Here is a 59,528-nt window from a genome sequence, read left to right as displayed (position 1 = left end):
ATTCTTATGCCGGTTTGTACCGTTTGTCTGCAGCTTGTACTGCTAGCTGCATTCTAGGCGCTCAGCATTATTTTCTTGCTCGTTCAATCCACTTTCATCATCATCTGTCAAAAGATGGCGCACTTTACCTATAAGTATATACATGAAATTATATCAGCATGTTCGTCCTTGAGTAACACGTATCGCGGGTTCGCCTCCTCTCTCCCATTATGTAACGTGGATATTTGAAGTTGAAAAAATATCGGTAACTACGAAAATGTCGAGCGGTCATCGAGGGAAACAAGGCGGGAAACGCCCTCGACCATCTACCGGCTCTAGTCCCGAAGGACCTGCTCTCTTGCCTGCCATTAAGAATATGTTAGCAGAGGAGATAGGAAAGGTACTAGAAAGAATTCAAGTTTTGGAACTTAACTTTGGAGCCAAAATAAAGAAATTTGAAGAAAAACTTAACGATGTTGTGAATTCGGTCACTTTTAATGGACAGAATATTTCAGAACTTCAGCAGAAAATAGAGGAGGATAAGGAAATAGTCAACCAGGAAATTGACAGTCTCAAGACATACATTAATTGAGAAAATTTACTTTTTCACGGAATAGTAGAAGGTAATCAACAGGAAGATGTGGAGAACCTTTTACGGGACTTTTTTGTGGAGCATCTTAGATTTGATAGAGCGATTGCAGATAGGATTGAATTTCAAAGAGCCCATCGGATCAACTCTGCCAGAAGACCGCGCCCCATCATTGCAAGATTTTTAAGATATAAAGATCGCGCTGCTGTGTTTCTAAGGGCGAAGAATTTGAAAGGTTCACGCATGTTTATTACAGAGGATCTCCCACTGCGAATAAGAGAACGTCAAAGAGCTCAATTGCCAGCCTTAAAGGCAGCCCGGTCTTCAGGTAAGATGGCTTATTTCTCCCGAAGCGAACCTTGGAAATTGTATATCGATCGAGTTTACGTGCCACGGGAGAGACAACAAGTGTTCATTCGGCAACTTCCTACAGAGACACATCCCGGTAACCCAGGAATACGTCTTCAGGTAGCTACTGGTGCAGAGCCCAATCTCCCTGAATAAGCAACTGGCGCTATGAGAATACAAGGAGAAAAGCTTGGATAAGTATCAGTTATGTTTACATTCGCTTACACTAAGCATTTAATTTTCTAGACTACGGAGTTAAAGAGGTTTTCACAAAGTGAGACCCTTCTAAACACCATTTAAACTGTTAAACTGTGATAAGAATTTAGTTTGATGAATATTTCACAACAAAATGCGAGTCAACTAAAACCAAAATTGTATATTATTTCTGAAAGATGCAATGAGGATGATTGAAGAATATTCCTATTCAAACAAAAAGGAAGAGAAATGCAGGACAAAGAAGACAGGAAAATATAACAGCAATAACTAAAGCGTGGTGTGAGAAAAGATATTGCGTACTCTTATCTTATCTTATCTTATTTTTGACGCAAGGAAGGAAAGGAGACGCAATGTTCAAAAGTGGAAAGCTAGAGAGCTGATATTTTTTTTTTATTATCAAAGATATTATGCAACGAGAAGAAACTAGAATGAAGAAACTAGAAGACGTTCATGGAATAATCACCCTTTATTTTGTGTAAAAGTAACATAGACCTGTATACATATATTTTTTTTTCTTTCTTTAAATAAATATTTATTAGAGCCTAAAGTGGCTCTGATTGCTTGTGCAGGCTATTCTTAGGCCTTCTTATATGTACCAAGTAAATATTTAAAAATATAGGCCTACTAAAGAAAGCCTCTTCTATTGTTTTTTTTTTCTTTCACCATTTCTCTTTTATATTTGTGGGAATAAGTAATAACAAAACTTTAAGTTCAAACCAAGAGAAAGGGAGGAAAAAGGAAATGGCATTTTAAGTTGCAGTTTTTTTTTTTTTTTAACTGCAGTGAATTAAAGTGCTGTGGAGCTACTTTGTAAAATAAGTATGGATTTCCTTTGCAAAATAACTATGGATTTGAAGAGATACTTTTTTTATCCATTATAAATAAGTGGATATGCGTATACATTGTATGTATTTACAATATGCATTTTTATTTTATGATCTCTTTCTATCTCTCTCTCTCCCTCTCTATACGCTCTCGGGGACTGCCTCTAATAATGACAGGAATGCTAGTTAAATGTTGTAGGTCTGATGCCAATATCTATAGCTACATGTATCTGGTTATGTCAATCTCTTCGCTTTGTATAGCGGATAGGAGGAGTAACTGTCTGAAAAAAAGGAAGACAAAAAAGGTAAATCTTCCTTCAAAAGTTATGATGTTAATTGGATAAAAAAAAAAAAAATAGCGCATTCCGATCGTACATTGGTATCGTCATTATTGTAAGCGAGAGGCGGAGGGAGAGAGAGGGACTGGCAAAAAAGATGTTAAATAACATTCTTTAAAATTCTTTAATTTTTTACATATTTTTGAGAGAGTTAATGCACTAATCTTTGGTGTGTTGAAACAATAAGGTACAAAAATATTACCTAACTTGCAATTAATTAATTTTGAGCTTGAATTTGCAAGGTAGGAAGGGGTTTCTTGGCTCATTCACTATACCACTTTTAGCCCAAAAAAGGGGGAAAAAGTAATGCAATGCACAGTCTAATTTAAATGCATAACCTTAAATCGGTTTATAAAAGAATAAATATTGCTAATGAAGGTAGACAGGATGAATAGCTCTGTGTGCATTTGCAATTTTGTATTGATAATTCATTCGTCTGTATGACCCTGAGTTGAAAGCAAGATCCTTTTGCTGGTGATTATGCATTAAGTCTTTTTTCTATCGCCCATCCCATGAATTTTTGAATGATAATAGTCACATGGAATGACACTTCCAACAATTAGAGTCTTTGAAATTTCTTTAGGGGTTATTGATCTACATATTCAATGAAACAAAATAATGAAGGAGTGGAAGGATTTTGCTTCAGGCAGGTATAGCTTTAATTGGCAGAGTACATTATTAGGATATCTGTGTTACAATGGCTCTAAACAAATTAGCATAGGCAATTTGAATAGCTCCATTAATGTTATTGAAAGTAACCAGCTATTCGAGTGACAAGAAATTTGCTCTCATTTGTTTCTGATTGTTCTGATTAGAACGGCGCTATTTTACATGGGATCTCAAGTACTTTGAAGAGTTTTGTCATTTATTCTGATGAACTGGGGGACAGAGCGATTTTGAATGACGTTTATTGTGTGGGGTAAATGTTTGTTCCATGCATGCATTCATAATGTAATGGGTCTAGTGGGTGGAACATGTATGACTACATCACAGAACGAGTCTGAAAGATTCCCGTATACATTCTTAAGGATAATCATGACTTTGTTGTTGGTATTGTCATTTGATTTGAATTGATTGAAAGGTGTTTTTTTTTTCTTTCATTCATTGTATCACTTATCATGCTTATTATAAATAGAGGACACATGGTAGTAGCTCTTCTCATACCAAATCTCATTCATATTGGTTTACAGAAGAATAACAAATATGCCAATGCAGGTATACAAGTCCTGCTGTATATGTTTATTGGAACGATGTTATTGTTATTGGGAATTTTTGTGTATCCGGAAGAGTTTTTGCCATTTGCTTTTCAATTAGGATGTAGAAGAATAGGAATAGTTTGGACAGGTTGGAACATAGTATCAACTGTATCCTTTATCGGTGCAGTCAGATAATACCTTTTACAATAAGAACCCTCTTGGATGTCCTGTATTCATTTTGACTGGTATCTTTAAGTATGCTATACGTTTCAAGTGAGTTATATCCTATTATGTAGGTTTATTTGGGTTCACTCTTACATGTGTTCACTCCAAATGTTATGAAGGTCTAAACGTTTTAAGTCTAGCTTTGATATGGGACAAGGGCTAAAACACAGAATCAGGTTATTCTTTCGGACTCTTTTATTATTATTATTTTTTTTTTCTCAGCGTTATATAGGTAGATATTTTCTGTAGACAAGGGAGATAATGTTAATATGGACAGCATACAAATGGCTGCTCTATAACGGGGGGGGGGGGGGGGGGGGGGGGGGGGGGGCGGAACTGCGGGTCTATAGGATATATGTCAATCATGCTGGTGTGCGTGTGTTGGGGTGTTTGTGAGAGTGTCTTGGGGTGTTTGTGCGTGCAAAGGATAGTCTATGGGCGTGTGTTTGAGTATGTTTGCAGAAGTGTATGTGTTATGTTTGTTGGGATGAAGTGGAGTGATACGTTGAGTGGTATGTTTTCCAGTTCTGGTGTGGATGTGAATGAGTGGGGTGCTATGTGTGTAATTGGAAGTTTCTGTGTCTGTCTGTACTTGTATTATTTTCAACTTTACTTAAAAGCTCTTATTTCTGAAGTAGGGAATGCACCATTTCGTGTCCTATCACTGTGGCAACTCTTCACCAATGAGGGGTAATTTAAAAATACTCACAGTCAATGTAAGAGGGCTAAGAGATAAAGTAAAAAGAAAGAAAATTTTTCAATGGTGCAAAAGGTCAGGAAATGTAGTATTTTTACAGGAAACATTTAGCACACAAGATATTGAAAATAGTTGGAAGGCTGATTGGGAAGGGGAGATGTATTTTAGTCACGGGAGTAATCACAGTAGGGGAACTATTCTCATGTTTAAATCGAATGTTGATTTTGTGATAGAAAAAGTTTTAATAGACAAAGGCGGAAGATATATTATAATAAAAGGTAAATGTCAAAGTGAAAAGTTGATACTAGGAAGTGTATATTTTCCAACAGGAGATAAAGGAAAGGCCCAATGTGATTTTCTTTCTGATTTGGACAAAATAATTTCATCTGTATTTAGTGAAGAATGCTCTCTGATAATTGGGGGAGATTTCAATTTAAGTATAGACCATGACTTAGATTACATGGGTGCGAGAAATGTTTCAAAAAATAAATACAAAGATTTATTAGGTGATTTTCTTGATAAGCTAGATAAGCTAGATAAGCTCTTGGTAAGCGTCATCCAAATAAAAAAGAATTTACTTTTAGACAGAAACAGCCATTTGTTCAGAGTAGATTAGATTATATTTTCATCTCTTCGAAATTAGAGAAGCTTGTAAAAAAATCTGACATCTTACCCTCTATTACACCTGATCACGCTGGGGTCTGTGTAGAATTTAGCAACTTGGTTGAGAGTTTTATTTATGGGAAATCATATTGGAAGTTCAATAGCAGCTTATGTAATGATAAAGAATTTGTAGAAGAGATAAAAATGGAGGTTTCTGAAATAGAGGGAACCTGGCGAGACCAAATAAATAGTAAAATTAAATTTTGGGATTTTATGAAAATGAAACTTAGAGAATATATTATGAAATTCTCTCGTAAAAAAGCAGCAATTAGAAAAACAAAGGTTGAAAAATTAGAAAAGGATATTAAAGATTTAGAACATCATTTGGTTACTAATTTTCACAATGGAATTCAAGATGAAATCGAATCGAAAAAAAGTGAATTAGAGCAGCTCTTCGATTACTCTCGTCAAGGATTAAAGGTGAGATCGAGGGTGGAATGGTCCGAAGAAGGTGAAAGGAATTCAGCTTTTTTTGAACAATTATTGAAATCAAATAAAAGGAAAAGCGTGATTAAGGAGATATACAGTAAAAACGGGGAAATTTTGTGTGATAGCAAAGATATTTTAACCACTATTAAGAAGTTTTATGCGCATTTATATGAATACAAAAATAGTGATAGTGCAGAAGATATTGACAATATGTTTTTTAATGAATTGCCCAAGTTGAATGAAGAAAATAAGGATTTTTGTGAAGGGCCAATATCATTTGAAGAATGCTATCAAGCGGTAAAGGAAATGAAATGGAATAAGTCACCAGGTAATGATGGTTTTACAGCTGAATTCTATTTTACGTTTTGGCCAATTTTAGGGAAATTTATTGTTGAAGCATTTAATGAAAGTTTTGATACAGAAATGTTATCAAACTCGCAGAGACAGGGAGTAATTACCCTAATTGAAAAGGATGGAAAAGATCATTTATATATGAAAAACTACAGACCAATAACACTTCTTAATGTAGACTACAAAATATTGTCAAAAGTTTTAGCTAAAAGGGTAAAAGAGGTACTAGGGGACATTATTCATTATGACCAAGTAGGGTATGTTAAAGATAGGAATATTGGAGAGGCAGTGAGGTTAATAGACGATGTATTCTTTCAATCCTTATATCAGCCAGTAGGATTTGTAATTGCTGTAGATTTCGAAAAAGCATTTGATTGTATATCACATAGACTTCTATTTAAAGCATTGAAATCTTTTGGTTTTGGTAATGTATTGTGCTCTTGGGTTAGAATTCTTTATAATGACGTTAGTAGCTGTGTGATGAATGGGGGACACTCAACTGGATATTTTGAGGTTAAAAGAGGAGTAAGACAAGGAGATCCCCTCTCTCCTTATTTATTTATTATAGCTATTGAATTACTTGCTAATTCTATTCGAAATGATCCGGGTATTGAAGGGATTGGGTTTGGTGAAAGAAAAATAAAACAAGTATTGTACGCAGATGATTGTACATTGTTTCTAAAAGACACGTACTCAGTTAATAGGGTGAAGAAAGTCTTCGGAGAGTTTGAGAAATTGAGTGGTTTGAAAATAAACATGGATAAGACAAATTTTATGTGGTTGGGGGAAGAATGTGATAGGCCGGTTTTACCTCTGTTTGGACATAGAATGCAATATATACACATTTTAGGGGTATATTTTTCATGAGACTCCAAAATAAAAGATGACCTAAATTATAAAGAAATTTTGAGTAAAATCAAAAGATTAATTGGATGGAGATCTGACAATGTTTGGTAAAATTAGATTGTTAAAAATGCATGTATTTTCAAAATTAAATTATGTTTCTTCTCTTATTTCAGTTCCTCAAAATATCTTTAAAGAAATTGAAAAGATTTCTTTTAATTTCATTTGGGGTGGAAATGACAGAATAAAACGGAAAATTCTATATCAAGATTATTGTGGAGGGGGACTCAAAGTAACTAATTTTGAAGTTTTCATTAAAACTCAGAGAATTATGTGGATTAAAAGGCTGCTGTACGGTGAGAAATATTTAGGTTGGAAAGTAACCTTTGACTACTTTTTTAGATCATTGGGAGGCCGGAGTATATTTCTTTGTAATTATGATGCAAATAAAATGGACTTACAAGGTATACCAATATTTTATAAAGATATGTTGAAAGCATGGCAAGATTTGGATCAATGTAGAAACTTTGAGGAAAACAAGATCAATCCTGTGATTTTTAACAACAGATTTATATGTCTTCATAATAAACCTTTTTTTGATGTTGAACTCTTTCAGAAAGGTATATTTCAAGCATCAGATATTATTGTAGGAGGTCAACTAAGACCAGTCTCATATTTCCATAACCGGGGTTACACTGCTGATAATCTGCTGATGATTCAAAGAATTTTTTCTGTGATTAAAAAAGAATGGATACAAAGTGATTTTATAGTTATAGATAGTGAAAATTTTCAAATAGAACTGAAGATCTTTGGTTACCTACATAAATTTATGGATTTAAAAGCCAGATATATATATAATTACTTTATTGAGCAATTTCAAAAAGAGTACACTCTAAAGGTTTATGATGGACATTGTGAATATGATCTTGGAATAGGGGAGTTGAAAGAAACCTTTACAAGATTGAAGAATGCTTTTATATGTAGTAAACAAAGGGAGTTTCAGTACAAACTATTACATGGGGTAGTGTATACAAAAGAGAAGCTCTTCCAATTTGGTTTTGAGTCAGACAATTTTTGTTCTTTTTGTAAACAACAGGTAGAAACATACCAACATTTATTTTTAGATTGTTTAAAGGTTAAACAGTTATGGAAGGAGGTCATCAAAAAGCTTCATTTAAAGGAAGTTAGGATTGATGATTGGAAAACAATTTTCATCGGTCTATCTGGTAAATGTGTGAGAATACATGCAATAAACTGTATAATCTTTCTGCTAAAACATATAATTTTTATTTCCAGAGGAAATGGCGAACCACCGTCCGTACAAAAAACAACAGATATGATTAAAGGTTACAGAAAAGAAGAATATAATAAAGCCAAGAAAACAGGGAATTTGGGAGTACACTTAAGAAAATGGGAACAAATTGGTGCATTTCTTTGACTTATCATTTATCGTATTATATATATTTTTTTTTTTTTTTCAATGATACAAAGTTACAGATCGACAGACCAGAACGGATGTGCTACCTGTTGTATGATGTGTGTGCGTGAGGGTTTTTGTGTGCGTGTATGTGTGTGAGGGTGCGTGGGTGTGTGAAAGATTATATATATGTAATCTTCCTCTAAAAGGAGCATAGAGTTTCATGAAAAAAAGTAGTTTATTTGATTTGACATAATTTTGATATACAAAAAATATTGAAATAATTTTATGCTATATTATGTACTTTTTGGGGAAGAGTTATAAGAGATTTTTTTTTTTTTCACATTAAAAAAAAAAATGTTTCACATTGTCATAGAAGAGAAATTTGGCAGTTTAATTTCATTTGTAATCATTTTAAAAATATTTGTAATCTCATTGATATTGATATATTTATTTGTTTGATTGTTTATTGATTGTATACATGCAAAGAATCTTTATTTATATGAATTGTGATTGTCAACTTATTGATTTGAAAGAGGAAGAAAATAAAATATTATTCAAAAAAAAAAAAAAAAATGAAATGCAACCTGTTGATTCTTTTTCTACAATTTCCGACTTAAATCGAGACTGTTCGATAGGAAAAATCGCATTTCAATCGTTGTTTGCGTGATTTCCACCGCAGTACTTGGACGGACAGACGGAGTATCTTGGCCAAAATTTGGAGGTAAGCATTAAAAAATCATTTTTACAAATAATTTCAAATAAATTTATAATATAAAGCTAGGTGATTGTTGTAAATTACGTATAGGAAATATGTTGAACTTTTTGACATGTTTCATTCCCTGACATTTGTGTGATGAATGAAAACGTCAAAATGCACTATGAAATCACATGCGTTGTGCGAGGTTACTAACCTCGCATGTTGTGTGAGTAGGCCCGTGCCTAGTCTGCAGGCACAGACCCTCATTGGAACTTTGGGCATAATCGTGATATAGTCCCCAAATCCAAAAGTGGGGATTATTAGAATCACACCTACCAGAACGCATGAAAATCACTTCCTTTCTCCAGAACACAGTCCCCAACTCTCGCACAACTCTGTGGCAAAATGATAACACACACAAATGAAACACACACTGTATGTACCGGGTATATAAACACTAGGGTTCTCTCCCTATTATATACTCGTGATCCAGTCCCCACTCAATGGGAAATCCAGTTTGATTTTCACGGCGGTGGGGACAGTTCCAACAGTATATATACTCGTGATCCAGTCCCCACTCAATGGGAAATCCAGTTTGATTTTCACGGCGGTGGGGACAGTTCCAACAGTATAGTATTCTCGTGATCCAGTCCCCACTCAATGGGAAATCCAGTTTGATTTTCACGGCGGTGGGGATAGCTCCAACAGTATTCATACTCGTGATACCGTCCCCTCACAACATAAAATCGTGCTCGTTCAACAAGGGGATGGGGACAGTTTCCTGATGCATTGTGACAAGGATAAAACATCTTAGGGTATGGCTGCGGAAGCTGAGGGAGGGGGGGGGGGGACTTCAGCCCCTACCTTTTCCCAAAACATTGTGAATCCTTCTGAACTAAAATCCTATAGAAATGCCTTCACATAACATAAAAGTGCAGTCTTTTTTCCAGACCCGGTTAATTAAAAATTGTAATATAAGTTCAAAGTCTTTTTTTCCAGACCCGGTTGTTAAAATTATAATATAAGTTCAGTCTTTTTCCAGACCCACTTTTACAAATCATTTCTCAAAGAGTAAAAAAGTAATAAAGATCCCCAATCTCTTATTATTGTTAAATAACATGGAAATATAGCGTAGTCTTTCCTCCAGACCCAGTTATAAAAATTGTTAAAAACACAACAAAACAAAAACCCTGCAATCTTATCAACATTGAATAGCACGGAAATATGGTGTAGTCTTTGCTCCAGTTATTTCAAAATAGGAAATCACGAGAAACAATAAAAACAAGAAACAACCGGGTCTGGAAAAAAAGACTTTGGACTTATATTATAATTTTTAATTAACCGGGTCTGGAAAAAAAGACTTTGGACTTATATTATAATTTTTAATTAACCGGGTCTGGAAAAAAAGACTTTGGACTTATATTATAATTTTTAATTAACCGGGTCTGGAAAAAAAGACTTTGAACTTATATTACAATTTTTAATTAACCGGGTCTGGAAAAAAGACTGCACTTTTATGCTATATATGAAGGCATTTCTATAGGATTTTAGTTCAGAAGGATTCACAATGTTTTGGAAAAAGGTAGGGGCTGAAGTCCCCCCCCCCCCCTCCCTCAGCTTCCGCAGCCATACCCTAAGATGTTTTATCCTTGTCACAATGCATCAGGAAACTGTCCCCATCCCCTTGTTGAACGAGCACGATTTTATGTTGTGAGGGGACGGTACCACGAGTATGAATACTGTTGGAGCTATCCCCACCGCCGTGAAAATCAAACTGGATTTCCCATTGAGTGGGGACTGGATCACGAGTATACTATACTGTTGGAACTGTCCCCACCGCCGTGAAAATCAAACTGGATTTCCCATTGAGTGGGGACTGGATCACGAGTATATATACTGTTGGAACTGTCCCCACCGCCGTGAAAATCAAACTGGATTTCCCATTGAGTGGGGACTGGATCACGAGTATATAATAGGGAGAGAACCCTAGTGTTTATATATACAGTGTGTGTTTCATTTGTGTGTGTTATCATTTTGCCACAGAGTTGTGCGAGAGTTGGGGACTGTGTTCTGGAGAAAGGAAGTGATTTTCATGCGTTCTGGTAGGTGTGATTCTAATAATCCCCACTTTTGGATTTGGGGACTATATCACGATTATGCCGAACTTTGATCAACAAGTGTGCCTCCATGCAAAGACTAGCACATACAAAACTTGCTGTTCCAAGGCGAGAGAGCCTTCAGTACACAAGGCATGAGTAGGCTGCACATTCAGACCCTTAACTCGAGCGAAGGGTTTGCCCAGCAGACTAGCCCGTGCCTGCGATTATTCTGTGTGCAGGGCGGCATGTAATGCAGCCATGGGTGCAGGTGCACAATCACCGACTCCGTGGAGCCAGTTAGTGAATGATTTTTACTCTCTAACTTTGGAGCCTCCTGCCCTGGCTACGCCACCCGCGAAGCTGCGGTCGGCACTCATCTTATTATTAATTTAGCTTGGTTAACTCCTCTACTCATCACACCAACACAGAAATCAATAGGTGGGAACATTAACAAAAAAAAGGAAAAGTTAATCAACATTATCAATGACTTGACGATAGAATAATACAAAATATTTATCTCTGTAGTAGCAAATGGGCAGTATTATTGAAATCCAAGCATAATCAACATATTTACGAGTCACTTACGTGATAAAACATGCTTGAATTTGAAAGATCGACTCCCGCTTCGCGACCGGTCAGCAAGGCCAAGGGGCAACAGAAATAAGAAAGAAAATAAACGCGTATCGGTATGCGGGTTGACATGATCATATTGCTATTGCCGATCTAGAGTCATGCAATCTAAACTGTAAATAAAGATTTAGTATTCCAGAAGATTTGCTTTTCCATGAGATTTTTTAATCAGCAATTCCATCAAATCTTATCCTACTGGAGTTTTTTTATCACAATTGAGATCAAATCTTCTAGTCACTTATGACTATACGTATATACTGAAGAAAATTCCGAAATACTCTTATTTAGACACATGTCTTCCTGAGATTTGAGAATAATTTTTGAAAAATACCAATGATGTTGTCTTGTCTTTCCGTTGATGCCCACAATCAAAGTGTTGATTATTATGGCAAAGTTGAAAAAGGTTGACTTGGATTTATCCTACTGTACTGTTGAAACATTTGATTTTTTTATCAAGGAAACTGGGGAAATATACATGCCAATAGGAGGGATCATATAGAGCAAATTTATTCGGAATGAGTTTCTGTATAAAGTTGATTGGGGAGATCCTCCAATTGCGTTTTTCGCCTGATACTGCCCCAGATGACCTCACCGGATTTTTTTTCCAATGTAAAATATAAAAAAATATGACATTTTAAAGTTTCGTTTTAATTTTGCCATATATATTCTCATCCTGGTCGATATGCAAATGAGGAGACTGATGACATCATCAACTCATTATTTCTTTCATTTTATTTCATTACATGAATATGAAATATTCTCATTTTTTCCTCGTTGTCACATGAAACGAAGTTTTAGTCTTCCGTGAACATGTGTAATCATCATTGTTTTTAAATTTTGTGGTTTAAACAAAAGAGTCCTTATCGTCAAATCTGAGTGTAAAAATTTAAATATTGTATAATTCAAACAATACAAAACAAAAGAAATAGGGGGACATCATCGACTGCATATCACTGTCTGAGTTGTGTTTTGTGAAAAATAAGTGAAACCTTAAAGTGTCATAACTTTCTTATTTTACACGAAATTTTCAGTGTCTTTTTATTCAAATAAACTTTTCGTTGGTGTGGACTTGACCTTTAAATATCACATTTATGTATGCAAAATTTCAACATAAACATGATAAAGTGTCCATATATCACTGGCGTAAATCCGTGTTGATGGGTGGGGGGGATGACTGAAATATTTTGGCTTTTTTTTTTTGCAATCATGTTTTTAGATATGCAAGGAATTGTCATTGATATGTCCACAGTGGCGTACCGTGGGTCACGGCATTGGGGAGGGGGGCACCAGCAAAATGTTTGAATCACTGAGTGAGCGCGCTCAGTTGCCAGTTATACTGACCTAATAGAGACATTTTCTGGACAATGTCATTAAACGGATATGCATCTCACTGATCAAATAATGCGAGCGCGAAGCGCGAGCTGATTTTTTTTTATATTCACACCGAAAAAAAGACATTATAATCAAATTTGTGTAATCATAAAAGGTCTCGCTAAACAATACGAGCGCGAAGCGCGAGCTGAAATTTTCGTATATTTTGACCCCAAACAGCGAGATTTTGAGGAATATATTTTAGGAATCCATTAAGAGTATGCATATCTCACCATAGTCATCTAATGCGAGTGCCAAGCGCTTGCTGGTTTATAAGAATTACATCTGAACACATGAAACACTTTTTGTAGTCATTGCAATCATGATTATCATACGCATCTCACTAATCAAATATTGCGAGCGCAAAGCGCGAGCTGAAAATTTAGATAATTCAGACCTGAAGTTGGGCAATCTAAGGTTTCTTTGTAGGAATTAACTAGGACCATACGTAATTCAATATCCAAATGATGCGAGCGCGAAGCGCGAGCTGAAAATTTTTTATATTCAGATCAGAAGAAGGGACATTTTAAGGACTGATTTTAGGAATTCATGAAGAGCAGACATATCTCACCAATCCACTAATGCGAACGTAATCACGGACAGGAAATGTTTCATATATACGAAGACCTTAACATGGGGCAATCACTTTTTGAGTCATGAAAAAGAAGCATATGTCACTACATAAAACAATGATAACTCAAGTGCTAGGAAATATATTTGGTTTATATTGACTTGAAAACGGGATGTTTCAGTACAACAGGATTATATATCTCGTTAACAGACAATGCAAGCACCAGGAACAATGAAGACGTAGGCCCTGGGCAAATTATGTTTCATGAAGTTATGATAAAAATGTTTCTTATGTAATGTAATTAACATAACATAATTATAATATAACATTATAATAAATAATATTTTCTTCTTTCCCACTATACGCTTCTCTTCCTTTCTCCCTCTTTTCTCCTTTTCCCCGTTTTTTTTTTTGGTCAGCCGATTGGGGGGGGGGGGCATGTGCCCCCCATGCCCCCCCCGTAGTTACGCCACTGTATGTCCATATGGCAAATACCCCTCCAATATTATTATCTTTTTTACCCCATGACGGTTTAATGGTTTTATTAGAGATAACATTAAAAAAGAATTGACATTCCATCTTAATCCCTTCCCAAAGACCCCAACATTGATGAATTGGAAGAAACGGGAGTTTCTCTTCAATGTTATAATAAGGACATAAGTATTTCGTTTGAAAATGGTGAACTGGCTCTTTATTTGCATCTTATGATTCAATAATATTGTTTTATTTGTTAAGCGGTATTTCAGGTAGAATTTTCACCAATAAAACAATTATCTCTTGTGATTTTTTTTTCATTTCTTTCGTAAAAAGTGGGGGGATGTTTGTACAGGCCATCCCCCCCCCCCCTCTTCGAAAAGTGGGGGGATATATCCCCCCATCCCCCGGGATTTACGCCAGTGTTTCACACAATGATTGCTAAACTTTATAAGATTCAAGACCTTCATTATTTGTTATCAGGTTTTGATGAAATTTTCAGCAGTTTGCTCGGTGAATATTAGTCTATTTACATGTAAAATCATTTTAGCCCGGAGTATACCCGTTACTTTAAGAACAGATTTTACATGTGGAAAATGGATGTAGGCTTAAATTTAGGGAATTCCTGAGTACAGTGGCAAATGATCCTATATTGAGGGATTAAGAGAGGGAAGACATTGCTGGCATATGGTTACTTCTTGATATGAGTTTTATTGTTGCGTCGGGCAATTTGGGATTTCACAAGATATTCTATACTTTTTTCATCGGGCAACCAATGGAGCTACTTCTCGTTGGCGAGTCCATATCTTATAACGCTTATAATGTATCCTGGTCCCTGATTCCACGCCTGAGTCTTAGAAGTGCATGGCAGGGGCAGATTCAGCTTTCGCCGAAAAGGGGGAGGGGGCATTTACATATCCACACCTTGTCGGATCGTTTTCATTATGTCCTCTCTAATTTAATTTAAAGACTAAAGTTTTAAGTACAATTTAGTTTATTCTTACTAACAGGATTAGGTATCTCATGAACCCTGAAAGTAAACATATGAGCGCGATCAAGTGCTAGCTAAAATTTTTATAAATTTCATGTAATTTAACCTGAAAATCAACGAAACATTTGAAGCAATTTTGGTAATAGATACGCATAGATCTAACTGAAAGCGAGCACGAAGTGCGAGCTGCAATTTTTAATAAAGGCCTTCTGTTCATAAAACGGTATCCTCAGTTGATTTCTCTTTTTTATCTCACGCACTCAACAAGAATTTTTCTTATTATTCCCCAATTATTTTATGCACTTTCCTTCCTCCTCTCCTTCATTCCCCCTTTTCTTCTCCTCCTTTTCCCTTTTTTGTGTGTGCTGCCATTAGGGGCGGGCGGGGGGGGGGGGGGTGCTTCGCCCCACCGTCATGGTTGGGGCCTAGCCAAAAATGCCAAAACGTTTTGATGGGGACCGCGGACCCATTAAAGAAATAGAAGACATTTCATTTGCAAATTCCATCCATAGGCCCACAGGGATTTTAGTCAACATGTTTTACTCCATAATCATTCAACAATCATTCAACTTACTTTGACCTCAAGTTCGAATTAGTTAAATTGATAACGATAAAACTTGTCAATTTATCTTCCTCTGCGCCACGCCCACGCAACGCCCTCTTCGCGTTCACGTGGCATACGACGAAGTAAACATAGCAGCAGCGCAGCCCCAGCTCAGAAAACTGTACCGTATTGCGTAAATTACCATACCGTATTGCATAACGCAATTGCCGTTACCTATATATCGGTATCCATACTTCATCGAAACACAAACGAAGTGCGGTGTCATCGCGTTTTTGCTCGAGTCGAAAGCCTTTTTAATTTCATTTTCGACATCATCTAGATTTGAGTTTTGAAGTAAAAATGGTTGATAGTATCTATCGTACTCGTTCTTTGGGAGTCGCGTCAGAGGGTATTCCCGACCAGTATGCAGATGGAAAAGCAGCGAAAGTTTGGGAATTCTACATCGGCGGCCGCAATGAAAGGATAGACGTTTATCGGAGCTGGATCACCCAGCTGCTCCGGGAGAAGAATTGCAAGCGTGTGCTTGACGTCGCTTGTGGTACTGGGTGAGTTCCTTTTCACGTTTTCATTTGTAATTCACATGCAAAGTGCAGTTCATACTCTGTATGAATGATGGGAGATGAAGTGTCCATATTTTACTCACATTTTAGAAACAAACTAGCCCCAATCATATCCAAGAAAAAGTTCTCGTATTTTTAAAATGACATTTACACACAAAAAAGAGCAATATTTCAAAGAACCTGGCTGAACTAACAAGAACTTTGAGAAGTTCAAGTCTAATCAGCATGATCAGTGATCACTCAATGAATTATACCAAAAATCTTTGTCACTTTTCAGATTTATTCTCTTGTTCTGTGAATGATGACCTTTAACTCATAATGTTGATGATATGAAAGTTGAAGTTGGAAACTTCAATAGTCTAGACTAGTACTAGTAGTGGATGTATTTTTTATAAGATTTCACATATCAAAAATTTAATTTGGTTGTAAGATGCCAACCAGAATAGAAATGAATTATGTTTTTTGGTATAAAACCATTTCTCAAGCAAGTTTGTAGCATCAGTATGCAATCATTACATGTGTAAGGCCACCGCACACCTTACGACTGTTCGCGGTCCGATTTTGGAACACATCACATTTTGCTCATTTTCTGAAAAAATGAATGGAACATATCATTTTATTTGAGGTTAAAATCAATTGAAAGAATACTAATATAACCATTTTGAAAGATTGCAAGCTTTTATTTTGGAGTAAAGGCCAAATTAGTTTCAAATCCTAGCCATCGTACGACTGCTATGAAGTCATTACGACTAGATATTTAAATTTGCTTTTATTCTAAGAAGGATGATAGAATAGTCACAGATTTGAACATAGGTATTCGTACGATGATTTAGAACATAACACAGTAAGATATTCCATGTCTCAATATGAGCATCAAATTCTACTAGGCCTACATTTTATTCTGAAATCGGGTCGCAGACCAATCGTAAGGTGTGCGTAAAGTGTTTATTATTAAAGAAAAAGAGAGAGAGAGAGAGGGCCCTACATCAAATGTATAGAACCCAAATTTTCACAAAATCAATGGATGAAAGAGTTACACCTAAAAGTCATGATATTCAAATATTATAGGCCTAAACCTTTTAAAAGCTGTAGACAGATCAGGGGGATACAAAATATATCAGACCAAATCATTTATATAGTGAAATAGGACAAACAATACGTTAACTGTCAAGAAAATTTAAAGAAGCATAGCTCTCAAAAGTGAAAGGTAAAGTCACACTCTTCATCAGTGCCCATGATGTGACAAAAAAGAGAATTCAAAATCAGTTTCTGAAACAGTCATGAAAAACAGGTCTGTTCATGGGCATACGGATTGTGAAACTCACCTTTCAAAGAAAGGAAAATCTGAAAAGAGCCTCACTGCCAACAGTCGAAGTTTAGCAGTAAAAAGTACCTGAGTAAAATAGAAATAGTCTGCTTCGGCAAATTAATAAAATAATCACAAATGGTTTAGTAAATGCCGTAGAAATAAAATCATAGCTTTTAAAAGGAGCATACGTGTAGCTCTCAAAAATGAAAGGTAAAGTCACTCTTAGTGCCCATGATGACAAAAAAGAGAATTCAAAATCCATTTCTGAAAACGTGAAAAACACGTCTGTTCATGGGCACACGGATCGTGAAACTCACCTTTCAAAAAATCAATGCACTGAAGATGGAAGAAGCGCACTGTAAAAGACGCATCTATAGACGTGTTGCCATGACTGCAAGGTGACAATGGAGAATCTCCGGCTCCAAAACTGGAAAATCTGAAAAGGGCCTCACCGCCAACAGTCAAAGTTTAGCAGTAAAAAGTACCAGTATATATTTCTCTACATCTGTGTTTAAGGCGAATTTTTTTGTCTTCTTGCAATGTTCGTAATGCACCTTAACGCCCTCTACCTTCGTCTTTACGTCTATATGTGTATTATGATGGAATAAACCCATTCGTAGACTTCGCCCTTTTGTAGGATGTAGGTATATATATAATAAAGTCAAAGTCCTATGGGCGAAAATTCGTTGAAATTTATTGTCCATGGAGTTTTGATACTTTTCTTTGTTTGAACCTATACATGTATATATATAAAAATAAGAAAATTATCCTCCAATAGAGAGGGTGTATCCTACATTGTAGTGAAGCAAAACATTAGTGGAATGAACATTATGGAGCATCTGACAAACCTGCAAATCCAATTAATGTCTATGGCAAAGACAGCAGAAATTTAGGAAATGAGTCCAGTCCATAAAATTGTCATATGTATGTTAAATGACTTGCAAAGTTTTCATTTTCAGATAATGATGTTCTTCAATGTCTTCCATTTCATGTTTGACTTTTATTTTTCTTATAATTTAACAGTATTGATTCTGTGATGTTACTGGAGGAGGGATTTGAGGTGGTTAGCGTTGATGCCTCTGACAAAATGATAATGCAGGCTTTCAGGGAACGATGGAGTCGTCGCAAAGAGGATGCTTTTGATAAATGGGGTAAGCAAAATTTGGGAAGTTAATGTGTAATTTCTAGTTTAGTCTTGATGCTGGTGTTAGATTTTTTTTCATAGCTCTTTTGCTGCTAATCTTAGTTTTATTCAAATCACATTTCTTTAAAGTTTAACACCAAGCGAGATCAAATGTAAAATTGCTCCAGTGCAAATATGAAATCCCCCATTTTCTTTGGTGCTATCCCTTAGTGATTGATGGTTGTAACACTTTCAATAATCAAACCCTAATTTGTATCACAGCATGTGTACCAATCGAGATGATATTTGATATAGGTCCTTCCTGTAGCAACTTTTTCTTGTGGGTACATGTACACTATACAAAGATAATAATGTTGTTTTCGAATAGAAATAATACATGCATCATTCCAATACTGGCCATGATAGTGGAATTCCTGAATTTGTTTTTTCTTTTAAATCCGAGGATACTTAAGGCAAGATGATGTAATAGTAGAATATCATGGGTGTAAAACTAAGATGTCATATTATTCAAGTGGGGGAATGAAACAGTAGTTCAACATTCTTGAACACAGCTCTTGTGTTGAGTCTGAGTGGTTAAAAATTCAATAATGTTGGATTTTCAAGTGCATGTGCATCTCTTTCCACAACTGGCCAGAGGAATATGAATATATATTTTTTTTGAAATAAATCTAAAGTAAGTTATTTTCTCATATTGTACAATGATCCAATTGGCAGTCCTGTTCATAAATGATAATTGTTTGTGTGTAGTAGGTGAGATAGCAAAATCTAATTTATGCTGTTCAAACATTATAGAGTTTGCTGACATTCCAAAGTCCATTGGAATTGAACATTTGTTTGCTGAATCAGCAATTTCTGTTCTAAGCTGTGTGTACACTGTACAGCTCTCTGCTATTAAATTGAAGCATTGTTATTGGCAGTTCACAAGGTGATGGAAAGGCTGAATTTGGAAATTGTATTATCGTTAGTCTGTGTTCTTGAGCTTCAATGCCTTTGTTCAATTAGCACTTTTTTAACCCAATAAATTATTAACCAGATACACATATTCTAGCAAGTCATGTAAGTCATGAAGTCATGAATTTAACAATATTACATAATTTTACTATGTTTTCTTCAAGTGTACATGTATGTGATATTATATTTTTTCTGCATCTCTTTGAAAATGTATGAGAAGATATTAAAACTACATTTGAAAGTTTGTGAATTACACAATACATTATGACATGTATGTACATAGCACCATGAAAGAAAGATGGTACATGAACACAGACCATTAATGAAGGCTTAATACGAACAAACCAATATTATACCATATGAAATATTAAAGGGGAGTCTGACACAAATTACAAGTTTGTATTTTTTTTATTTGACAGGAATATATAGAGTAGTAGACAAGTCAAAATAGGAAAGTTGCAAGTTATCAATTTGTAAAAAAAAAATCATTCCTCTACACCCCCTTCCCCCGAAAACAACCCCTACATATACATGATTGCTGCATTAAGAAAAATAAAATCTTTATGAATTGACATTCACAGTCTGTGTATTGAAATAAAAGACAGAAATTCTAGTTATACCTCAAATTTTTTATTGAAAAGAGGACAAAACATAGCCCAGGTGGAGAGTTGCACTTAACTTCCATGGATACCTTGATTTTGATTGGCTGCTCAGCCCTGTTACCATGGTAGTTGCTGTAATGTTACCATTGCCGAAAAATCTTTATGATTAGGAACCCAGGGGGGTGTTTCACAAAGATTTAAGTATGACTTAGAGTCGCACTTAAATTTCTAGTTGCACGCAGTATAAAAGGCATGACAGCATTGCCTATTGGTCAGATCATGCCAAGAGGACGCGCCCCACTGCGTATTGATCGATAAGATTGCGCGTTGCATATCATGTACGCGTCGGCATTTAAGTGCAAACTTTGTCATACTTAATATTTGTGAAACACCCCCCAGGTCTGTTCTGATGTGAGACAGCATTTTGCTGCAGGTCATTTTAATGGCGAATATGAAGCTTTGTTACCAGTTTAGCCATGTTGAAATCACTTATTAATATGCATGTCATGAAGAGTGAAGTATTATTTAAAAGAACTAAATACCAGTATGCATGTATCATATACAGGATAAAAAAGACTGGTGGTAATCATCAGTTAACAAGTACACCACACCAACTAAAATATTTGTCTTCGCTATCTTTTCTTTTTATCACAAGTATAGCTGCCCCTTGATTCTTACTATTGTTTATATTGTTGTATAATGAATGAGATGAACCTCTCAACATAAATACATATAGTTTCCTTTTAGTTATTACCAGGATATATGTTTTGAAGTGGGGTTACCATTTTTTTAATTGCCTTTATTTTTGTGTTATTAAGTTACATGTTCATGGAAATTAAATGAATACTATATTAAACATAATTTTGAAATATCATTTTGTAATATCTTGATGCATGCTCAAAGTTAAAAAATAATGACATTAATATTTATAATGATGATGATGAGGAGGAGAATGATAATGATAATGATGGAGATGATACTGATGATGATAATAGCAATTATACAGTAGGGGAGACCAGGGTTAGTTGGAACATTTTTGACAAAAATGGCTGTAAAATCCAAATAGATTTTATTCGAGAAACAATCAATATATCAGCTTGAAGCATATATCTAAGGGCTTCAAATGTACCCCATAAAATTTTTAACTCTATTATGGTTACTGAAAAAATCCACCTTGAACAAGACCATCGCAAACATTCCAACTTACCCTAATACGGGGTAAGTTGGAACATGGTATGGGGTAAGTTGGAACACTGCATGGTCAATTAAGAATTATACTTAAACAACTTAAAACTGTAATATTACATGGTTTTAGCCTATTTGCTTTATTTTATTCAAGTTCAAAATAATAAAGTGTGGATTCGTTGAACTTATGTTTTCTATTATACAGCCACTCACGCAAGCAGACTGTGTAGTAGAATTCTGCATATTTGGGTGTGTTTGATTTTACATGCAATTAAGTGTACTATCAGCAATTTCATGTACTTCTGCATCAAATTTATAAGACAAAAATAAATTGTTTATATTTTTTTCATTAATTAATTATGCAAATGAGCATATGAAATTTGCCCTAAATTTGTTGTGTTTTGTATGTTTTTGCCTTTACCTCTATTTATTAAGCTAGAAGAATGCTAATTTTTGGTGAGAGTATCAATTTTCACATTTATTACAAATATCCACCAAAAATTGCAAAAAATAAAATATATGTATTTTTTGTTTTTTTAATTTTAATTTTTGTTTTTTCGAACCTTTGTTTTTTCCGATGAACTTTGTCGGGACTCTTTTGCGGTCATAAATAGCATAAAATAAATCTATTTGAACCAACAAAAGTAAAAAATAATCATACATTTATGACTTTTGGTTGAAAAACACAATTTGAATTGACCTTGTACATGGAATCACGTTTTTTAGCAATATTGGGTCCAAACTTGCACGTACAAAATGTTGCGTAATTTCGAAACCGCGCACACAGGCATCGCAAATTTGGTCTCAAATGATGCGCAAGACTTGAGAGTAAAAAGTCAGCGAGCAGTGTAGTCAAAAAATTTCGCGCGACGGCATAGTGACGAAATTTCTCAAGGGGGGGGTCAAATTGACCCCCCCCCCCAGTTTGATAAGGGTTAATATTGCATTAGGGGCCTACAAAAGGCCTTAAATGCACACTCAGACCTAACTGATAAACAAAACAAGCATGGTATACAATACATGTTCAGAAGAGTGTGAAATACTTTATATATTTTTTTCTCATATCCATTGTTTTTATTCATAATTATGTTTGGGGTAAGTTGGAACATGTTCCAACTAGCCCCTTCAATTTTGTTCCAACTAACCCCGGAGGCCCATTTGACGTTTATAAGCTTACAGCACAAAAAAGGGACTTCACCATGGCATATTAATAACCTCATTTTGTAGCTTGGTATAAGTGTCTAGATTATACCCCCAAACTGGCCAACTTGATCTATAAACTTTTCTGAGATAATCAATCATTTCTGAAAGAGAAAAACATTACTCAGAAGGTCAAAAAACAAAAATTCCTTTCTAACTTCACCAGGCTTGTTGCACATGTGTTGTCTGTAACATGGTGGATGGCTATTGTTAATGACAATAAATTGAGGGCAGTATTGCAGAAATTTTAAAATTTAAAAGACGTTAAAGAAAATTACAATGTTTCAACTTACCCCATGTTCCAACTAACCCCGGTCTCCAGGGGCGTCGATCCATTTTTCAGATTGGGGGGGCGAAATCATTAACGTTCCAAAGGCGCTCGATCGTACAAAACACCCACCCACACACACACACACACACATATATATATATATATATTATATATACACACACACACACACACACACACATATATATATATATATATATATATATGTATATATCTATATATATGTATGACTCATGAGACACAGACACGTATCTCACTACACAGATAGTACGAGTGCCGAGAGTGAGCTCAAATTTCTTTATATTCTGAGCTGAAAACTTGATATTCTAAGCATTTTTGGTACCAATGATTAAGATTTGTATCTAAAAGAGAATAGATGCGAGCGCGAAGCGCGAGCTGAAAATTTTGATATTTCGATCTGAAAAAATGACAGTTTACTGGACGTTTTTGATAAAGAACAAGCTATATATCCAAGAAAAGATTATTGCAAATTGAAGCAGTTCTTTTGAGGCTTAGAACTGAAAATGGGACATTTACATTCACCAATTTAATCATGAAAAGTATGGGTTTTTGCTACAGAAATGATGCGAGCGCGAAGCGCGAGCTGAAAATTTTTATATTCCAATCTGAAAAGCGGACATTTTGAGCACGATTTTAAATAAAGAACGAGTTGTGTATCTCAATCTCGCTTGCTGAACATTACAATCTTGTTTTTTTTTAATGCATATCCGGAATTATTGGGGGGGCAAAATGATATGTTTGCCCCCCCAATATTTTCATTGGTGGGGCGATCGCCCCCCCTGCCCCCCCAGGATCGACGCCTCTGCCGGTCTCCCCTACTAATGATGATGTTATGTTGAATTAAAATAATGATAAGTCCTTAACAATAATGCTTATAATACACATAGTAGTAAAATAATAGTAACAAATTGTGAATTTAACATTACGATATTCCTTGATTTTAAAAAGACTTTCTAAAAGTTATTGCTTACCATTGTTACTACTAAACTTTGATTTGAATACAATAAGTTTCATCGTAATTATTCACTGTTCAATCTAATCCACCAACAGAAATTGAGGTAGCCAATTGGTTGACCCTTCCAGATGATCTGCCATCGCAAGAAGGCAAGTTTGATGCTGTTATCTGTCTGGGAAACTCCTTTGCCAACCTGCCAGACTTTGAGGGAAATCTGTCCAACCAGCGCTTGGCCCTCAAGAATTTTGCAGATTTCCTTCGTCCCGGTGGGATGATGATTATTGACCACAGGAATTATGATGCCATCTTGGATACTGGCCGTGCCCCTGTCCACAATATCTATTATCATGTGAGTTCAGTGTTAACATCCTCATGATTTGTATGTTTTCTTGTATGAAGGATTAGATCTCAGATTGGTTAATCATTTGTTTATTTGTATTAATATCAATATACATATATGTGGGATAGTTTCAACCCACAATAAGGGATTCACAAGACTCAAACATGTTTAGAGAAGCAGTTTAAGTTCCTCATGTGTCCAATTCAAATCATGGCCAAGATGACCATTAGAAATTTGACACCAAGTTGAAAATTGTTCTCCTTGTGATGTCACCGTACTTATGAAAGTGAAATATCAAACTTGGCATATTTGTCGAAGTAGATGACGTATGCTGCCTGACTAAGAGCAGTTTTAAGTCACATTTAAATCATTTAGAAATCCCACCAAGGTCTCATCTTGATTTTTGTCTGCTTTAGTCTGTATTGGTCTATACTACGGATATAAGGCTAGCCTTCCATTCAATGTCTCTTCTCTTTATCTTGTGTTAGGGTAATTGTATCAAGGACATCCAGACTTCTACCCTCTACGTCAATGGTAGACCTTCCATGGTTACCCTGGATTACTTCATCGACATCAACGTTGCTAAAGAGGATATCAAGAAGAAAGGACAACTTTCAAAGAAGAAACTGGAGTTTGAGCCTGTCCAACCCATTATGAAGTAAGTCACATGGACTCTTGTTGAGCCAATTTTGATGTACAATACATTTTATCCCAAGGGTTATAAACTATTGAAATTAATGTTTTTAAAAAGCCCTGGATTATAATTTTTTTAGTCATGATATTAAAAGGCTAATTTTACTAACTTGTCTCCATTCTAATCACAATTTGCAACGTATGTAGTTCACTGAATAATAAAATTGTGAAAGGATGCAGTCTTCAACTATTGGCAGACCTCAAAGTGCAAATTTTAGTTCCAAATGCAACATTTTTGTGGAGAATTCCCATATGTTTGCTTCAGCCTGTTCTGTACATAAAATGTCAATACATATAGGTGCCTCCTTTGTCAGAAAATGGAAACATTAAGATGATATCTGTACGAGTTGGGTGTTTTTTCAATTATTTATGATCGTACAAAACTACACTATTTATCAAACATGATATTAAACCTGCATGGATTTTTATTTGGGAGCACATCACTGTTTGACCCTGTTTACATTGTTCACTGCAGTAGGCTCGTTGATGTATCCATGATATAATGTTGATATTTCACTCTTGTATTCCCTTCAGGTTCCGTCTGTCTTATTACCCACACCGGCTGAATGCATTCACGGAGCTCCTCAAGGAAGCCTTTGGTGCCGAGTGCAAACATGAACTTCTTGCCGACTTTAAGAAACCCAGTGAAGTTGCCCACCCGGCATACTACATACACTGCATTGAAAAACCATTCTAGTCCATGGTCTTACTCTACAGTAGGAGCTCTGCACTTCATATCAGAATAAGCTCTGAGACATGGATGAGGGTTAGGTTGAGTATTGAGCTTGGAGTCCATGGTGGAAGTACAAAGGTGTTTTATGCAGTTTCTTGAGAGAATTGTGATTATTTTCTTGGTAAACTTGCAATTGATTTAGCTGATCACTTAAAAAGATCAAATCATGAATGTGCACTTTGGGAAGGTGTGGCTAATAAATGTTTTTTGCTATGGTTAAATAGGATCTATCTAACAAATGAAAATTTCCACTCTTTTCTTCACTTATCTTAGTGATCTCGATTATGAGGATATATGCATGGAAATATTCTTTAAAATTTGATCACAGTGTCTGATCATAAGCAATCAACTAGGACTGCCTAAATGTACTTTATCTTGGATCCTACCTCAGACTGGCTTAAACTAGGCTAACCGATATTTGAGTCTTCCCTTTTAAAAGTGCTTGAATGTTATAGAATGAGTAGGATATACTGGGGAGTTTGCAAATGAAGTACTGAGAATATACTTCTTAATTGTATTAATCGATAAAAAATGTGTTGCATGTGGATTTTAATAGTCATCTTCATTCAGAATGAAGTATTCAGTTGTTTAATGCTGTATTCACTTAAGTAGAGATTGTTTGTATGCAAATTTGCTAATTTGCATGTATAAACAGTGATTAAGAAGTTTAAATTACATCGCCAATTTAGTGAATATAGTGATATATTCATTTTTTGTTCCATTTACTGAAAGATACTGATGCATTGAAAATGGTTGCAGTATGTCAATATATATATATATTTTTCTTTTGATGTAGTTTGCATCATTTTTAGAGTTGTGCATCAAAAGTTATTGGACCAAATCACAAAATATGGTCAATTGTCCCTGGTGGTTAAAAGCTGGCATGGTGTATGCAGGTGCACACGGTGCACTTGCATTTTAACCTATACATAATTAAAGTGACATTAGTAGATCCTTCGGTTATTTTCAATTGGTCTAATGCCAATTCGTCTAATTACCATCTCGTCTACTATCATTTGGTCTACCATCAGTTCGTCCTCTATCCACAGGGTCTAATTGCTATTTCTTCTAATAACCAGTTGGTCCATATACCATTTGGTCTAATTGGACTAAGTGTTAATTGGCAAAATGAATGAAAAGAAAATGGGTATTAGACCAACTGGTTATGAAACAAAGTGGTCATAGACAAAGTAATTATTGGTCCAAATGGTTGTTAGATGAAATGTTGATGGACGGAATGGCATTAGACTAAATAAGGTAGACTATGTGAGGATTGGACAAGTTGGCAATAGACGAATTGGAAATTTACTGATCCTTCATATAGATGATGTGGAATATGTAAAAAAATGTGTCCCTCTCCTTACAGCATACATGTATAATCATACTTAATAAGAATACTTTTGATCTGTCAGCATAACTCTGCAGTATTAAGCTGGTTTGACGGTACAACCTGTAAATGGGCAGATACCTGTATATATGCAAATGTTTGTACCAAAATAGTAAATCCTACAGAGATAAAAACCTGATCTGTGGTCACAAACATTATGCAATTATTTATCCAATCCGTGTACATATTTGCACCACAGGGACAGCCTTTGCAGGTTGAATTTTCGATATGATGTACTATTCCTAAATACTTGTGAGATTGTGCTTGTAGGCAACCTGTTAAAATGCATGGAGTTGAACATTCCCATGTTTTAGAAAACCTGTGAATACCGTTCAAGGTCATTTGTGCCAACACAATCCATCCTATTCTAGAGATATTTCCTCGATCTGTTTATTTGGCAAAGACATAACAATCAAAGCTTGTGATTGGATTTAGGATTACGGTTTAATATGAGTACAATGCATATGGAGATCATGTAGTATTCAATTGTGCAGGGCCAGTTTCATAAAATTGTTAATAAAGTTATGCATAAGTTCATTAAAAACTGGAATATGGTGTGCAATATTTGACCAAAGTTTTGCTGTATAATTACATCTAAACTTGGGCAAATATTTTTCTTGTACGGTTTGTTCACAGTAAGAATGTCTTCATCTGCATTACTTAAGCAATGCATTTAAAAATGAATGAGAGCTTTATTTGTAACTTTTGAACACCTTTATGAAATTGCTTTTGTGTACATTTCTTTAAGAGTATGCAAAATTGCAATTGCAATGAAACTTGTCTATATAGACCATGCAAGGGAAACAAGAACAAGTTTGACAGTAATTTTTTTAGAACTGAAGATGGAATAATGTCCAACAATGTTGAAACCATAAAAGTGATTTCAAAATGGCAGTAGCACTGAGCAAATGTCATTTATATGATAAAATGATACATATCATAAATGCTATTAAAGCAAAAACTGACTTATCTCACAGGATGTCATTTTCTCTGGTTATGTACCATATGGATTTGATATTCTGATGTCAGTTGCTGTAATTCTAACTTTGCAAAAACAAATTTAAAGGAGAATGAAACTCTTGGAGCAAGTTAGCTTTTGTGAAAGCAGAAAAATCAAAGAATAAGATCAACAAAAGTTTGAGTAAAATAGGACTAGCAATAGAAGAGTTATGAGCATTTGAATGTCGAGATCACTAATGCTATGGAGATCCTCCCATTGGCAATGCGACCAAGATCTATGATGTCACAGATGAACAACTCTCCCCATTTGGACACTGAAAATATACCCCAAAACATCTCTTTTTGCTCATTCTAATCATATGACAAACGATTCATCAATGATATAATGTTGTGAAACCTCTGTACTTGTCCTCTCCTATAAAGAGAACACCTCACCTTGTGATAGACTCTATAAAAGTGAGAATATAAGTGAAATAAGTACTAAAGTAATGAGGGAGTTGTACGTGTGTGACATCACAGATCTTGGTCGCATTGCCAATGGGAAGATTTACATGGCATTAGTGATCTCAATATTCAAATGCTCATAACTTTCTTATTATTCATTCAATCTTCCTCAAACTTTCAACGATATGTTTCTTTGATTTTTCTCTTTGATATGGATTCAGCTGGTTTCAAGGGTTTCATTCTCCTTTAATGTGCAATAAGATTTTGCTTCATGTGTTGTTAACTTGTTAATTTTACTGTGTTGGGAGATATTATTTCAAACATAAGTGTCTTTATAAATGAGTCTGACACATGTAATCATGTTTAAAATCTATAAAAAAAAATTTTGAGTAAAACATTTGGTCAACTTTTGGGATAAAAGGGAGCATGCATATTTGTAGGGTAAAATTTTGTCCCATAATGTGTAAAATATATTTCTATTGGAGTATCGGCAATTCTTAAGCAACATCAGGAAGAGATTGCCGAGCGTTAAGTTTCATTTTACCCAATAAACATGCATTTTATCCTTTTATCTAATATTGATTGATTTTTTTAAAAGTTTCATTAGGTTCAAAGAAAAGTGAAGTGAAAAAGGTAAAAAAAAAATTAGAAAATTAGAGCTTGGTCTATGAGCATATTTTTAAAAAATATATAAGCATTTTTATTCTTTCAAAGGATTTTAAAATGAATAGAAAGACATGAAGGTCTTGTCATACATTTTCCTTTTTGAGCGAGACTTTTTGATATCTGCACAAAGTATGTGTTGGGTGTTTAGCATAATGGCATAATGAGCTTTGCATGTTTAAATTATTCTTCTTGTGAGAGAGATATGTCTTATTTGAGGCCATTTTGAATGCTGTGTGTGTGTTTGAGGTCACAAGTGTGAAGTTTGAATGAAAAGTGTTATATTATATTTTCATAGCTTTCAATTTGAATATTGAATGGTGTAGGGTTTTGCTTCCCGAGAAAGTAGTCCTTGGATTAAACTAAGATTGGTATAATCTAATAGTCTTGCTTTTAATAGAAGTTATACATATTTCATTGATTATAAAACAATTTGTTTAGGCACAATGTATCAGCAGTCCATATATTATGTATGTCCTTTCTGGAATGTATGGTTCTTGTGGGGCCCCGGACTTTCGAAAGACTCAAATCAAATTTTAAATTGCTATTTATCTTACTTTATTCAAGTAAGATAATTGGCAAACTTTATTCATGTCATTTCCTTGTTTTTCTTGTTTTCTCTCCCTTCAAGTGAAATGTTATTATAATCAGTGTAGATCTTGTGATTTAGGGTAAAAATTACAAAAATTTCACATCAATTATCTTTTAAATCAGTTGTTATATTCTTTGGATCAAGTTCTCCAAAATTTACAATGTAAATATAGTTAACTTTGTCCCCGTTTATCCACATTAGTTTAAACATCTTTGTTTGTATGATGAATATCAATCCATACGTAAAGAAATTTGTTTAAATCAAAATGTTTTTCTTGTATTTAGTTGAGTTTTTTTTTGCCTTTACACAGTTCCACTATTTAAGTCTTTATCCATTTTTTCTTGGTTACAGTACAACTTTCTATTCTACATTCCTTTATGTTGTATTATTTTTGTAAATTTAAATGATTTAGTAAATTTTGATATAACACATGTTTATTTGCTTTGTGTTTTAATAATAATGCAGTACTCCGATGGAAGCATACCAGCCTCATGATGGACATAAAAAATGAAACGCACTAGACAAAGAAATAAAGGAAATGCTTAATCGTGAACTGATATTTTTGTGTGTTACTATCTCTTTGGCAACTTTGGTTATTGCACTCAATTAATTCTTAGATTGGCCTGCATTGGATGAATGATTGTTCTAAAATTTAGTTTAGTCAATTATTAATTGTCACGCATATATATATAAATAGAAATATGTTTAGATATATATAAAACAGAATAAGTAGACATATTGCATTGTAAAAATGTAGAATATAATTTAAAACTTGGGTGTATCTTCATCAGTGTGCATTCCAGTAAGTAACAACTTCGTATCAAGCATGTGTAAATAATGTGTACATAATGAAAAACTTTATTCTTATTGAAAAAATGAACACTTAATAAATATCAATCGTTTAGATCCACAAGATATGAAAATTTCAAAATCTTTTGTTTATTTTGAGAGCCAGTAGTGCATCGAGAGAAAGCGAGTGAGGGAGGGAAGGTGGTTGGCAACTGCTTGGGGAATTTATTTCAAAAACTTAAGCGGGAAATCCAAACTAAGCAACTAAATTATTTTTGCAAAGGGAGAAAAAAAAGACTAGAATACTGAAATTTTGAAAGAAATTGGGCAAAAAATCAATTTGAAAAATATGTAAACCTCAATTCGGCAAGTACATTATGATAAGTGTTTAAATCAAAATGTTTTTCTTGTATTTAGTTGAGTTTTTTTTTGCCTTTACACAGTTCCACTATTTAAGTCTTTATCCATTTTTTCTTGGTTACAGTACAACTTTCTATTCTACATTCCTTTATGTTGTATTATTTTTGTAAATTTAAATGATTTAGTAAATTTTGATATAACACATGTTTATTTGCTTTGTGTTTTAATAATAATGCAGTACTCCGATGGAAGCATACCAGCCTCATGATGGACATAAAAAATGAAACGCACTAGACAAAGAAATAAAGGAAATGCTTAATCGTGAACTGATATTTTTGTGTGTTACTATCTCTTTGGCAAAGCAACTAAATTATTTTTGCAAAGGGAGAAAAAAAAGACTAGAATACTGAAATTTTGAAAGAAATTGGGCACAAAATCAATTTGAAAAATATGTAAACCTCAATTCGGCAAGTACATTATGATAAGTGATCAGGACTACTAAAATTCCATTTGAAATGTATTAAAATATCAGGAATTTGTGGCTCATTGACAGCATGGTTGTTCACTGACCTGAAATAAGTAAATATTCTGAGTAAAAGTTATGAGATAGAGGTAGGTAGTCCCTATCCTACATTGCAGAACATTTGAGATCTAGTGGAGGCGCGATAGCTCAGTCGGTAGAGCAGGGGATACATATTCAGGTGACCCGGGTTCGATTCCCACTTGGTGCGCTAGTGCCCTTTGGTAAGGCATTAATCCTCATTACCAGGTCCTTCGGAGAGGACCTTAAGCCGTCGGTCCTCTGGTTGCTTGCTTACAAGCATTCATGCTTTCTTAGCAATCAGGTAAAAAAATCCCCACCAATCACCAATCAAAGTCTGCATTTGTATGGTGATTAGTACTTTTGAACATTCATAACTTATTTATCATATGTACTATTTTGTTCAAGTTTCCGCTTCTCTAATTTTCCTTTTCGTTTAAAACAATTTTTTTTTTTGGCTGGAATTCTAAAAATTCTTCTAGACACCTTTGAATGCTTCCCACTACAGATTTAGAGACTAATCTCCATTTGTGCTTGACCCCAAAATAATGATTTGTAAATCAATGCCATTTGTGTTGATGAAAAGAAATTGATTAAAACATGAATAAATAATTGATGACTAGAATTAATAGCCTAAATAAACAAATACAACAGTACAGTGTATAAGACTAGCTTTATTTGATTTTATAATTATATGGATTTACTTATGCAATATCTCTCTATTTAAAAATATCAATATATTTGTCTTCATCTACAAAAGTTACCAAGTAAAATAAAACATTAATCAAACAAAATGTGAATTACTGGTAAACTTGGTGTCCCAGGATAAACAGAATGATGGGTTTTAAATACTTTGCCTACAACATTTTTTGTTTGTAATATTATGAGTTTTAATTTTCAAACAAAGTATCCTAAATATTATGTTGAGAATTACTATTTCAAGGCTTCCTGATCTGTATAACAACAATTTCTGACTCGATACAATTATTTTGCTTTAGTATGTGAAACATGAAAAAAATAAGTTATAGGAAAAATGCATAGATCTGAAATCACTTCATCAAACTCAATGATCTTGTTAGGACTCTCTTCGTTCGAAGAAGCTAAACATCAATGCAAACAAAAATTAAACATTTTGAATGCAAAGTACTCAAAATCCACTGTTAAACTTGTTTCTGAGACACCTGGTATAGAAAAAACAGAAATGAGAGTAATTACATGATTAAATCATGCTTTAGTTTTAACCCTCGTGACAAAAAAGTAATAACATATGGCATATGGATCTTTTTAAAGACCATCCAAAAGAAAGGAATTCATGCAGTAGTGTTCAAGATACTCATCATATCATTCAACTTAGGATAATATTAATCAAAGCAGTTGCATGCAATCATATAATTTGCATTCAAGAAACCATCCTTTTTTCATTTTTTTGGTTTTAATACCAATGCCCACATGACACAAGATTAAAAAATACATTATTAACATCTTTTATAAAAATCAAGATATTTTTTAGGAAATAGACAGTTCTTATATACTTTTATACATAGGAAATCAGCTTTTCTATAATAATAATAATAATATATATAATGTACTAGTATCTACAAGGGCATGCACAGAGCATACAGATGCATAATTACATATCAGTACATGCACAAATATTGCTTTACATCTAAATGCAGCTAAAATTTCAATCAATGTCATAAATAACAAGGCACATTATTTGGAATGTTAAATATATTTTGCTACCAATAATTGACAAAAAAAAAAACAATGCCTGTTTACATACAAATATTGCTCATGACTGTCAAGAGTCCACAAACCTGATACCCAATTTTGTATTACTCCATTCTGACCTATATTGGTAGAAGGATGCAAATGATATTTCTAAATGAAATTTCCTTCAGAAGGTCCAATGTACCTATTGCTAATATACTGACATCAATGCAATGTCATGCCTTGTCTGATATATCTCTTTGCAGAATGAGCGCTCGTGCATAAAATTTGGCCCAGAAGAAAGCAAATTAATCATTAAAAAATAAATTTTGCTGATATATCACTTGCTCCTGTTTGTCACTGTACAACCCAGGGTCCCGTTTCATAAAAAGTTGCTATGATAGCAACTGAAGTCAATTACCATGACAACAAAGAAAGTTCTGTTTTTTATTACCTCTTCCAATGAAAGGTGATATTCCAATGAGAGTTGAAAAAGGTTACAATCAAACAATTTTATTTTCAACCAATAAGAAGTGAGCATTTTGGATTTGAATTAATTCTTTTTAGTTTCATTTGATTCCAAATCTTTCTATAATGGGCCCAGAATGTTATCAAGCACCTTTCCCAATAATGATGATTTCAATAATAATAACCTATTTTGATATAGCACATTCCCTCTGAGGCCAAAACTGTTTTACAGCACATTGGCATATATTCATTAAAATATGACACAAGCATAACTGTGTGATAAATGAATAATGATCCAATAAACAAATATCCATGCAACAAGTTGATATAGGGAATGTGTCAAAAAGCCGCACATAAAGCTATGGATGACTTTACAAATGAAACATGTTCTTGTGCTAAATCAGATTCTCAATCAGTCACATCAACTAGATTTTAAATATCTTTTTAGATTAAATTCTTATTATTAGCAAGCATTTGAATGCATATGTTATCACATGTCAGTCTTTGATGTATAGTGGTTATAAAGTGCCTTTTCATCAAAACACCAGGGAATATTGGGGGTAACTCAGCAAGCACATAAGTATGTACTGGGCTTCTCGTTGCCAAAAACAAAGCCTTAATTTCAAACTGGTGAAAAATGTTTCCTATATTTTTTTACAGTAATATCGGTTGTTTCTCCAAGCTCCATCAACACCTTCATAAAAAAGGTGGCGCTACTTCAAATAGAGTCCAGTTAGAATAGAACTTTATAAATAGAATAACCATAAGTGGCATATTGTCATCATCATTACTCTTTTTTAATTATGATTACTATCATCAATATTGTCATAAATATCATCATGCTTTAATTTTTATTAATATCTGATTGTCATCATCATTATTAATATTACCATAATTATCATAATCCATTCCTAATTGCTAATTTAAAAATACACAAATGGATTTGACTAACCTCATATCTTAAAGATACATAACTAGATAATTACTAATCAGATAAAATTTTCAACAGAACTAATCCTTTGATATCATATTATACAAATATTGACTGCGCATGAGGATGACTGAAAATTATCATTCTTGAGGTGCTTTTCATACCTACCCTTCAATGATAGAAGGGGGCCGGTATGAAAAGCACCGAGGGAGTGATGATTTCCACTGTCATATCTGAATACAGAGCAGTCCATATTATACTTCATTGCTAATCACATACCTCTAGCCCCAAATGGATTAAATTTTAGGACCACTAATGTGACTATAATCTCAATTTGATTTGCTAAAATCACTTTGTAATTTAAACGAGCTACACTGCTGCTGGGCAACCAATAGTTCCAGTTGGCCAGTGCATCGTTGGCAGGGCGTACATGACCGAGCTGCCGCAGCGCAGCAAAGCAGCCAATTAGCTCAAGCCACTAAATGCACGCGTAGCAACACAACTTGTGGCCCCTACCTCAGGGGTTGGGAGTACTATCAGAGGGTTTGACAGAATTGACAGTAAGCCAAACCCCTGAGACGATGACAAACGGAATAGCGCCGCGTCACATGATGCAGTTTTGACCAATACTTTAATAGTGTGATATAATACTTCCTAACCAATCAATTCATTACAAAGACTGGAGGCTATTTATCTACTTTTGTTCATATCAGGGACAAATACATATTTTTTTCCAGGGTTACTTATAGAGCTTACCAGCCCAAATTTCCTACATTGTATGACAAAAACTAGACCCTATTGGAATTTCAGGGGCAAATTCGCCCCTAGACCCATGATTTTTTTTTCCCAGTTCGCATCAAATTATATTTTTGTATTGAATCCTATATAAAGTTACACAAGCTATTTTTCAACTTACAAGTGCTACTCAGGGCATTTGGAGGAAAATTGTCCATTGCCGAAAATATAATTTTTCTAGAATTAAACAGAGAGGAAAACAGACCAAGCTATTGTCACCATTAAGTAACTTCACAAGAGTGTTTCAGGAGGAAGGATAAATTTTGGGATATATTGGTTTTAAAGTTTAGCTTTTGAGTTGGAGCCATGTGATTGAATCTAATTTTGATAGTACCATGATGATACAATATCTAAGGAATCAAGGTAAACTGTACAGACTTTGAAATTTGGTGAAGTTATAGACATTTTTGTCTAATTATTAGTTTCTTCTTCATCATTTGTGAATACAGTGAAGTAATCATTGTAATAAAGTATAAGCAACAAAACAAACAACTTATCAGGAAAAATACCACTACCTTCAGCAAAAATATTATCTTGAAAGATGAATTTCTACACATGGATAGGGCTAAACAGTCTCTTTTGTGCATGAAGAACATGAATACACTAATTGCACATAGGGAAAGAGTCAAGCATTGTGTTACTCTATCGTGCTTGAAGAAAATGATGAATTGGTCACACATTATTTCAGTTTCTTGATCTTTGCCCTCTGACCTGCCTGTCATCACCTATCCAACATGAGTGAGTTGTAGAGGAGAATACACCCTTTTCCTGATGGACACATCTCTGACCACATGGGAGACGATGGTAAGGATGGAATATCCTGTACACACAGCAAACAAATAGAAAACACAAGGCCTTGGAATGATCTGAATGTTTATTTTGCTGCAATGTTTCAAATGAATCGCAATTCTCAGTGCAATGGCTGAAGGTGAACTAGAAATATGTCCAAGAGGCAAAAAAAAAAAAAAAACGAATGGCACTTTCATTTGATATATCGCCTGTGTCTCCTATAGTTATGAATATCAACATTACTCTGAATAAAAATGTGAGGTGTGTTGAGAATTTGTGAATTCTTTAATTTAAAAAGTTGAGGCTATTACCTTGATTGATACCAGCTTTAACCCTGAAGACTCATCTGCTTCAGCCCCGCCCAGTTGATACAATCTCTTGACCTCTTTCGAAGGGAGGTCACATCTACAAAATATGGATTGAAATCAATGTTAAGTAAGATTATTTATCACAGAAAACAGGTTTATATATATGTTAAGTAAAAAACAGAATAAACCATTTTTAAAGTAGAACTTTCAAAGATCTGCTTACTTCCTTTCATTCTTGGTTGAAATTAATGAAATTTGAAGACCCTGTATCAAACAAGCAATATTAACACTATACTTTTCACCTGACTGCGACAAAAACAAAAAACAAGTGGAGTGCCTCAGGCTGTCTCACCTGCATCGCGCGATTCAATATAGCAGCAGTGCTGACTTTGAAAACTACTATAAAATAATCATTCAAAAAAACACCATTCATATAATGATAAAATACTACGTTCATTGACAATAAATGACATTTGACCTTGACCATGCGACCAAAGACTTGTCAGTGATACTTGATTACCCCTATATCCACATTTTATAAACTATATCTCTAAACTTTGAAAGTTATGACAGCAATCTAATAATTACCTCCGAAATGGCCAAAGTTCAATGACATTAAATGACCTTTGACTTTGGTCTGTGACCTGAAACTCACATGAGATGTTAAGTGATACTTGATTACTCTTATGTCCAAGTTTTATGAACTAGATCCATACAGAGTTATGATGGTTATTCAACAAATACCCCCATGGCCAAAGTCCATTGACCTTTGGCTTTGGTCATGTGACAGGAAACTCGCACAGGATGTTCAGAGATGCTTGATTACTCTTATGTCCAAGTTCTATTAACTAGACCAATACACTTACAGAGTTATGTTGTTAATTCAACAAATACCCCCACCATGGCCAAAGTTCATTGATCTTAAATGACCTTTAACCTTGATCATGTGACCTGAAACTCGCACAGGATGTTCAGTAATACTTGATTACTCTTATGTCCAAATTTCATGAATCAGATCCATAAACTTTCAAAAATATGATGGTAATTCAACAGATACCCCCAACATGGCCAAAGTTCATTGACCTTTGACCTTGGTCATGTGACCCGATATTCGCACAGGATGTTTAGTGATACTTGATTACTCTTATGTCCACGTTTTATGAACTAGACCAATAAACTTTCAGAGTTATGATGGTATTAATTCAACAAACACCCCCAACTTGGCCAAAGTTCATTGACCTTAAATGACCTTTGACCTTGGTCATGTGACCTGATATCCGCACAGGATGTTCAGTGATACTTGATTACTCTTATGTTTAAGTTTCATGAATCAGATCCATAAACTTTCAAAGTTATGATGGTAATTCAATAGATACCCCCAACTTGGCCAAAGTTCATTGACGCTAAATGACCTTTGACCTTGGTCATGTGACTTGAAACTCCGGCAGGATGTTTAGTAATACTTGATTAATCTTATGTTCAAGTTTCATGAACTAGGTCCATATATTTTCTAAGTTATGATGACATTTCAAAAACTTAACCTTAGGTTAAGATTTTGATGTTGATTCCCCCAACATGGTCTAAGTTCATAGACCCCAAATGACCTTTGGCCTTGATCATGTGACCTGAAACTCAGGCAAGAAGTTCAGTAATACTTGATAAAGCTTATGTCAAAGTTTCATGAACTAGGTCCATATACCTTCTAAGTTATGATGCTATTTCAAAAACTTAACCTTCGGTTAAGATTTGGTGTTGACGCCGCCGCCGTCGGAAAAGCGCGCCTATATTCTCACTCTGCTATGCAGGTGAGACAAAAACAAACAAAAACAGCACAGTACAATCTTCTAAAATAATGAATAATTACAATTTCTACAACTTCAAAGAAGCACTGCTAAACTATTTTTCTCTTTGCCATACAAGTTCTTTTCTACAGAATCAATAGAGGACATGATTTTAAAGAAGAACAATCAGTGATGTTGTAAAATTCAATTCAATCAAACTCAAGTTCTGTATTTGTCCATACTTAATGGAAACGCACCCTAAACTGCTTGAAAAAATTTCAAAAGAAATAAAAGGTTTGGGTTATTTTCTAGAATTGTGAAGCACAGTCAGTAATGTTTTACCTCCTCTAGAAATACAAAGTCTGTCTGATCCTCAAAAATTATTGGAACCAACATTTAGCTGTAAAGAATATCTAGAGTTGAAAGTAAAAAGGTTCAAACCCTTCCTAAGTTGAACCCTTTCTAGCAATTAATGGGATCTTCTTAACTATTTTCAAATGTAGGTTTATTTTATTTACAAAGTACAAAAACAACCGATTATAACAGCTTTGAGACAGAAATCCTTATATCTTATTGATAATCCTAAGGCAGTTTCCTTCCATTTCAGTTAATCTTTAGTATGTTTGTGAAAATTTTGATAAAGCTACAGGAAGTGGTATACCACTGTCTCCACAGCTCATTTAAATGAAGCTTGTATGCAATTACAAGTTGTCATTAGCTGACAGTTACCATAATAACAGAGAGCAGAGCTTCTCAGCAAATCAAAACCAAGGAATTCACTGAAATTTTCAGGGCGGACAATTTTGTCAGAACTGATGTCTTTCATGAAGCACCCCCCCCCCCTCCAATATTAGTTCAGCAGACTCGAGATGATTGGTAGATGGTGTCATGACTAACTCACTTGACAAAGTACTCTGAGCTAGGTCTTCCAGAGCTGGTGTGATTGAGAGCCACGCCCATAAGAACAGGTTCACTCAGGTGCTCAAGAGGGATGTTGATTTCATCTCGTATCTCATTAAGGGTTGACTGGAAGATCTCATCCACCACTGCAGCAGGGTCTAAGTCACTTATGGTCATGTCGTTGAGATTGGCTGATCCTCCTTTTACTTCCTGTAGTTTCAATTATTAGTATCAAAAGAAACACATCAGGTACAATGAAGGAAGTATTAAGTTTCTGCACTTTCTTTTAATTATTTGATTTGTATTCATCCAAATATACCAATCTTTTTTCAAAAATCAAGAAAATCATGTACCATTCATTTTTTTTTACCATAGCAGGGTCAAACAAAAGCAAAACACAGCTGCCTATAATAATTGACAATTCTGATGCTCTACAATAAAAGGAATTATCAGTTTCAAAAAATCAGAAGAAATACTAGCATAATCAAAAGTCAGTGCAAAGTGTGAAATGCTGTCATAATCAATATTCCATCAAAGTTATTATTGTAAATTACAAAAAGGAAAACATTTTCCAAGGTATTACCTAAAACAAATAGCTGAAAAAATAAGACAATTGTAGAAGTAATAATAATAACTGGTTTTTAATCTTTGCCTTTGGTTCTGGATGACCTCCTGGTATATCCCATAATCCCACTGCTTCTCCTACCCTACTACTCCTCCTGATGAAGATAACAAACCCATCAGCCGTCAACACGAAAGATCCTACACCAAGGGGATCCGACATGTATGCTTGAGTCCGCCCCATGTCTTTGCTCCCCAGCTGCAGAAGTTCTTCCGCATTGGGTGCCCAGTTGGTGACCTGGAATTCCCTGTAGTCTGTTAGACCAAGGTGAAAAGACACACCGCCTTCTGCTGGGTCCTCCAAGATGTCATGGAATCGAAACTTGGAGCCATTGTAAAGGTGAGGGTTCTTTGAAAGTCGCTGCTGCCAGATTTCTTCTAAATGTTTCTCATGTTCTGGCAGGATGGATCGATTGTAGTCTTTGCTTAGCACAACATGAATTGACTGTTTTGGGATGCCCATAGGAGACCTTGCAGTAAATATCAGGGTAATTTCAGAATCCATCTCTATAAAAAAATTGTACATAATTTACAAAGGTTTTAAAATACATAAACAAAGAAGGTAAATGAAAATACATGTAAGTTGGAGAAAATTAAAATGAAATAATAAATGACAAGAAAAGGGCAAAATGGAGAATTTCTTTTTTGTGTCAAATTGGAAAGAAAAAGGGAGAAGCAAAGCAATACTGAAAATTTTAAATTAGTGTGATTATTTTTCAGACAATTGTTTTAAATTCAATATTTTCCTCACTTTCTGCGTCTGTGGTGCATATTTGTGAAAGTTAGATAAATATGTGCAGGTTTACAGATATTCAAATGCCAAATAAATTAAATGATTTCTGCATCAAATTGAAATTGATAGCTGTTTGTTCATAAACAAAAACAAATAATTATTGAAAACTCCTCGGAATAGATGGCCTTCACTGTATAGCTAGGGCTCAAATTTAAAAGGCCAAAATAAGTGCTCTTTTTGTCTGTTTTGGCCTTGTAGTTGTAGCATTCTAGCTACCTCCACTCATCCTACGTATGAGGTTATAATATAAATAAATGGCTACCTCATGTGTCCTGTTGTTGTGTATGAAATTTTAAATACAATGATGCCCTTTTTAATGGCATTGTTGGATGCCCCCAAAAGTGAGCACCACCTTCGATCCCTTTCCATTAAGTCAGGTCATTTGAAAATGACCTTGCCCCACTCACTCACTGATCTAACGTTAGATCCACTCATTCAATGAACAAGGTTATGATATAACGGAACGTTAGATCCACTCATTCAATGAACAAGGTTATGATATAACGGTTAGATCTAACTTTTTACTCCCAAAATTGAGATATGATTGAAAATTGAGCCCTATATTTTTATAGATAAAACTAAAATTAAAAAAATGTAAAAAAAAAAAAAAAAAAAATGCCCCTGGCCCGGCCCTGCAAAGTCCCCATTTACCTTAATGTTTAAGCTTATCTAATGAGCAGATTTAGGCAGCAGGTTGTGGAAAGCAGCCCCTGAAAATTAAAACACAAATATTTTTTTGCCTGATTCGGGTCCCGCAGCTCAGGCAGTAGCAGGGCCCATGGCCATGGCGCGGCACCACCGCCAAGGGACGGGAAAGCGACAGGCAGTGACCCGTGCCGCTGTACGTCCCGTCCCGTGGCGTTGTCAAACACACCCACCACGCCCACGGCCCACCGAAGCTAAGACATTAGGCTAAGTCCACTCATCCAACTCAACAAGGACCACAGTTCTCAGGTACAACGTAGAAAGTTGACAATACAATTGTGTTCAAAACATCACACGTTACGTAATAAAAAATACTGAAATACTCAGAATGCTGATTTTCGTGAATATGAATGTAAGATTTTCTTCCTTACCGAAACGTCTAACTGTTAATACCGGTATGTATAAGTTTTGTTTACGTCGTCTGCAATTTGTTACCTTTATGTCGCCCTCTAGAGTTCTCGTTGAATGGCAATGCAATATCACGATAAACTGCAAGAAATCCGAAACATGAATTAATTAAAATTTTAATTGAAAGGGAATACATAGAGTTGATAAAAAAAAGTCGAATTGAAAGGGAATTCAAGTTTTTTTTCTAATCACAGACAAAGAAATTTGGTAAAATACTTCTGTCTTACAGGCTTACAGTATCCACTCTGGTATATATAGTCCGAATCAAAATCAAGAGTTTATCAGCTTTATCGGGGCTTTATCACTGTATTAATTTTACAACATGAAAAAATAAGGGTGGTCCGGGGGTCCGGAGTAGTAAATAGTAAATTTGGCTGAGAGTGACTGGGCCTCATCGAACACAAAACTACAGGAATTTAATTAAGAATCTGACAGTTTATCAGATTTGAGATTGAGATTTATTCATTTTCCAAGGAGGTGAAGCGAAGTTGAAAGTGCATGGCAGAGGCAGGGGAAAAGAGCTCCTCCTCTTTCGAAAAGGGCACTGCTTTTTTTTTTTTTTTTAAGGGAAACAACAAAAAGGGCATATCTATCCAACCATTGTAAATGACAATTAAGCACACAAGTGTTTACATTTCATGAAACTTATACCATGTGGGGCCGGCCCGGGGAACACAGGCACTATTCGTAAGGGAGTGGGGCAAAGCCAGTAGGACAGTACAGTAGGACTACAAATAGGGAATTGGGTACAAACAAATGTTTTCACAATCGGATGTTACTTTTCTGCCTGAAATAGCTGTGTGTTTCGGAGGTACTGGTGATGTAAGTTGAGTAAAATCTTGTTGAAATACGGATTTCTGATTATTTAATAATAATTATACAGTAAGTATGGCAAGCTTGGCGCGCCGGAGTTTTGCGGGGGGGGGGGGGGGCAAATATTGAAGGGCATAATGATGTGACAGTGGCCGGAGATCCCCAGCGATCGAGGGAGCAGACCATCGAGCAGATGTGGGAGGGGCGTACCCCAGGTGGATCCAGCTTATAGGGGAACGTTAGAGGGTTGCTCCGGGTTGAGAATAATGATTTAGACAGATAAAAAAAAATCAGATAAACAAAACACTTCAAATTTGATCAAAATCGAACTAGGAATAACAAAGTTATGCATTTTAAAGATTTGCTTTATTCCGGCCGGTGAAACAGCTCTAGGCATGTCTGAATGAATATTTATATCATGAGCAACTTGATGATGTCATATCCCCACTTGTTTTGTATTTTATTATATGAATGATAAAATGAATTAGTATGATTTTATGTAATAAGAAAAAGGAAAGTGGGGATGTGATATCATCAGCCACCTAATGAATATTCATGATGACGTGCATAACTATTTTCACAAAATATTGTTTAATTTTAGAATTCGATAACTTCGTTATTTGTTATACGATTTTGAAGAAATTTTCAGCATTTTTGTTTGTGAATTTACTCTACTTATCTAGATATTAATATTTTCAGCCCGGAGTACTCTTTCAAGATATTTTCAACATTTTCCCCAATTGGTTTGAAGTACTAGTATTAGCATTATTCTGAAAACACTATATAATCATAAGGCCTCACGAAAATAATGAGAGCACGAGAGCGGCCGATTGAGGGGGATAATCTTTTAAAAAACATGGGGCTTAAAACAAGACCTATCCCGTTTTGAAGCCTTTTCAGTATATGCATACATTTTTCCGCTTGGAATTCGAATTTCATTATATTGTGTTTCGGCGAGATATACATCCTGTTCATGGTTACAAAAAACGTGCTGCATAATTTATGATAGGCATATCCTCTTTATACATTCCAACACAAACAGTCCTTGGTAAATCCCCTTGTTAGGTCAGTTTATCAAACATTTTCAGCTCCCGCTTTATATTTGCAATATCGAATAAGGTTGGATACGCATCTTGATTACAAACAGTGCTCAGAATTACCAACTTTAGAATATCAAATATTTTCAGCCCGCGCTTCGCGCTTGCATCAAATGTTTAGATACCCATCCTGTTCATGGTTACAAAAAGTGCTTGTCCAGTTTTGGGTCGGAATATAACAAAATTAAAGCTCGCTCTTCGAGCTCGCATAACCATCCTGTTCATGGTTCAAATATGTGCTTATGGAGTGTCCAGTTTTGGATATAACAAAATATTTCAGCTCGTGCTCGCATTAATTACATACCCATCCTGTTCATACTTACCTGATGAATACAACAACTGGTCAGAATGTCAAATAATTCAGGTTTAAATACATAAAATGCCCCGAAAATTTAGCTATGAAGCTAGGTAATTATCAACTCGTTAGTCTTTAATAGCCTACATGTTATTCCCTCATCAAAAGTCAACTTTTAATGACCGATCGGAAAAAATATGGTTGAAAATATGTTTCAGGCCCTCCCCCTCTATCGGCGAAAGCTGGATCCACCCCTGGATTCATATCTCACCAATAATGCGAGCACGTATAGCGCGATCTGATTTTTTTTATTTTTTTTATTCAGCACTTTTTGTATTAATGAAAAGAACTTGAATATTCGAATCGGGAACAAATAAAATTGTGCATATTGACTTGAGAATGGGGTATTATAAACCACATGTTATCCTCTTGAACATTATTTGCTCTCTTTAATAACAAGCAACGATGCGAGCTCGAAGCACAAGTGATTTTTTATTATTTTTATATGACCTGAAAGTTATCCCCTTTTTCAATTATCCCCTCCCCTTATTTTCATTCAATTTTCTTCCTCCTCTCAACTTTCTTCTTCTTTTTCTCTCCATTTTTGCACCGCCATTTGGGGGCGGTCGTTCGCCACTTCCATGGATCCGCCTACATAGGACCCCTTCCCACGACAGCGACTTTGTGATATGGTTTTTGAAAGTGGAGTTTACAAAGCATTTAGTTTTTTTCTTTTTTGGGGGTGGGGATAAAAACATAGTTAGAATTCACTGCGAAGGAATATAACCATAGCTCATGAAAGTTATTCATTATACAGTTATAATTATATGTACGCGAGCAATGGAAAATAATTAAATGAAAAAGAAAATAAAAAGGTTTCACGGGGCACGGGGCATACTCGTCGAAAGATGCGAAGCTAACATTTATACACTTTTTACTTATAAACGAGATTTTCTCCTTTTTCAGTCTTGAAATGTACACAAAATTAATATTTGTTTTTAAGTTCTAAAATTGACAATTTTTTATAAGATTAGTGGCTACATAATAGGTTTATTTCGTCTTTAAATATTGATTATTTTTACAAAGAATTAGGGCCTTGGGATGCACATGGGAGGGGGGAAGCGAAAATTTGTTTTGCCCCCCCCCCCCCCATTCATGCTATGATGTTATGGGGGATGGAACAAGTGCCCCTTTTGCACCCCCTCCCACGCCTGTGACACTAAGCTAAAATTTGGAAATTTTTAGTATCGTAAAACTTACTTTATGCTCTATTCTGCCGTTATTACAACTCTGAATTTTTGCAGTAAGTTAAAAAGGTATATTAAAAATTTCCTTTAAAATTATTTTGTTTGTTGAAAGGAAAGTCATCCTTGGAAATCGTTTGCACAAAGGACACTTTTTTATCGCTTTAAGAGAACATACAAGTCATGTAGGACATATAAATGCATTTTATCATGGAATGGATTAGGGGCCAGTGGCACGTGCCCCCCCCCCCCATCGGCTGCCCCCCCCCAAAAAAAAAAAAAAAAAAAAACGGGGGAAAAGGAGAAAAAGTAGGAGAAACGCAGTGGGAAAGAAAAAATTATTGTACATTATATCATGTTATATTATATACTAATTACGTTATATTACATAAAAAAAAATTCCCCCCCTAACTTTATGAAACATAATTTGCTCAGAGCCTATGTGTTCATCGCACGTTCCTGGTGCTCGCATTGTCTTTTCAACGAGCTAAACAATCCTGTATACTAAAACATCCCGTTTCAAGTCAATATACACCAAGTATATTTCCTCGCACTTCGAATTATTATTATTTTATGTAGTGACACACATTATGCTTCTTTTTCATTAAAGTGATTGCCCCCTTTCCAGGTTTGAATATAAAACATTTCCAGTCCGTGTTTACGTTCGCATTAATGAATTGGTGAGATATGTCTGCTCTTCATGAATTCCTAAAATCAGTCCTCAGAATGTCCTTTTTTCTGATCTGTATATAAAAAATTTCAGCTCGCGCTTCACGCTCGCATCATTTGGTTAAAGGTCAAGTCCACCCCAGAAAATTGTTGATTTGAATCGATAGAGAAAAATCAAACAAACATAACGCTGCAATTTTTTTTCATCGAAATCGGATGTAAAATAAGAAAGTTATGACATTTTAAAGTTTCGCTTATTTTTCACAAAACAGTTAAATGAACAACTCAGCGATATACAAATGAGAGAGTCGATGATGTCCATCACTCACTATTTCTTTTGTTTTTTATTGTTTGAATAATACAATATTTCAATTTTTACAAATTTGACAATAAGGACCAACTTAACTTAACCATAAACTGTTAAAATAATGGTAATTCCACGTGTTCAGGGAGAAATAAAACTTTGTTTCACTTGACAAGGTGGAGAAAATTAGAATATTTCATATTTCATATAATAAAATACAAAAGAAATAGTGAGTGGGTGACGTCATCAGTCTGCCAATTTGCATACCGACCAGAATGTGCATATAACTGTTTCGTGAAATTAAGCGAAACTTTAAAATGTCATAACTTTCTAATTTTTACATCCGATTTTGATGAAATTTTCAGTGTTTTGCTTGTTGGATTTTTTTCCTCTTTTTCAAATCAACTTTTTGTTGGGGTGGACTTGTCCTTTAATGGAATACGTATGGTCTCAGTGAATTCCTACAATCAAGCCTTAGAATGCCCCTCTTCAGGTCTGAATTTCCTAAATTTTCAGCGAGATGCATATGGTCATGATTACAATGACTACAAAAAGTGCTTCATGTGTTTATATGTAATTCTAACAAAATCAGAAAGCGCTTGGCACTCGCATGGATTCCTAAAAACATAGTCCTTAAAATGTCCCTGTATGGGGTCAATATATACCCTACAAAAATTTCAGCTTGTGCTCACATTGTTTGTTTAGCGAGACAGGTACACTGTACGTATCATGATTACAAACAAATTCTTACAATGTTCCTTTTAAGGTCTGAATATCAAAAATTTTCAGCTCGCGCTTCGCGCTCGCATTATTTGATCAGTGAGATACATATCCATTTAGTGGCATACACATTCCTAAAATGTCTCTATAAGGTCAGTAAACCTGGCAATTGAGCGCACTTTTCGCGCCCACAAAGTGACTCAAATTTTTTGCTTGTGCCCCCGCCCCAATGCCGTGACCCACGGTACGCCACTGTGAGGGGCCATTTTGTTTTCCTCCCTGAGAGCTCTATAAAGTGCAGAGGCCAAATGTCCAAGCGTTAAATGTTTGTCAAATATAATTCACCCATAAAGATATATTACTAGTTTCCTTTGTATATATGTGCCCATTAAGGGAGAAAAGAAAATGAAATAAACAGGGGAAATATTTCACAACAATGAAATATAAAACAAAATAAAAAAGAAACAACTTCAGAGATAAAAACTTAACGATTAAAATAAGTGTTACCCCACAAAGGGCACACCTCTGCCCCCGGTTCCGCTGCCCATGCAGAAATGGAGGGGCGCTAAATAATTAACCTTACAATAATAGACTGAAAATTTTGAAGAAGCTAGAAAAGAATAAGGGCATTTATCTTTAGTAAATAAGGGCATTTTCAAATGGGGCACTTGGTCAAAGGTAAAAGGGGCAATCTGCATGAGAGGAATGTCACTATGATAAAAAGGAGCTGACGGGGGCTCTGGACAAAAACAGAGCGGTGTTAAGAATTTGGGGGTAACTTTCTGATATGAGAATGGGCACCTATTACAAGGCAAATGGGCACACGTTAACACATAAAACGGGTCTTTCTATAAAGATAAAAAGCTATAGGGCACTGTTAAGGAGGCATTTTTTCGTGGTAAAGGGTTTCTGACGTGCTTCAATAAGTGGGGGCACTGTACCCGGGACTGTCGGTGCCCCGGCCTGCCCCCAGGATCGCTGCCTTTAAAAAAAATATAACAATAATAGGGTCCATATATTAAAAAACAATTAAGAAGAAAAGGTGAGATATACTACTACTACTACTACTACTACTACTACTACTACTACTACTACTACTACTACTACTACTACTACTACTACTACTACTACTACTACTATAATACTACCACTACTACCACTACTACTGCTACTAAGTATACTACTATACTACTACTCCCGGGCTATATACTACTACTACTACTACTACTACTACTACTATACTATACTACTACTACTCCCTACTACTACTACTACTACTACTACTACTACTACTACTACTACTACTACTACTACTACTACTACTACTACTACTACTACTACTACTACTACTACTACTATACTACTACTACTACTACTATTACTAGCTACTACTACTATAGGCCTGCTACCACCACCACCACCACCTCCATGCACCACACACCGCCACCATGCACCACACACCACCGCCGTCACCGCCAGATTAGCACCACTACTACTAGCTAAGCCAAATAAAAAATAGAACTGTTCTTGTCTTGTTTTTCTGTTGATGCCCTCGATCTTGATTATTATGGCAAATTGCCGATTCGCCAACTCGTCCACTCACCAAATGGTCTTCTTTCAGCCATTCCGTCCATCAACATTTCGTCATACAACCATTGATCCAATAGCCATTTGGTCCAATCATCACTTCGTCTAATCACCATTTCGTCTCTTAACCAGTTGGTCTGAATAATATCCATTCCATTTTCATTCATTAGACAAATTAGTATGGACTTAATTGCTCTTGGACAAACTGCATTATTAGACGAAATGGTGATTGGACGAAATAGCAATTAGACCATGTAGATCTAATGGTAGACCAAACGATAGTAGACGATGTGGCCGCAAACGGACGAATAGGCATTAGACGAATTGGAAATAATCCGTTCAAACTGCTTGTCACCTTTCACCCTCCCCCTCTCTGTTTAATTTGGTCCATCGCCCCCTTGTGAACAAAAATGAATAGAGCAGAAAAAAGAATAAAGAAATATGACGTCATTCATAACATTGTACAGCTGGATTGAGAGGACAGATCAGTGGGGCTAAACGAAGGCTTATGTGAGATTTTCGCACCGATTATATGACGGAAATCGGCCACAGGCTGCTATCCAGGAAGAGAAGAATTGTCCTGATTTCCTGCTTTTCTGTGCTGGCTCGTTTACTGCGTCCTACTCGTCGCAATTCTGGCCTCATCATCGGACTCGGATAGCGGTGGGTTGTCTCCGCCACCGGCAAAGAAACAACGCGTAGCTGCTGCCAGTGCAATGCAAGCCAATGATGTTGACTCGTCGACGAGTACCGCGGCCGTGGCACACAATGGAACTGGAGACACCATCCCCCATAGTAGCAACGGGACTGGGCCCGGCGGAGCCGCTGGAGCGACAAACCATGCCAATGGTTCTTCCTCCCCTGTATTTGATGAGGAAGATGGCTTTAAAGCCAGTGCCACTGAGCTCTCCCCCTGTGACAGGGACATAGTTCGACTGATTGGCCAGCACCTTATGGGACTTGGCTACACGTAAGTGCAGCTGTCTTGGAAAAGTAGAAAGGGAATAACACACCATTGTTTATGCGCACAGCAGAGCTAACAATTGTCATTAACAGCATAACATCTCTATTTACTGGATGATCTTTTGTTCCTACACTCATGATACTAGCCCTTTCCCCCTTTGTTGTTAAATATTCATTATCCTTTCCAGTACATGTGGATCAATTTGTCATTCTTTTTGTTTTCATGATATTCATCTTTCCGCCAATTCTGTGTTTTCAATTTCAGTTTGTCTCTTATTATTTTCATGTTTCAATGTTTATGATTAACATAAGATCAGTTATGAAATTACCCTCTTGCTGAATGCTTGAAGGGTGATTTCATTTTGAAATTTTATAAAATGTGTTATCACATCTGCTCTGAGACTTCTTATATCAACCCATTTATTAAGCTCCCATTCATACAAGTGCACATTTGTACAGATCACACAATGTAGTTGGTAGAATGAAATTATTTTGAAATATGGTCACTTGATTTTTAAACTAGAAGCAATTAGCGTGTGCCTTTTAAGGTTTTTTCTTCAACTTCATGTTCAGCAAAAGGAAATGAAAGTCTAAAATCATACCTCTCTCTTTGGATACTTAAGACAGAAAAGATGCCCACTGAAAACTTAACCATTTACCAAATGACAGTCTACATGTACATGTAATTCTAAATCTTAATCTTTGCATTTAGAAGTATGATGTAAAAAATAAAAAGATCCAAACCTTCGCCTTAGGGCATATTGTACATTTTATTTTAGCACTTCCCATCTGTTTGTGCAATTTGTTCTTTGTCCTTTTAAGGTAAAACAAAACATGGGTAGTTGTAGAAAATGAATACCAATATAATGAATTGATTTGTTTAAGATAGAAAAAACAGGAAAGTGAATATGAATTAATTGAATCAAACGAGGATTGAGAAAATTGTGTTTTGTCATTATTCTTTGTGTATCATTGGAGACGATGATTTGAGAAATAGTTGGGCAGACTTAACTCTCCCATTTTGATGATTAATTTGATTCTTCTCGTAATTAAGTGAAATCTTAGGGTAGTAATGAAAACATGCATAGACATGTAGATTTAGAAAAGAAAGAAAAAATCTCAATGAGGAAATGTGGGAGCTTTCGTTTATTGTTATATGGGCTATACACATTCATGTACCTACCTGAAGTGAAGTTATTATTTTCTCATCTAATACTCATTAATATTTTATTCATAAAATTTGTAAATAAAAGGTTGTGTACATTGCAATGATAAAGATAAACCAATAACAACTTATATTGAATCATAGTAAATCTGAATATTATGCTTTTTCAAATTCCTATTTCACATAAAAATGGAAAGAGTACGTACATACATGTATATTATGAAAACAAACAAGCAAGTGTTCAAGAGGTGATCTAGCATCTAATATAGGTCAAATTGCAATTAAAATGTCAGAATAGAACAAGTTGGGTCCCCAAATTTGTAAAGAATATATATATATATTTTCCATTTTGGTATAAACAACTGATGCATGGAACAGGTTTGAAAGTTCAGGATGCAATCTCTGTAATTCTTTGATATACAATAACATACATGTACTGTATGTGTATATGTTGATAGATATTTCATGATTTAAAATATTTGAGAGAGGGTGCCGATCTGGGTCAAAGTTTGAGAATAATAATTTAAAAAAAATCAAACATCGGAAAATGAATTAAAAGTCACTGCACTTTTGAATGCTAGAACAACACGGATAGCCCAATTATAATTAATGTGAACTTTTACTAAAGCTCCAGGACACTCTTTAGTCTTTACGACTTGATTATTGATATAATGTATATTACAGTATGCAGGTTGACTGAACACGTGCACACAAGTGGATGTCAGGGAGTAGTAATTATGCTGAAATGCCCTGTTAATGTCACACGATGGATCCAACCTTTTGGACTGAATTCTGAATTCAGACTTTTACAACATATTTAATTAACATCTAGGAGATGGGTCATTCTAGTCTAGATGATTTTCAGATTTTTTATTAAGCCTAATTAGAGATAGAAAAATGAGTCATTAAAAGATGAAAGAAATAAGAAAAAAACCCATCTTGCTCACTAGCTGTCACATTTTGATAAAGAAGAAGAAATCAGGTTGCCTTATTTTAATATTTGATAATGTTTAAGATTTTTTTAAAAAGTCAATATAGGCCTACATATTTATTTTGTCATGATTTTCTAATGGTTTACAATTTTGATAAAGTATCCTCTGTACATGTTTATAAGTTGGGGGTAGTTATAGGGCAGGGTTGGGGCTGAAGATAAATCCATCACTCGTTAATCAACTGAGGTGTGTGCCATTTCCATCTTCCATCATACTTTTTATTGTGGACTTGCCCCACCCTTGCTTAATAATGATTGATTTCCTGCCTCTAATGCCCATTTGTAATTAACAGTATTGTTGCCCCTTTTCTTGGGAAATTACATGAGTGAGAAGTAGAACATACATTTTATTAGTTTGTATTTAAAGGGAAAGTTCACCCTGATGAAAAGTTTATTGTAAAAATAACAGAAAAAATATTGATAACAGTTTGAGGAAAATCCATTAAAGATTAAGAAAATTACAAAAAATTCTTAGTTTTGTTTTGGGACATAAACCTACGAGCAGCTGCCCAGGATGCCCCATACATTAGTAATATAAAAATGAATAAATTTCAAAAAAAATTTATTGGTTCATGATGATTAACTATTTTCTCCTTTCAGGAGTGGGTATGAAATAAAATTTCTGTTGATATATTATAAAAGGTACAATTAAACCTTTTTCTATTTTTTGAGAAAATGAAATTTCATTGATTCTTTTGAATTCACGATACATGTGAAGCTGCTTGCATACATGTGATGTCACAAATCAAAAACTGAAAATTTGGATAAGATTACAAAAGGTATAAATATTTTAGGTATTTTCCTCAAACCCTTCACCATTATTTTTCATTATTTTTTATTTTATTTCTACAATAACATTTTTGTTAGGTGAAATTTCCATTAATGTAAATATATTTATAACTTCACTTGCAATTGAATAACTTTTAATATTTATTGAATGAAGCAACTTTTAAGGTTTTAAATAATTTTTGGTCTGAAATAAAAATATTACACCATAGATAGACATACTGTAGTATTTTCTCAACAAAACCCCATTTTCAGATGTGATGTTTTCTCAAGTTTTCCCCTTTTTTTGTCTTGTTCAGGGATGGGATCAATTGACACCCCTCTCCATCGGTTGCTGTACATGCCCCCCCCCCCCCCAGTTTAGTGTACAACATTAAAACTGTCTTAGTCCTTTTGTTTGTTGTTGTCGCCTATACACCTTCCAAACAAAAAGAAAATCACAATGTGAATTTAAAACCTGCAAATACAAACATTGCAGATTATAATTGTATATTCTTATCCTTGAAATAATTCACTTAGCTGAGGAAAATATGAAATAGTCAGTGAGTAAGAAATGCAAATGAAAGGGCAAGTCCCCCCCCCCCCCAAAAAAAAAGGTAGATTATGGATTGAAAGATGAAAATTTCATCAAAATTGGATGTGAAATATTAGAAAGTTGCATTTACATGTACCGTAGGTTTCGCTTATTTTCACAATCCATATGCACATCCTTGCTGTTATGCAATGAGGGAATCTGATGTCTCCCACTCATTATTTCTTTAATTGTGTTTTGGAAATATGATGTGAAACATGGTTGATTCTTCATGTAATATTGTTGCAACTAATACTGTGATTTAATGAAGATGCTTCCTTTCCTTAAGTTATTGTCCAATCTGCAAAAATCAGAGTGTTTTGTTGTATATTCCTAAAAATGCAAAAGGAATAGTGAGTGTGTAGCATCAATGGCTCTCATATCACCCATGGATATCTTGCATACTACTGTATATTTTGTGAAACATACATGTACACATGTATGTCAAATCTTTTCTTATTTTACATTCGATTATGGGAATTTTTTTTTTTTGCTTGATTTTTCTTAATTTATTCAAATTCATTATTTGTTTGGGTGGACTTCCCCTTCAAATATCAACGATTCATTGTTATGACATATTGGTGGGGAATGATGTTTCATGTCTGCAGAACAATATTTTCATGCATACATGTAGCAATCAGCCTACTGGTTTGTACAGCAAAGCAAGGACGGTCAATAATAGTTTCAGACAAGCCTTGTGAACGTAACATCCTTCGTAACAATGTCTTAGCTCCTCAGCAGGGTTGGGCTCAATTTCTTTCTTCAATTACAATTGCATTCGCGTAATTGAAGAAACGTTCAATTACAAATACTTTTTCAATTAAATTACATTTTTGTCTTGCCTGCATAGCAGAGCGAGACTATAATCACCGCTTTTGCGACGGCGGCGTCGTCAACATTGAAATCTTAATTCTTAACCAAGGTTAAGTTTTTGAAATGTCATCATAATTTAGAAAGTATATGGACCTAGATCATGCATGGAACTTAGACATAAGGGTAATCAAGTATTACTGAACATCCTGCCTGAGCTTTAGGTCACATGACCAAGGTCAAAGGTCATTTAGTGTCAATGAACTTAGACCATGTTGGGGGACTCTATCGAAATCCTAACCAAGGTTAAGTTTTTGATATGTCATCATAACTTAGAAAGTATATGGACCTAGTTCATAAAACTTAGACATAAGGGTAATAGTGTATCACTGAATATCATGTGCGAGTTTCAGGTCACATGACCAAGGTCAAAGGTCACTTAGGGTCAACAAACTGGCAATTTTGGGGGGTATTTGAGGAATTGTCATCATAACTTTGAAATTTTATGGATCTAATTCATGAAACGTGGACATTAGAGCAAAGAGCAATTAAGTATCCTTGAACTTCCTGTGCGAGTTTCAGGTCACATGACCAAGGTCGAAGGTCATTTAGAGTCAACAAACTTTGGTAATGTTGGCCTGTTGGGGGTATTTGTGGAATTGTCATCGTACATGTAACTTTAAAAGTTTATTGATCTAGTTCATGAAACTTGGACATAGGAGCAGCAATGTTTCCCTGTATACCCTGTGTGCATTTCAGTAACATGGCCAAGATCAAAGGTCATTAAAGGTCAATGAACTCTGCCGTGTTGGGAGTATACATTTGAATTGGCATCATAACTTAGAAAGTTTATGGATCTAGCCCATGAGACATTGACATAAGGGTAATCAAGTATGAATGATTGTTTTGCACATGTCTTAGGTCACATGATCATGGTCAAAGGTCATTTTGGGTCAATGGACATAATATTTTATCATATTAGTATTTTCTTCTGTGAATAACTGCTGCTACATTGAATTGCGTAATGCAGGCGAGACTGCCAGATGCGTTCCACTTGTTTTTTTTCAATTACAATTACCAATTACTTTTGTCAATTAAAATTTCAATTACTTTCTAGAAAAGTCATAAATGAAACTAATTTTCATTCCATATATAGTCCCAGTACCACCTGTTTCAACATAGTTACAAAGAAACTGACAAGATGAAGGTTTAGGTTAAATAGCATGGATTCTGCCTGTCACTCTACATGTATTTGATGCTGAAGAATTTTACATGAAAAAAGGTTATGAAATTGAATCATAAATTAAGTAAGTTTATTGTAAAGTAATTGAAAATTAAATGTAATTGACAGTTATTGAAGTCAATTAAATTTATTCGATTACAATTACTTTCCCTTTCAAAACTTCAATTACAATTACAATTGCTCAAAAAAATGTAATTAATTACATAATTGATCAATTACCTTGTAAACAATTGAGCCCAACCCTGCTCCTCAGACGCATTGATGACTCAAGAATTTGAGAGATTAGGCTGAGAAATCAAGATGTCTGTGGATGCACGGCACTCATGCCTTGGATTAAGACTAACTCCTCCCATTGATTGTGTCATAGCTATTGGACTTGGCAGTTGGCTGACTGTGACTCAATTTGAGATCATAAAGGCTGGATGTCAACTATGAAAGGCTTTGCAGGTGTAGTTCATGTACTTGCATTATATATCCCATGTTATACATCATGTATACACTAGTTACATGTACATGAAAATATATATGTTGATAAAATTATTCACCACTCAGAATCAATGCGAAATGTTTTTTTTATGTTTCCTTGATTATTCTCTGATTATTATTGTCATTCTTGTGAATCTAGCATTTGATTTTGCCTATGAAATGAGAATCATGCTTTCTTTTTCTCTGTTTAGATTGTGTCTACCGAGTATAAGGGGGCTGGACAGATATTTACCCATGGTACCAGTGTCGTATGATAGAAGAATAATATTCATCTAAAATATTTCAAGCATTTTATAGGTCTCTGTGTATATAAAGAATTATAAGTTGATCTTGTCATTGGATATGTGCCCATTGAGATTTGTTAGATGTTTACCAGTATTGGGGGGGGGGGGGGTTATTGTTTTTTTTTACCATGATTCATCCATTCCAGAGGCAACTAAGCAAACAGAATATTGTTTTCAATGTATTCATTTTGTTATTCACATTGTGCTTGCTGACCAAGATGCCCCATTACAGAACCAATTACATAATAAAATCAGAAACAATCAGAAAGCAATGGTTTAACAAATGTGTAGTTCACTACGAGGATCTAGATTAGCCTGTAGGGAAGTAGATGAGCTGTGTGTTTATCCAGTTTAGTTTTCAGGCAAAAATTTTGTTTGTTTTGTCCATTTTAGGAAGACTGTTGATCTTTTGATGAGGGAATCAGGCTGTAGGCTGGAGCATGATTCAGCGGCCAAATTCAGGTCACACATCATGACTGGGGAATTCAGCAAGGTGAGTCTGATTATAAGGTATTTTCACGCATCAGACAAAAACAATACTTTTTACATCATTAGGCCTACTTTGTATAAAAATACAAGTTGTATTAGGATAAATCAGCACAAAGACAGAAAAACAAAGTGAATCATAAAAAGATCTTGAAAAAAGTCACAATTTGCTCTGTTAACAAATCAAATAGAAAAATTACACTCAGCAAGGTGAGTGAGTATATGTACATGTAAGCCTGTTTAAATTATTAATAAACAACAACAAAAACCTATTTCATTTATTGAAAGGATAGCGAGGAAAATTGCTATTTTAAAAAATGTAATTTATTTTAGTGCATTTTGATGTACTTTAAACTACTGTACATGTAGGTAGCAATGAGGAACTTTGTATAAGGAAGAAATTAAATTTTTTAAAGAAAATTTGTGAATGAGTGGAAAAGAAGAGGGTCTGTAAACTAAACTCATACAGTGTACAGTACTTGACTATTCGTGTACAGTACATGCAGGCCTGTATGTCTGTCTAGTATTCGTACATGGCTCAGCTGCGCCCCCAAGGGGGGGGGGGGCGGGTACTCAGTATAAATGTATGATACGTATGTGCTGTGGTTGAAACTCCCATTTTCAGCCTAAAATTCCGTTCCAGAGAATCACCAATGCAGGAAGCTATAGAAATTGCTCTTTTTCCCCATTCCGAAGGCCCTTAAATTTGTGATTTCTCGTTCCAATGCACGCCAATTATGAACTACTCAGCCGGTCGGAGTGGAGCCATAGCGCCTGGTCCCCGAAGCCCCCCCAACCCCCCCCCCCCCCCGCGCCTGAAAATAACTAGCGCTGGCTCGATATGAATCTACATGTAGCTAGACGCGCACGTTTTTTCCCATAGCTGCTACCAATTAGCCTACGATCCGGAGACCCCCGTTTTTTATGTAGTCAGATCCAGAACATTGTATTTTTAGCAATCGTAGATCCAAGAGCTGTTCTGGAGACCTCCGTTTTAGGACCAATTTTTTTTGTATTTATGTTTTTATTAAGAATCAGATCAAATTACAATATTTAAAGTTATTCATTGAGATTGAAGAAATCACAAATAATCACATTTACAAGGTAAAAAAAAAGGAGAATTTTTTTTTTTTTTTCAGAGCCCCCACTTTCGATTTTGGTACGGCACATAGGTATCATGTTATAATTTGAGTACCCCCCCTTGGCTCAGCCCACCTTTTTTTCCTGTGTAAAACAGGGCCAACTGTATGCTATACATCAAATTGATCCTCATATTGGGGCCAGATTATGTCAAACATGTATCTAAATGTGGAAACTTTTGGAAAGTTGACACCAAATGTCTAGCAATCCAAACCGACCCATCATCAAGATCATAATAGACCTGCATTGAGGGATAATTATGTTTGTAATTGCAGAACATTACGGATTGCAGGTTGTGAAAAAAAACATAAAAAAATCATATTTTGGTCTACGTGTACATGTATGAAGTGAATTAGGAGATAGTGTGTGTGTGGTTGGGGGGGATAGAAAATAATGCTTGACACTTCTGAGCTTGCAATAAAAAGAAAGTTGAGGAGGTGATGGCCTGGGGGGGGGGGCCACTTCCATTGACGAATGGATACCATTCGCGACCACGGGGTCTCGAAAAGCACCCTAAACACGTATTTTCCATGTTCTGAAAATGCACCCCTTAACAATTATTGGCGTCTGAAACCATACCCTTAACAAGTATTGGAAACAAAACTATACTCTTGGCAAGTATTCCCTGAAATGAACCCCTAAACAAGTATACAGCGATATTTTATTGTTGTGTCGCGGGTCCGTTGGTCGTCGGTTTTACCTAATTTACGTACACCATTTGGTTTAGTACGGCCCCACCTTCCTCACCTCGCGCAAATCGGGACTCTAAACACGTTGTGTTGGGGCAAAAAGGACATCCTTTATACAACATTTTAATTTTGTTTATCATCCCCGCAAATTTGACCCTAAACACGTAGCTTTCCTAGCAAAATAGATACCCTTTTTTCATTATTTTTGTGTTTTTGACACCCTTATCACGTTACGTACGTAACATGCCCTGTCTTGAAAAAGACATCCTTTTTACGTGTTTTTTTGGTCGCGCATGGTATCCACTCGTCAATGTAAGTGGCCCCCCCGGGGGTGATGGGGAGGAGTGGGGAAGGGGATGGGTCATTGAAGCAACACTAGGAAATGAGTAGGAAGTCAGTATGATAGGAACTGAGAAGGGGATTGATCAGAGAGATTTTGTAGACAAAGCCAGATGGGTGCATGGAGGAAGTTTTTCAACGAAAAGGTCACTGCTAAATTGAGAAAAGGTTGATGATGCCATCTTGTTATTTTGGAAAAAAAGGGAATTAACATGAATTTACAGATTTGATAACACAAGCTTGGAATAGTTGGTAATTGGTTGCCCATGTTTTCTTTTTTTTTCTAACAAAGATAAGCTCCTGCTTACAAAGACGTTTTACAATTTTTTTATCTGCTATTTCAAATTGTATGATATTGCCTATAGGCCTAGTGAAAAGTGAGAGTATGTATAAGTGTGTGAAGATACATGTATACCCCTTGCCCAATCCTAACCCCAATTTTCCCCCATAAACCCAGCATTTACCCATAAACTTATAAATCAAAATTCTGTTGTCAACACTTTTGTGAGATTAATTTCATCATTGAGATCTTTTTTTTAAAAGTCTCTCAGATTTAAAAACACATTTAAATGTTTTGTGTACCGTGTTTTGGGGATGAAAAAATAAATGAAATAAACCGGTGTGTGGCTCAGTTAGTAGAGCGTCCGTCTCCCAACCGGGAAGTCAACCGCATCAGACCAAAAGGCGCTAAAAGATGGGAGTTGCTGCTACCCTTTTTGGCGTTCCACAATTAGGGATAGAGCCTCGTCAGTCAAGGCAACCTACATTTTTCACTTGCATTGGAGTACAGTGTGGATTTTCATTTTCATTTCAAATTAGAAATATTTAATTAGTAAAAATTGAGAAAAAAAATAGTGAAACCATTCATAATCAAACTGTAATGAAAAGAAATAATACTCGGTTCGAGATATAAATATCAAAATGGATGTGTACACTTTCTGTGTCATTTGAATGACCCACTTGAGGGGGGAATATATATACATGTAGGCCTTCATGAAGTAGATTACTGATTTAGCACATTGGCCTTTAAACTATACAATGTTCATAGCAGAGAGCCCGGGGGGGAGGGGGGTCACTCTTCACATGGCCTGCTACATACCTGTGTCCAGAAAAAGCGTTGAAAAGGGTCCCGTTTCAGGCACTCAGGAGTCGTCGACGTCTTTGGCCAAAAGGGTTGCATTTCAGCACCATTTGCTGGTAAAGCCTTTTCTCTCTCTTCACGCCATTTAGGGTTGCTAATGAAGATTGCAGTACACCATTTGAGTAGATCTACGCCATTTAGGGATGCAAATTTGAGGAGACCCGGGAGCAGGCCTAAGCCATAAACACCATGAAGGGCATGATTTTAAGGGACAGACATACAAAATAATCCTCGCACACGCCGGCCAGTGCAGCACTTATTA

General features: G+C 35.3%; 2 protein-coding genes across 4 annotated transcripts; one reads left to right on the top strand and one right to left on the bottom strand.

Annotated features, from left to right (window-relative positions):
• Nucleotides 1-15,644: 15,644 nt before the first annotated feature.
• Nucleotides 15,645-30,457, top strand: LOC129264872 (glycine N-methyltransferase-like). Of its 2 annotated transcripts, XR_010294104.1 has the most exons (6): nt 15,669-16,061; nt 18,409-18,536; nt 23,828-24,081; nt 24,561-24,730; nt 25,300-27,919; nt 28,522-30,457. XR_010294104.1 is itself a non-coding variant. In XM_054902829.2 (5 exons), the coding sequence occupies exons 1-5, from the start codon at nt 15,856-15,858 to the stop codon at nt 25,460-25,462; spliced, it is 921 nt and encodes a 306-aa protein (XP_054758804.1). In that variant the 5' UTR covers nt 15,645-15,855; the 3' UTR covers nt 25,463-27,291. The 2 variants fall into 2 exon arrangements, 1 of the variants encoding a protein (XP_054758804.1); XM_054902829.2 differs by lacking the exon at nt 28,522-30,457 and having other exon boundaries at nt 15,645-16,061; nt 25,300-27,291.
• A 2,211-nt stretch (nt 30,458-32,668) lies between these two features.
• On the bottom strand, nt 32,669-41,507 carry LOC129265964 (uridine diphosphate glucose pyrophosphatase NUDT22-like). 2 transcript variants are annotated; one of them, XM_064102074.1, is made up of 5 exons: nt 41,407-41,507; nt 39,569-40,044; nt 38,918-39,126; nt 36,239-36,332; nt 32,669-35,958 (listed from the first exon to the last, which is right to left on the bottom strand). In XM_064102074.1, the coding sequence occupies exons 2-5, from the start codon at nt 40,040-40,042 to the stop codon at nt 35,860-35,862; spliced, it is 876 nt and encodes a 291-aa protein (XP_063958144.1). In that variant the 5' UTR covers nt 40,043-40,044; nt 41,407-41,507; the 3' UTR covers nt 32,669-35,859. The 2 variants fall into 2 exon arrangements, with proteins under 2 accessions (XP_063958144.1, XP_063958143.1); XM_064102073.1 differs by lacking the exon at nt 41,407-41,507 and adding an exon at nt 40,982-41,033.
• Nucleotides 41,508-59,528: the final 18,021 nt, after the last annotated feature.

The sequence above is a fragment of the Lytechinus pictus genome, chromosome 7 (genome assembly GCF_037042905.1).
Source record: "Lytechinus pictus isolate F3 Inbred chromosome 7, Lp3.0, whole genome shotgun sequence".
Taxonomy (NCBI): domain Eukaryota; kingdom Metazoa; phylum Echinodermata; class Echinoidea; order Temnopleuroida; family Toxopneustidae; genus Lytechinus; species Lytechinus pictus.
This window is presented reverse-complemented; position numbering and strand designations above follow the sequence as displayed.

Coding starts and splice junctions, on each gene's coding strand:
- LOC129264872 (XM_054902829.2), top strand. CDS start 15,856: ATGGTTGATAGTATCTATCGTACTCGTTCTTTGGGAGTCGCGTCAGAG. Junction 24,082..24,560: donor TCCACAATATCTATTATCAT/GTGAGTTCAGTG, acceptor ATCTTGTGTTAG/GGTAATTGTATCAAGGACAT. Junction 24,731..25,299: donor CCTGTCCAACCCATTATGAA/GTAAGTCACATG, acceptor TATTCCCTTCAG/GTTCCGTCTGTCTTATTACC.
- LOC129265964 (XM_064102074.1), bottom strand. CDS start 40,042: ATGGATTCTGAAATTACCCTGATATTTACTGCAAGGTCTCCTATGGGC. Junction 39,127..39,568: donor GAGGTCATCCAGAACCAAAG/GCAAAGATTAAA, acceptor TTGAAACTACAG/GAAGTAAAAGGAGGATCAGC. Junction 35,959..36,238: donor TAAAGCTGGTATCAATCAAG/GTAATAGCCTCA, acceptor CTGTGTGTACAG/GATATTCCATCCTTACCATC.